The sequence below is a fragment of the Balaenoptera musculus genome, chromosome 19 (assembly GCF_009873245.2).
Source record: "Balaenoptera musculus isolate JJ_BM4_2016_0621 chromosome 19, mBalMus1.pri.v3, whole genome shotgun sequence".
Lineage (NCBI taxonomy): Eukaryota > Metazoa > Chordata > Mammalia > Artiodactyla > Balaenopteridae > Balaenoptera > Balaenoptera musculus.
In genome coordinates this window covers 30,190,681-30,262,249 of record NC_045803.1, presented here as the reverse complement: position 1 = coordinate 30,262,249, position 71,569 = coordinate 30,190,681, and the positions used below count along the sequence as shown (strand labels likewise).

The window sequence follows — 71,569 nt, the reverse complement described above, 5'->3', positions numbered from 1 at the left end:
CCTACCACAACCTCTGTGCCTGAAGCCTGCTCTGCCTGTTTTGTTTTTTGGTGTTTTTATTGTGGGAAGACACACACGATGTAACATTTACCATTTTCACCATTTTTACGTGTCCAATTAGTTCAGTGGCATTGTGTCTTCTTATTTTTGTGCACCTATTACCAGCCTTCATTTCTAGAACTTCTTTCATCTTCCCAAACTGAAACTCCATATCCATTAAATAGTAGCTCCCCATCCCCCCTCCTCCCAGCCCTATTTTCTGTCTTTATAATCTGTCTTTGTTTAAAGGGAGATTAAAAAGAGTGGGAAAAGCGTTAAGGGCATATTAGCACCACACTGAGGCTCTCTTTTTTACTTAATTACGATTGAAAGAGGGTTGAAAAGCAGGACAGTCCATGCTATGAAATTCTATGTCCCAATGTCACCCAGTGCCTCTCCTAGCAGGGCCGAAACCCTTGGGATTCATCCCACAGTTGCAAACACTGCATCAGTGGTCCCTGGGTTTCTCTTCTAGATCAGTGGTCTCCTGACAAGCCCACAATAAAATCAGAATCTAAGTCACCAGCGGGCAAAGGGAGGAGAACCATACCTCTAAAGGAACCACGATTTCATTTACTGCTCCCAATGACGCTGAGAAAAATTATTCCCATTTTCCCAAAGAGGAAACTACAGCTCGCCCAGACAGTAACTTACCCAAAGTGACACAAGTAGCCCATGCCAGGGCTTTTTGATCCAACGATAAGCCTCTGTCCTTTCCACCCCATCATACTGATCTCCATGGGCAAGTTTCGGCAGAAACCAAGCCAGAGATTGTGAACAGTGACAAGGGACCATCAGTAGAGTAGCTGCTGGGCTGCTCTGTAAACAGTCTTCACTCAGTAAGACTCCTAAGCAGTTCAACATCAATCAGAATGGTGCGTGCCCGGGTAAGGCTCTACCTGGTGCACAAGTAGTGCTGTCACTCTCTGGCCATGGGGCCACAAAGCTGGCCCTTTAATGCATGCACACAGGAGAGACTGGCCACCAGAGGATGCGGGGTGGGGGGGGGAGGTGTGTACCTTGCCCGCCCTCCTCCTTCCTGGTCCTTCACACCTGCAAACAGCTGTGCATACTCACTTGGCATTTGGGGCTTTCTGTCCTGCAGGATTCTGATGCAAATGGATTTGACACAAACACAGAGCAGCTCCCTCCCAGCTGAGCTCCCCCGTTGGCCGACTGTTTCCTGCATCCTCCCTGGACTGCTTACCTTCATCTTTTGTGTTTGTTTAAATAACAGCCAGGTAGAGACCTCAGTTCAATATCTCCCGAGATGCCAAGATTGGAAGTGTCTCCTTCCACTGCACCGCACCCCCGACAGCAGTTTCTGTGTTTGCAGTGGCTTCCAGGTCAGTTCTTTGGCCGGTCTCCACTGATTCACAAGGCTGGGATGGATCCATATGAATAAAGCTTGCACATTAATAGGACTCTCATGCATTTCCAGGCTGAGAGATGCAGCCAGGTTCCCGGCCTGGCCCTTCAGCGGCCTGTAGCCACGTTATTACCAAGGCCCTTCCCCTCCCCAGCGTGGGATGGCTTATATGCACCGGCCCCAGAGACCTCACACACACAAACATCTCAAAAGAGTTGATCTCATTCTTATTTTTAAAAATTTACCATTGCCTTCTATTCATCTTTTTGGAGGGGAGCTTTCCTTACTATCATGAAACTGACTTTATACAAATGAGTCTGAGATCTATGTTTTGCCCAAAATGAGCTCACTGCCAGATATCCAGAGAAGTGTTCTCTACCAAGCAGTCAGGAGATGAAGGGGTGGATGAATGTAGCCCTCAGGAGAGGGAAACAGGAGTCAGGCTCCCGTCTGAAGGCCTGGTGTGCCTGGTGTAGATGGGGCATGGGGCTATCTGTCTGCAGGTGTCTAGATACAGGGAGAGCCTCCTTCACCGCACTCCGGGGCCGCAGTGGCCACATAACTATGCCCTGGAGGTTATGAGCAGGGACCCTGGAGACAGACAGGTCTGAGTCCAACCACAGTACCCCCTCTTGGGTCTCTCTGAGCCTCAGTTTCCCCAGCCTTCCTGCAAAGCCCTTAGCCTAATTCTGGACACAAAGTAACCATGGGATGCTATGGCAGACATGATCAGATGACTTCCTCCCACCATCCACCCTGCCCTCTCCTGCTAGCCGAGAGATCTGATTTTGCTCAGGGTGGCCCTGGGCCCAGCACTCCACCGATCATGGCAGGCTGGCTGCTAGAGCGTTGCACGCCAGCATACCTTGCAGCCAGAGGTGGTCACGTGACTTCAATCTGACCAAGGGCCAGAAGGGGACGTGGGCCGCCAGCTTTCTGGAAAGCTCTTCCTGCTTTAGCCCCTTCCCTTCCTCTACCTTTAATCTGGTGACCATTTTGTGAAAGGTCATTAAAAGTGAAAGGCCAGCATGCTGAGAACAGCAGAAGGGAATATAAAAAGGGCCCGGGTTCTCCATGATATGGTTGGGGGGCAGGGGGGGTGCTCCTGGCCCAAACTGGAACTGCCCTTCTCCAGACCTCTCATTGTGGAATACGATTAAATGGGCACATTGCTTCAGCCTGTTGCTTGGGTCTTATACTTTATCCGGCTATTTGCAGCCTAAAGCATTTTCACCCATTGTTCCCAAACTTGCCCATAATTACCTTCCTGCCTGGGGACCGGGAAAGAACCCTAGCAAAATGGATTTCCAAAGGAAGATACTCTACACTTTTAAGATAATTATTTTCATGACTCAGTAGTTTCAGTGGTTCTAAGATACCAGCTTCAAAACCTAGAGTAATCCCCAGCCTGGGCTGTGACAACCGAGCAGAGGCGGACAAGCTCTGGGCGTCTGTGTGGGAAGCTGGCCCCCTACCCACCACGATCTGCTCCAGATGCCTCTGGCCCAGTGAGCTGGGGAGAGCCCCTTGCCCCTCCCTGTATATGCCTCTGTTTCCTTGACTGTAAAAATGGGACTCATGATACCTATTTCACAAAGTTGCTGACAAGACCCTTCTCCAGACAGGGCCCTTCTAAAGCAGAAATCAGCTCCCTGCCTACACCCCTGGGTCCAAAGGCCCTCCTCCACGTAGCACCTGCCGAGTTCCTCAGCCTTATCCCTTGCCGCTCATATGTACCACTCTAAAGCCCAGCCGCATTGAACCCTCGCAGCTGCTCGGACACACCATGCTCTCTCCTCCATGCCTTCACAAACACTGTCCCCCCTGCCTGGAAATGCTCATTCCCCTGCCCATCACCTGGCTGGTCCCTGCTCCACTTAAACCCCAGCTTAAAAGTCACTTGCTCCTGGGAGCTTTCCTTGCCCATACACACACACACACACACACACACACACCTTTTTTAAGGAACTCTGCTGTCCATTATCTACCTGACAGCTGCCTTCCCCATGGCCTGTGTGCTGTCTAGGGGCAGAGATCAGATCCCCAGGCTCACAACTGTACCTCCAGCATCTAGCAGAGGCCTGATACATAGTAGGCACTTCATACATAAGTTTATAAAAGGAATGAGCACTCACAGGAAGTAATACATGTAAAGAATTTAGCACAGTCCCAGGCACTTGACAGGCACGCAGTAAATTCACATCTACTATGAGCACCCCAGCGGTGGTAAAGCACCCCTCCCATGAAGCAATCCTTCTTGGGTCTGAATTCCAGCTGAGTCACTTATGAACTGCGTGACCCTGGGTTAGTCACTTAACCTCTCTGAGCCTCAGTTTCCTCATCTGTCAGTGAGAATCCTAGGAATCACAACCTCATAGAATTCTTGTGACAATTAAATACACTGATAAAAATAAAGTAGCAGTAGAGAGTAAGTGCTAGCTATGATGGTGATTATTATTATCACAACTGTTATTATGCCAGAGCTGTTCAAATGAGGGCTGGAGCAGACCAGTCCGCCGGGGAGCCCCTCGCCCGGGTTTTCGCCATCATCCAGATTCTGCCACCTCCATGGCTGCCCACTCCGCCCCGAGTCAGGAAGGCCACCTACCCAACCCAAGCCTTGCCCTCCGCCTGCCCCCAGGCTTCCTGCCCGTCCACCAGCGGTCACAGACGCACTCGCCTGATTGATAAAGTTCCTATCTGGTCATTTACGATCTGGCTGCTGAAGAGGCAGCTCCTGCCAGCTCGAAAAGCAATTAATCTGCAGACAAGCTGGGCAACAGCAGGCCTGGGCATTGCAGTCTCGGGCCGTGGCCGCTCCAGAGAGCAGATAAGGCTGTGGTCGGCTATTTATTGTACATTTTAATTAAGTGCTTGTTAACGACAGTTATTTTAACAGTCATAAAATTACTGTTGTAATACATTTTGTTGGAGGGAGAGTGGAGGGGCCGCAGGACTTTATGAAAGCAACCACAGATTGCCTTCACTTTAAATCAAAGAATAAATTCTGAAGAGGAGGGACGGTACCATGGTCCAGGCCGAGACGCTAATGGTTATTTAATGCCCTCATCAGTGTTTGTAAGTCCCGAGCATACGGCGCGGACACAACAGCCTCCAAACCCTCTTTAACACTTATTTGAGATGACAGGAAAAATGAAACCGTTTGTGCTTTCAATGGAAAAGCAATCATTGGTACATTATATTCGCCTCGCCCTATCATGCTAATGCATGGTAAAAATGTCACCAAATGTATTTAAGGGCCTGATGGACTGTTACCGTTGGATCCCTGGTACTGGACTGATTAATAAAAATCTTCAATTTGTATGTAAATGCGGCGAGGCCTCATATCACCCACATACCTGCACCCAGAGAAAATAATAAACTGAAGTTTAATGCAGCAATTATCAGCATTTATGGAACTCTTAAAGCAGTGGCGGCCCTCAGAAGCAGGCGTGGAGGGAGATGGCTGGGGATGGGCGAAGATGCTCCTTTTGGGATGCCTGGGCTTCTCCCAGGGGCCAGCGTTGGCTAAGCTGGTCATGTCACACCACGGCACCGGGCTCCGATCTGAGGGGTGAGCCAGGCGGAGGGTGAATTGTGGCTGCTGGCAAGGAGATGTTCCCGGAAGTGGCTTCTGGCCCACTAATCCCCCCATCTCAGGACATGTGTCTGTGACTTTCCCTACTTTGATTCGTAAGAAACCTAGGGAGTGTCAGACCACCTGCTGGGCCAAGCCAAGTGTGGGGATGAGAAAGAGATGCACCACATGTTTGCAGACACTTGATACCAGGGGACAAATGGCAACAGTGACAAGAACAGCCACTTACTACCTTGTCCTATATCAGGCAGGGAGCTACGTACTTTACGTAGTATCTTTATTCTCTTAATGTCTGTGCCAGAGACTGGCTCACTGTTCACCACACCCACTTCCTCTTCCTCCTGGACACACAGATAAACTACATTTCCCAGACTCCCTTGCAGGTAAGTGTAGTCATGTGCAGTAGTTCAGGTTGGCTGAGTAGACACCATGTGAGGGGATTAGACATGCAAGGTTTTCCCTGGGGGAGGGAGAAGAAGGAAGCAGAGAGAGCTTTCAGGCCACATGAGGGTCTGACGCCTGTGGGAATAAAGTTAGGAAAACGGAGCATCTCGTAGGAGAAGTCTCAGACTGCATCACACCTCCAAGAAAGTTTCTGCCTGGCCAAAGGGAGGTCTTCAAGCTCGAGTCGCCCACTGGAGGAGTCCCTGATCTTACCAGAATGGGCCTAGCTGAAGATTTCTGCCATGATTAGTCTTTGGCTGGGAACAGCCCAGGAGAAGCATGGGCTCCCTCCACCGGGATGTGATGGTAAATCCAGAAAGACAGCAGCTGGGGCCGCCTATATTCCCCACATCAGGAGCCCTGAAAGGTGCAGCTTCATGGCTGCCACACCACTTGGCTGAGTTCTAGCCAATGGAATGTGGGCAGGACTGATGTGTATAAACCCTCCCACGGGTGACCCTCCGTGCTTACTTCTCCTTGTCCACTCTATACACACAAGTACGGGAACCTTGGAGCCATGTGTTAAAGAACCAAAGATGGAAGAAACCTGCCCCATCACTTGCAGAAGAGCTACCCACCAATCAGAAACACCCATTTAGGACATTACTTGAGTGAGAAATAATCTTCCATGTGTTAAGCCACTGAGATTAAGGCTTCCTATTACAGCAGTTAGGTTAAGCATTAACCAAAGGAATATCACATTCTCATAAAGCAAATATTCTGATCTCCAGTTTTCAGGTGAGAAAAGCCAATCTAGAGAGGTAAGTGACTTACCCAAACTTATACACTCTGGATGTGGCAGAGCTGGGATTTGAATCCAGGTCTATCTGATTCTAGACACTATTTCCCCTCCTGATTGGCTGGGAACACATAGACCAGGAACATGAAAATATTTGTAGCACTCATGGGCCTTCCAGACATTAAAATGCGCCATTCCCCACTCTCCAGGGTCCCCCTGAAAAAGGAAAGAGAATGAGCCCCTAAAGGAGCTTTGGCAGGATGGGAGTCTGTGAACTTGAGAGTGAGGAAAGGGTGGCAAGAATGTATTTGGGGTGGCCAAGCCTGTCTCCCCACTTGCTGCTCTGTCTGGCTCATGACAGCCCTGAAACCACACCAACTTCCCAGCCAGTGACAGAAAACCTCATGAGCATAAATCAGTATAATTATTTTGGAGCACAATTGGACAGTATCTACCGTCCTTTTAAATATAGGTCTCTTTAAGCCAGCAAGTCCATTTCTAAGAACTTACCCCATAAGAATGCTAGCACCAGGGTGCAAATAATGTTTGCACACAGACTTACTGCATGTTATTTATAGTATCAAAATTCTAGCTATAACCCAAGAGTTCATAAATAGGATCTTAGTTATATAAAGTATTATATATTCTCTTATTGATACATGAAGCAGCTACTAAAAAGAATGGGATAGAGCTATAAGGACTGCCCTGGGAAAATATATATTAAATGGGAAAAAGTTACAGAACGTTATTATAATATGATTCCATTTTTTATAATAAAAATTGTTATCTTTGTTAAAACATGGGAAAGAGTATGGAGAAATGTTCACCAAACTGTTAGGAAGAGTTCCAGCTGAAGGGGCAGGAATCTGATATCCAAAAGAACTATCATTTCCTATGCTATACATTTTTGTGATGTCATCATTGTTTATGATAAGCAAGGATTACTTCTCCAATCAGGATGAAATTTTTAAAGTTTTTTTAAAAAATTTATTTATTTATATTCATTTTTGGCTGTGTTGGGTCTTCGTTTCTGTGCGAGGGCTTTCTCTAGTTGCGGCAAGCGGGGGCCACTCTTCATCACGGTGCGCGAGCCTCTCACTATCGTGGCCTCTCTTGTTGCGGAGCACAGGCTCCAGACGCGCAGGCTCAGTAATTGTGGCTCACGGGCTTAGTTGCTCTGTGGCATGTGGGATCTTCCCAGACCGGGGTTCGAACCCGTGTCCCCTACATTAGCAGGCAGATTCTCAACCACTGCGCCACCAGGGAAGCCCGTAAAGTATTTTTTAAAGGATGCTGGGTAGATGCCGTGACGCCAGGAACAACATAGTGAAGGAGTGGGAAGTGAGACAGAGGAGGAGGAAAGCCCACAAAAGGTGGATAAGGGGTGGGTTGCTTCTGTGGGCACCTTGGACTAGACCTCTCCTGGGACTTTCTGAGAGTGTGTGCAGCGCGCGTCAGAGCTGTTCCGCCAAGGGCGCAGGAAGCTGGGCCATTTCTCCGCCACTTCCTCTCTCTCTCATTGTCTGCTGCTGCTCCTAGAGGTGTTAACAGAAGTTTAATGCAGCAATTATCAGCATCGAGGCAACTCAAAGCGGTGGCAGCCCTTGGAAGCCTATTCCACCCAAAGACTGAGGTGCTCCTTCTGCCAGAAAGAGCCTTCAGGCAGGAAAGGCAGGAGCTCAAGGTAGAAAGCCATGGTCCACGGAGGCTGCGGGTGACCTCTGGGGTAGACAGTGAGGACGTGGGTGGGATACCAACAGCCTCTGCTACAGCGTGCTCTCCTGCATTCCACCATGTCCCACAGGGTTCCGAGCCCATGCTAGGGACCCAGGAAACAAACACGTGGTGAACCCAACTAAATATATATATATATATATATATAAAATATTATATGTAGACATTTTGACTAGGCTAGGAACACCTCTTCCCCAATAAAAGCGTTTTTTAACCCTTTCTCTCAATTCCCAGTAACCTTCAGGACTCCAGAACAAAGACACTAATAATATAACTAAAAAAGCCAATGACCATGCTTGGGAAGCCATGATTACATGCCAAGTACCCGCCATACATGACCTAACCCAGTCTTCATCGCCCACCTGTGAGGTGCAGGCTCTCAGTAGCAGTTATGGCCTTGGCTGTGGTCTGGCCTATTGGTCGTACCCAACAGGCAGGCTGAGCTTGTGTTTAAGGTATGGGCAGGGCAGCAGCACCCAAAATTAGAGAACAGAACGAAGGCATTCGCTAGACGCTATTTCAGAAATCATGGAGGTAGGCTTTAGAACTCAGCCTTTGTGGTGTTCTCTTATGTTTTCAGTACTGGCTGCATGCAGAAGTACATTCCTGTGTCTCCTTCAGAGCTTTGGGCTTCTAAAGCTCTATGCGGCACTTCCTGGCCCTCTCACCGCTACTCTGACCACAACCGTGGAAGCTGGCTCCATGTCGGTTTCTGCCAGGTCCCTGCAGTTACAAGCAGACAGCCCTTGCCTTGCCTCTGCCATATTCCTCTCCTTTCCTGTCCTGGGGCTTCTCTGACAGTGTGGGGCTTCTCGGGCCTCCAGGAGCCCAGTATTCACCAGACTTGTGCATCCCCCAAACACCAGGGGCCTCCCTTGACCAACAGGGGTGGAGACTGATGGTCAAAAGCTCCCCCTTTCATTCCCTGGGGAGACAGTGCTGAGACGCGGTCCATGATGCTTCCCTGTGTTGGTTTTCCCACCCTCCTCACTTCACCCCTGCTCCATCCTGAGCTCCTGCTGCCTGGGATTTTCCCAAATAAACTACCTGCTCGCCAGCTTTTGCCTGAGAATCTGCTTTTGGGGGAGGCCAGGCGAAGACAAGGCTTTAATCAGAAATAATCAGTTCCCAAAGGGTTAGAGGTTTGAACTGGGTTTTTTAAGTAGAAAGTAGAAATAGCTTGGCAGAGAGAAATGGGACCAGAGACCCCAGAAAGACAGGGAGAAAAATTAAGCCAAAAGAGAGAGAGAGGGGAAAAAAAAAACACCTCAATTTGCCGGTTAGCCCACCGCTTTTGTCTCTTTCAAAGTTCCAAATTGCCTTCGCTTTCTCAGAATTCCAATCAAGGCTATTCCAGAGGAAGCAATTTCTGCCCTTGCATGGTCTCCCCACCTCCTGATCTAGAAGAAGATCTCAACATTTTCGCTCAAAGAGCCCCAGCGGACATTAGCAATTTAACTGGAAAAAGAAAAAAAAAATTCTAACCGCAGGTCACTGCAGCATGTTCCATCTGACACAAAGGGTTCACTCACCTTCGGGACCCTAAAGAGAATATGGCCAGGACACGGCGGGGAGTTTGTGACAAAGGAGGAGACAGTCAGGTCTCTACAGCAAATAGCCACTCACACAAACCAGTGGGGCAACGGCAGAAACACACAACATTTCTCCTTTTCCCCAGTGACACACAGACAATAATAAAATATGACGTTTCCCCCAGATTTCAAAATTAATCAACTTTAAAGATCTCCTGGCTTCCTGAGCCACTGGCTCTGTCAACCAGAGCCACTGCTGGTCCTTTTTCTCAAGGATGCAGTGAGGATGGGTCTTGGTCATGCATGCGTGCCCCCAGTGGGAGGTTCGGGGCTCACTGCTCTTGGTCACCACCTATGCCACCACACCACAAATCCAGGGCATAAGCAAGAGATGGAGTTACTGACTGAGGCAACCACAGCCCCAGATTAGCAACAAAAGTTCTCAGGGGAAACCGAATCCTGTCATCTCTTTCCTGGGGCAGAAGGGGGGCAAGAATTTGATTTTTGGTTTTTGTGGATTTTTTTGGTGGTGAAATACACAGAACAAAAATTTACCATCATAATCATTTTAAGTGTACAGTTCAGTGGCATTAAGTACATTCACACTGTTGTGCGACCATCCCCGCCAGCCATCTGTAGAGCTCTTTTCATCTTGGAAAAATGAAAGTCTGTACTCATTAAACACTAACTCCTCATTTCTCGTCCCCCAGCCCCTGGTAACCACCACTTTGCTTTCTGTCTCTATGATTTTGATTACTCCAAGTACCTCGTAGAAGTGGAATCATACAGTAGCTGTCTTTTTGTGACTGGTTTATCTCACTCAGCATAATGTCTTGAAGGCTCATCTGTGTTGTACTATCTGTCAGAACTTCCTTCCTTTTTAAGGCTGAATCATATTCCATGGTATGTACCTACATTTTGTTTACCCTTTCATCCATCATGGGCATGTGAGTGGTCTCCACCTCTTGCCAATGGGAGTAATGCTGCTATGAACATACGTGTACAAATATCTGAGATTCTACTTTCAATTCTTTGGGGCATATGGGGAAGGCACATTTTTGTAACTACAAGTGGCCCCATGCTATGCTGGAAGGCAGGAGGCAGAGCCGGTGTTATAAACATAGAGTTTGCTGTCAGAACTGGCTTCCATTCCGGGTGCCACCTGCTACTCTACATACAACAAAATAGTTCACACTTGTGGGCCACTTACCATATGAAAACATTCTCCTCAGCTCTTCTACCTATGGCATTCGCTTCCGTAATCTTCACAGCAATTCTATATGGTAGGAACTATTATTAACCCTTTTCACAGAGGAAGAAGGTGCATAGCAGCTAAGCAGTTTTCCTAGATCCAAATAAGTCCTAGAGCCGAGATTTGAATTCAGGCAGTCTGGTTCCAGAGCCTGTAAAATGATAATGTAATGAGAAGAAGAAGAAGAAAAAGGAGAAGGAGAAGGAAGAGGAGGAAAAGAAAGGGGGGGAGGGGGGGGAGGAGGGGGGAGGAGGAGGAGGGGAAGAGTAAGAAATACGGAGTAGGAGGAAAAGAAGAAGAGTGACCGGGGAAAGGAGGGGAAACGATTGCTGGTTTACGTTGATCTGTTTATAGGGGTAGGGTTAGTTTTTGTTTTCTTCGTGTAGTTGTTTCTGTTTTTGTTTGTTGTCGTTTTTTCTTTTCTTGTAGCTTGCTTATGTTTCTTCTTCTTTCTTTCTTTTCTTCCTCTTCATGTCTTCCCTTCGTTCTCCTCACCATTGGTTTGTCTTCTCATTTTTCCTCTGTTTTTTCCCCTTTTTCGTTTTCCCCTTTCCCTTCTTCCCGTCACTTCTCCTCCTGGGGCAAGCAGGCCAACATTTTTTTTCATGTTGGTGAAAGACATTTCAGGATGGTGACGGTGATGACTTAGCCAACCCTTATTAGTGCTCCGTGTCAGGCACTGTTAGAGCATCTCAGTAATTTAACTCATTTGATGCTAACTCCTCTCTGCATCCAACAGGGAAGATATCATCAGGGAAGATATCATCAGGGAATATATCATCAGGGAATACATCATCTCCCTGTTTTGCTCACGAGGAAACTGACTTTCCAAATGGCTTCATCACTTGTACCAAGTCACATGGTGAACGAGAAGAGGATCCAGGATCCAAACCCAGATCCTGCTGTTAGCAAGTCCTCCTTCATCTGTTCATTTGATCACTGATCTCGGCATGATTCCCTCTGTAAAGAATGAGGAAGGACTCTGTGCAAAGAGCTCATGTGTTCTCCAACACTTCTAGCATGTTCTTTTGGCCAGAGCAGACATTCCAGGGACATCTGGCCGAGAGGCCATAAAGTGTGACATGTGGAAAGGAGGAAGAGGAAATGCCACAGAGGCTGCAGATGAGGAACAGATCTGGGGGCATTTAGACAGCAAGCATCTCTGCCACAGCAGCAGGATGTATAAGGACCAGAGAAGAGAGAAAGGGGGATTTTAGGAACCATAGCTCTAGGTTATGAATTAGAGCCACATGGAAGTGTTTTGAGAGTCACAAGTAAAGATTCAAATCACTTTTAAATTCTGAATATTTTTTATTTTGGACTCTGTTTCTCTAAGTACCACCCTGAGGTAAGACTGAGCCACATAGTGTCCCAGATTATATCTGGGTTAAACCAGTTGAATGATAATAGTTTTCAGATACTCTAGGTGCCAGGCACTGGGTTTACGGCAGTAACTGAAACAGAGATGTCTCTCCTCACAGATCAGGAAGCCCAGCAGAGGATTGGCTTAAATCAGGAAATGGGGCTGCTCAGGGGTACTTAGGGTTCTGAGAGTATTATAGCTTCTTTCTCTTTCTTCTTTTACAAACACGTAAGGGAACATCCAAGTGCATCCAAGCCGTACTTTTGTCTGGATGTCTGTCTTTAGGGCCTCTCCTCTGCCCTGCTCCATCACTCATGGCTGGGTCCTCTCCCACTCCTTCTCATGCCCCCTTCCCACACTCCCACTGTCCTCCCACCATCATGCTCCAATCCTGATGGTGAGTCCAGCATCAGCCCCTTCTCCCTCATTCAGGGAGATGAGAAGGAGTCTCTTACCCCAGCCCCCAGCCCAGGTTTCCATGGCCCCCTTGAGACCATGGGCTCTCAAGTTGCCCCCAAAGAAAACTGACGTTTATCATCAATCATCGGACCCAGTGCCCCCAAATGACTGCTGTTTGCCTCAAATTCCACTCTCTCCAGCCTCCTCTTTCCCCTTGCCTAGTGTTCTCTCCGGTTTTCAGAAAACTGCCTTTTCATTTTCCAATAGCACGAATTGTTTTCCTCTGATTTCAAAACGTTTACATATCCCTTGCATGAAAATTGGAAAGTAAGAAAGAAGACGAAGAAAATGAACATCGCTCAAATCCCTCTACTCAGGGATCATTGTCATTCCCTAGGTCTTAACAGCATTTGACGTCCACAACCATACCGGAAAAGTGGAGACATGGGTGTTATTAGCTTAATGTTATTTCACTTAATGGGTGACAAATCTGGGCCCAGACAGGTAGAGTGATTTACCTAAGGCCACAGAACAAGGTATCAGTACTTTGAAATGTATTTAGGATGGTGAATTAAGAATCTAGAGGATGGTCAGGGAGCTCTGGGACTGGCATGGTAGATCTGAGTTGTTAAGGCAGTGTCCTAATTTGGGTTCCCAAAAGCAGAGCCTGAGAAAAGGACTGGGGTACAGGGAGTCTATTAGGGGGCTGATCCCAGAAGCACAATGAAGTGGGGGGAAAGCGAGGCAGGGAAGGGAGGAAAGCCGTGAAAGGTGTGTCAACGAGCAGGTTACCACTGGGACTCAGCCCCCGGGACCCTCAGAGGAGCCACGTAGACTCCGCTGGAGAATCATCTCACAGGGGGATGGGAAAGCTGGGCTGTATATCCACACACTCCTATCCCCCATTGATTAGCTAATTATAAATACAAATATGAGTGTGAATATAAAAATCCTGCCTAACATAATTATATTACATGATATTCTGTGTGTGTCTCTCAAATGTATTCGTTTGTTGGTGGCAAATGTCTAAAACGAACCATGATCTTCTAGAACCTTATCTTGGCATTTCTTCACCCTTTGAAATGACGGAGGGGCTCATAACAATAGAAGTGGGGTTCCTCTCAGACTCTCAGGAGCCCTGTCTGCAGCTGCCCCAGGCCCTTCCTGCCAGTGTAACTGGGACATAGGGTCTCCTGGGATGCTGGGAACATTCTGGAGGACTAGGCCAGGATTTGGATTCTGCCAAAGTCTCAAACGCTCAGCAGTGGCTCTCTAGGCCTCAGCTGGGACTTGAGGCAGTGGTCAGATCATCAAAGCACAACAGAGATGACCGGGGGTCAGAGCCCGATGACCTGACTCGGGTCACCAGCCCATGGAGCGCCCCAGAGCTACCCCGACAAGCCGTCTGCTGAAGGGCTACACTTCCCTCCCCAGGGGGCTTGAAGTCCAAGGGCCCAGCACTTGTACACTCTCTCCTTTTAAAGTGCTCTTCCTTCCTTCCTTCTGGCTTACACAATGGAGAAAGCCCCGTTATCATTAATCACCCGGGGGCCCCCGGGGATGGGAACTGCAGGATTCCTAAGCCATGAAAGGCCCACATCAAAAGCAACTGCCCAACTTGGATCCTGATTTGCTCTCACCGAAGCCTCAGAGCCAGGTTCAGAACTTGTAAGATTCAGAGAAATGAGGGGGAAGGGGGAGGGGCAAGGAGAAACTGAGGAATCCTCCAGGCTTAGCCATCGGGGTGTCTTATATGCAGTTTCTTTGTTCCCCGCTCCAACAACCTGGCAGGACCAACTACGTGATCCACGGGGCCCAGGACAAAATGAACATGTGGGCTCTTGCTCAAAAATTATTAAGTCTTTTAGGACAGCAAGAGCAGAGCATCACGGCAAGTGCACAGACCTGCAGGCCCGAGAGGCCGGCCCTGCTCAATGTTTCTAAATATTGAGATATTTCTAAACTGATGACTGGTGTCCTTTCCCTGGGCTGTCAACAATGCCGCCCACCTTCCCAATTACTTGCTTTCTCATATCCTTGTTTTATTTTATTTTATTTTTTTTCATTTTCTTACCATGCCCTGAAAATACTTGTTTCAATTTGTTCGTGTCCCTGTTTGAATGAGTCCTCCAGGAGGATGTAAGCCCAGAGAGGACAGGGATCCGGCCGACCCTGTCTACCACTGCGTCCCCAGCGTCCCGCACAGGGTGGGCCACGCAGAGGGCAATTAGTCGACGTTTGGTGATGAGTGAATGAGCCTCTCCATCACGCTCACTCTGTAGATTCACAGGGCAACAAGGGCTCAGCGCCAGGCTCACGCCCACCGGGGAACAGGGTCAACCCCGCTGCTGCTCTGCCTCTCAGCTCTAAGAGCCACATCACGAAACCTGCACGGTTTGCCCTTTCGGCCAACTTTACAGGAAGAGGAAATCCTGCAGAAATTAAAGAAAGGTGGGATGTTTAACAAAACCCCATAAATAAGTCCCTGGTGTACCTTGATGACTCTGCCTGCCACTAGGTCCAAATGTCATGTTTCATTTCCAGTCAACGGTCAGAAAGGGAAATCACTTACAAAATACCCAACCCCCGATCTCATTCCCCAACACCACCACACAGTGTCCTGAAAAAACTTTGGCAAACTGTTTAGCAGTATCTACTGAAGCCGAATATATGCATATCCACTGTCCTATTCCTAGGTATACACGCGACAGAACTGCATATATATGTCCACCAAAAAGCATGTGCCAGAATGTTCCTGGTAGCACTATTCATGAAAACGACCCAGACGCCCATCAACGGTAGAATAGATTGATAAATGGGACCCTATGCAGTAAGAAGAATAAACAATCTACAACCACAAGCAAAAATATGGATGAATCTTACAAACATAATATTGAGCAAAATAGGCCAGAATCAAAAGAATACATCCTGCATGGTTCTGTTTTCATAAAGTATAAAACTAGGCAAAACTAATCTCTGCTGTTGGAAGTCGGGCTAGTGGGTATTTATGGGTGGGGGATGGGAATGGAGTGACCAGAAGACCCAGGGGGCTCCTGAGGGACCATCATTTTCTGTTTCCTGATGTGGATGCTGGTTACGTGGGTGTTTTCACTTTGTGAAAATACATGTGTTCTACACTTATGATACATGCATTTCATGTATGTCTATGATTCTTCAATAAGAAGTTGAAAATGTTATTGAAAAAGGAAAAATCCTAAATGTTCAGCAAAGCATGTTGTATGCATGAGTAGATCCCAGTGGGTAAGGGTGGGGAATGACTCTGGCGCTAAAGGCCTCAGTATGACTCTTGGTTCTAGCTGTGTGACCTCAGGCAAGCTACCTAACTTCTCTGTGCCCCAGTTTCTTTATCTATAAAATGGGGGAGAAAACAGTCCCTACCTCACAACGTCATTTTGAGGTTTGAGTGAGGTGATTCTTGTAGAGGGCTTAAAAATGCACCTGGAATGTAGAGGGTGTTATATACACGTGTTCTTATAGATAGGAGTATGATGATAGAGGTAATAGTATATCCATACATAATAATAAGTGGGAAAGATGTCTTTTAAAATATGTTATATACATATTTATATTCCTAAGCGCTTAATTATGTGTTCTAAGCACTTTATATGTATTAAGTCATTTAATTTTCCTCCTGGCATTTTATAGATGGAGAAACTGAGGCACAGAGAGGTCAAATAACTTTCCCAATGTCCCCCAGAGAGTAAGAGGCAAAGCTAAGATTTGAGCACATGCTCTTATCCAATAAGTCAGGTGAAGATGGAACCTGGATTATTATCCACACCCACGTCTTGACTGTCCGTGGAAGACCACGTAAAAAAATGAAGAGCCATCACTGGTGCCTGTTTAGCCAATAAAACAATCCTCCCAACCAAGAGGCGAATTTAATGAGGGAAAGACACAAGCCACCAGAATCCTCTGTTGGCAAGAAGGAGGTGAGTCCACGAATCTGGGAGGAGGAAAGACATAGTTGCCCAATTAAGATTTCACTCTCAGGAGTAAACCCCCAAATGCAGATGGCACAGACGGGCAAAGACCCTGCAAGAGCCTGGGTTTGGGTTTTCTTTTTTTTTCCTTCCCTTTTCGTCAAAGCTGAGAGGAGTCAGGGATGGGGAGGGAGGTTAGAACCCAAACTCATCCCAGCATGCCAACCTGTGCCCTGCCGAGCGACTTGACTTGTCTACTGCTTCTAAACAGCTGGAAGAATGTCAAACTGTCATCAGTGATTAAAGAGGGATTTTCCAAAGGTTTCAAAAATAGAAATTCAAAACCTTATTCCTCTTGCAGAAGATAAATCCAAGCAGCATTCCCTGAAAAAATGCATCATGGGATGTGGTTTCCTTGCTGGAGTCTCTCTTGGGGTTGCCATGGTGGAATCAGGCAGGCTTGGCCTTTGCTGTGCTTTTCTTTGCAGCTTCAAGCGTGTCTTCTTGGCGGTTTCCACCCAACCTAGATGCGTGGGCGCACATGTGGAAGCCTGACGCTCCCCCAGGATCCCTATAACTCTGTGATGTGATTACGGTGGGTCCATCCGCCCACCTATTAGGCTTGCCAAGCTCCCGAGGAGCAGAACGGTGCTTCACGCACCTCTGTATGCAAGATCATTACATAACCTTCAGGGCTCAGTGCAAAATGAGAATGTGGGCCCCGTGTTCAGAAGTTACTTAAGAATTTTGATTGCGCATTTTGCAGACACGTGGATGGACCTAGAGACTCATACAGAGTGAAGTAAGTCAGAAGGAGAAAAACAAATATCATATAACATAGCTTTTATGTAGAATCTAGAAAAATGATACAGATGAACTTATTTGCAAAGCAGAAATAGAAAACAAACATATGGATCCCGGGGTAGGGGGTGAAGGGGTGGGTGGGATGAACTGGGACATTGGGATTGATATATAGACACTACTATGTATAAAATAGATAACTAATGAGAACCTACTGTATAGCACAGGGAACTCTACTCAATGCTCTGTGGTGACCTAAATGGGAAGGAAATCCAAAAAAAGAGGGGATATAAGTATATGTATAGCTGATTCACTTTGTTATAAAGCAGAAACTAACACAACATTGTACAGCAACTCTACTCCAATAAAAATTAATTTAAAAATGCAATGTAAAAAATCAAGCAAACAAACAAAAGTTACTTAAGAATTTCGAGATGGCGAGAGTAAAGCATTAAACCAAGTGCAGGGTGCTTCTAAGCAGGGGCCACTGGGCACAGGTCACTTGCCCAGGAAACCAGCACTGTCTGCATCGTGGGAACATCGTCAGCGCTCATTCCACACTGACTGAACTTAACACCTTGCCATTATCACGACCCCCTCTGAGTTTATTCTTCTGGTCCCTGGACTTCTTTGCTAACATTTTCTGAGTGCTTACCAGGTACAGGTATTATTCTTAGCACTTGTGTTACTGTTATCTTTATATTATGATATTATATATAATTACATCATATTGATATGATGTACTGACATATAACATATATATTATAATTTTATATATACATATATATAAAATTATATTACTTTCTCCTCAGTAAAAATGCCATGAGGTAGGAACTATCATTGTCACAGGGGAGGAAACTCACGCAAGGAGAACTGAGTCACTTGCCCAAGGTAAGCGATGGGGTTTGATTTCACCGCGGAAGATCTGGCTGCAGAACCCCCATGTCCTATTCCTCTTTGCATCCTCTCCCTTGTCTACCCCAGAAAAGGGCAAACATTCAATGGACACCAGTGAATTCCATCATACGGACAACATCGCTGAGTGTCTCTTCAGGGCCAGGCCCAAGGCCCGGCCTTGGAGAGCAGTGGAGATGGGCCTTCCTCCTCCGCACACCAAGACTAAAGTGGAGCAGTGGCTGGCAGTCAGGGTTTGTCTGGGGGTGACATGTAAATATGCCATCACTGCTATGACATGAGAACTGACCAATCAGAGTAGAGCCCAAAAGCTCTGGAGGCCCCTGCTGTGCCTGCCTTATGCCCTGTGGTTGCTGGACCATTGGGCCAAGGAGTGGGGGTGATGGTGGGCAGCTGGGGCAGCAGGAGAGCCCTGGGAGGCTCAGGGTAAGGCAAGAGGAACATTTCCAGATTGTAACAACCAACAAACTCCTCACATACATAGCAGCCGAAATCTGCCTTCTCCCTGCTCCATGATTACAGAGTACTCCATTGTGTTTCCAAAGAATGTCCTGCTAATTCCAATCTCTAAAAGCCAATTTAAATCCACAGACACTTGGCACACCTACAGAATGCCATCAACTCAGAAGTGCCCGAGGGGACAGTAGATAAAGGAATAAATGCAGCATTCTGGAATATGATTGAGACTGGGCCTGGCACACAGTAGATGCTCAGTTAACACCTCTTAAATGGAGCTAAACTGAAATCAGAAGCCCTACCCCATACCATACAAGCCCAGCTGGGCCCATTGTTCTAGATCCTAAAGTCATTGTATTAGTTACCTATTTCTGTAACAATTATTCTAAAACACAGCAGGGATCAGCAAACCTTTCCTTAAAGGGCCAGAGAGTAAATATTTCAGACTTGTGGGCCGTATGATGTCCACTGCAACTACTCAACAGCTTCTGCTATTGGAGCCTGAAAGCAGCCACAGACAATGGACATTTTCGAGTTCCAGTAAAACTTTACAAAAATAGACAGCCAGCCCACCTGTAGTTTGCATACTTCTAGCTTCAAACAACAAACATTTATTATTTCACAGTTTCTATGAGTCAGACTCTAGGTGCAGCTTAGCTGGTGCCTCTGGCCCAGGGTTTCTCATGGGGTTGCTGTCAAGTGGTTGGTCAGGGGTACAGTCCCCTGAGGACTCAATGGGGACTGGAGAATCTGCTTCCAAGCTCACCCATGTGGCGGCCAGCAGGTCTCAGTTCCTTGCCATATGGGCCCCTCCGTTGGCAGTCTGAACATCCTCACAACATAGCAGCTGGTAATCTCAGAGACAGAGAGTCAGAAAGTGCCCAAGACAGAACCCACAGTCTTTTTATCATCTTGTCTCAGAGGCAGCATTCCATTGCCTAGAATACCATTTTGTATTCTACCATTTTGTAATACCTCTGTCTTGGAAGAACAAAATTCTAGCTTAATAAATGGACTAACATGGTCTTTGAAGTTCACTTTGCAAGCTGTGGGTTTGAGGAGGGTGGTATCTGCTCTGTACCGTCATACCACGGCCTTGGCGCCAGCCATCAGCAGATAAGGAGACTTATGGAGCTAGACCTCATTCCAAGTCCTTCATCTTAACAAGCATAGGGAGGACTTCCCTGGTGGCACAGTGGTTAAGAATCCACCTGCCCATGCAGGGGATACGGGTTGAAGCCCTGGTCTGGGAAGATTCCACATGCCGCGGAGCAACTAAGCCCGTGCACCACAACTACTGAGCCTGCGCTCTAGAGCCCACAAGCCACAACTATTGAGTCCGCGTGCCACAACTACTGAAGCCCACGCTCTGTAACAAGAGAAGCCACCTCAGTGAGAAGCCCGCACACCGCAATGAAGAGTAGCCCCCGCTCGTCGCAACTAGAGAAAGCCCACGCGCAGCAACGAAGACCCAACGCAGCCAAAAATTAATTAATTAATTAATTTTTAAAAAAAAAAGCAAGCATAGGGAGAGGGTGAGATGGACGTACTGAGCAGAATGTATGGGCAGAGTTTGTGCCTAAGAGAGTTGGAAAGGAGAAAGGAGGTGCCATTCAGGCTGAAGGGCTGAATTTCATGACCTCTCTTTCCACTGAAAAGAAGGAACGAAGACACATATTTATTCTTTGTAAGTTCAATAGGCCTTCTCGGATCAGCTCCCAAGGTTTAGCAACATCACCAAATAAATATCAACATGCAGGCTGAGTATAGAAGTACTGAACACATGAAGCTCCTTCCCTGCCACAGGGCCTTTGCACATGCTGTTCCTGCCCTTTAGAACAACACCATGCAATAGAAATATAATGTGAGCCCCAAATGTAATTTGAAATTTTCTACTGCCCACATTTAGAAAGGTAAAAAGAAGCAGGTGAAATTACTTTTAATAATATTCTTTCTTTAACTCAATCTATCCAAAATATTATCATTTCAATGTGCAATTAATATTTTAAAATGAATGAGATATTTTACATTCTTTTCTTTTCATACTAAGTCTTTGATATCTGGTGGTGTTTTACTCTTTCAGCTTATCTCAATTTGGACCAGCTGCATTTCAAGTGTTCTATGGCCACATGTGGCTAGCAGCTACTGTATTGGACTGAGCAACTTTAAAATACACTTGTCCCCCCAGAATTTCATGACTGGCTCCATCTTAGCTAAAACATCATCTCCTCACAGATTTGTGACTGTGCTATCTAAAGTAACAGCTCTCTTAAACCCATCACATCACTCTATACATTAGTTTCCTCGGGCTGCTTCTGTAACGAATTACCACGAACTAGATGGCTTGAAACAACAGAAATTTATGGTTCTGAAGACTAGATGTCTGAAATCAAGGTATTGACAGGGCTATGCTCTCTCTGAAGGCCCTAGGGGAGAATTCTTTCTTGCCTCTTTCTAGCTTCTGGTGATTGTCAGCAATTTTTGGCATTCCTTGGCTTATAGATGCATCAACCCAATCTTTGCCTCTGTCTTCACATCACCTTGTTCCCTTCTGTGTCTATCTCTGTGTCTTTTCTCCTCTTCTTATAAGGACACTGGTCTTACTGCATTACGAGCCCAACCTACTCCAATAGGAGATGAAACTCCAATATAAGTTTCATCTTAATTTATTACATCTTCAAGGGCCTTATTTCCAAATAAGGTCATATTCTGAGATTCTGGGAAAGACATGAATCTGAGGGAGACACCATCCAACTTGGTACACCTTGTATTATCATTTGTGTTGTTTTATAGAACTTAACGTATCTTAATTTGTTCTGCTTGTTTTCCTCATTGGTATCTGATTGCCCTACGAAAATGTAAGCTCCTTCAGAACAGGGTCCTGGTCTGTCCAGCTCATCCTTCCTAGCACTTAGCACACTTCCTAGCTCATGGAAGGCACCCAATAAATGTTTGTTGCAAAGAGGAAGGTAGAGAGGGAGAAAAGGAGGAAGCAGAATTTGTGGTTTGACATTAGGAATCAAGAAAGGGCTGATGCTAAGGCGGGGAAAGCAAGGGGGCAGGGGTATCCTACTAATGGCTGTTTAGGGACCAGCCTTTCTATTCTCTTCCCAGAAGTTTTAGAATTGGCCCAATTGGGTCTCTTGGACAACCTCTCAGAGATATTCATTCCCATGACTCCTGGAAACCTGCCCTCAACCTGGCTAGCTGGAAAAGCAGCCACCCAGCTAACTGGGGAAGTGGTAGAGAGAAAAGGAAAGAAGAACACCTGCCCAGGTCATGCTCTGTGCCACTTTCTTCACATTGGAGGAGCAGTGTCTCCTGAAAGAATGGGCGTCCCATTCTTTCCACTGAGGATGCAAAGCATCGCTACCACTTAGCTACCTGCAGGCAATGGAGAGAAGTGGGCCAGGTGGGGATTGGAGCAAACTGGGGTGTGTCCAGATAGATGGGTAGCTGCTGTGATCTCATAAAGGAGAGTCTTGTATTTCTCAGCCTTCTGGTTTTTCAAACAAACTCTGAGATCTAGATTTTTAAATAAAATCACCTAATTAGCAAGTGTTGGCAAGCAATACAACTTTTTAAAAACTCTATGGAGAGCAAACCACCCCCCAAAAGATGCCTATGACCAGAGGTAACCCCTGATTCTCAGCCTCTGGTGCAATGCAATTCCTGTTTGCCTTTAAGAATCTGAAATTTCCTAACGGTAGGGGTGGCAACAAAGCAGAACTCTGGTCTATAAACTCATGCAGGTAAACTGAACCAAAAAAGGCAAGGAACAGGTCTAAATGTCCATGGTTAGGTCAAGCAAACCAGGATATCTTCTCCCCCTACCCCAGCCTGGCTGCTAGCAGGGAAAATGGGCCCTTGACCCGCTGTATTTTTACTCAAGTCCTCTCCAAATATTTGCATGAAGCGTGAGGATCAAGGGGAAGGGAAAGCCCAGCAGTCTCGTTGCCTTTACCTTTGGTCAAACCAGGGACTAGCCTTCCAGTATCCCCCTCCGAGCCTCCCAGCACCACCTCCCCCAATCCCCAAAAGACCCTGGTCTTCCTCCTAGAAGGATGAATATCAGATGGGGTTCCAGTCTGAGCTTGGCCAAGCTCTCTAAGCTCTCTCAGATAAGGGCTAGGTCATACCCCAACTTTGTGTAAATTAGAGAAATATGCTTTTCCTCGAGTGCAGCCCTGAGCTGAGGTACTCAGCTTGATGAGCACACAAGGACTGAACCTCAGACCCTCTTAGTCCCTCAGCTGGGTTCGCTTGTTCAGTGAGCATCCTGCACAACCATACATGGCCACCCTAAGCTAGTCTCTCCCTTGTAGGTCTATTGTGAGAATTAAATGTGATACTGTGTGAACATGCTTAACACAATTATTGGGTAAATAATAATAACTCAACATGTTATCTTTTTATCTTGAATTTTTTACATACTCTTCAATAGACATTGGTAAACCCTAAACCAGTGCAACTTTTAGGGTCCTCAACATAATTTTAGATAGTGTGGAGATAAAGAATTAATTCACATTATTGAATAGTGGGAAACATTCCCTTTTCAGTTCCCTCATTTCTTCTAGAAAGATTCGTACTTGACACTCTCAACACTTGATAATACACACACACACACACACACACACACACACACACACACAGTTGGACCTCTAGAAGTCATTCCCAGGCAAGCAACATGGCTAACCTGTATTAACGTTGGTTGGTTGTGTTTATCTTTTACAATTTCCTTTTATGGTGAGTAACAGCCACTTTTCCAGTCACAGTAGCAGTATCAAGGTTTTTTTTCCAAAAACATGTATTTAAGTATTTAAAGTGAGTCAACATAAAGGAAAATATTAAGCAAATAATCGTAGAGGTGGTAGCCGTGGGCTTGAAGTTTGCGGGACGCGATATTACACAATTCCAGACAAGTCCAGATTTGACATTTTTGCTTCTAAACCAAGAGCTCTCAACTTTCCCAGTACGAAGTTGGAAGAGAATGGGGAGATTAATGCAAAAGTGTAATGTCCAGAGGTTCTCCACTCGACTGTGTCTGGAACGGAGGCTTCATGCCCTTCTGATTTTCCAGCAAGGAGTACGTCGGTTCCCTCTGAGCTCAACTCAGAGTTTGCGCCCTCTGAGCTCCTGACTTTCAGAAACCTTCACCTCTTGGAGAGGCGTGCCTGGGTCCTGAGTTTTGCAGATCTTCTCTGGGAGGGACACGCCCCTCTAGAACGGCTAGATCCTCCAGGTCGGCTGAGCCCAGGCGGGAGCGGACAGCCAGCGGCCTGCGCACAACCTTCCCTGACCAAGAGCGGCCACTGCGCACTCCAAGTTAACGAGTGAGCGAGGGCACCATACACAATGCGGCTGTGTTTGATCCCGCGACGTGTCATTCGGAATCGCAAACAATTTATTGCCATTAGACGATGTTGTCAGGCACTAATTTCCTGGTGGCGCTCCATCACGGGCCTCAAAACATCAGGGGAGGGGGTTCTGAGGTCCCTTGGCTGGGGGGCGCGAAGGAACCGTCGCGAGCCAAGCGGGGGTTCCAGTAATGAGGCTTTAATGAGAGGAGGGCCGCCAGCCTTTGTGGAGAAGCCCAAGGAGGCGGCGGCCCGAGCGCGCGCTCGGCGAGATCACTTCCTTCCCCGGGCCCTGAGCACGGTGAACCCGCTGAGGGCACTCTTGGGCCCGCGACACCCTCGTCGGCTCCGAACTGCGGCAGGAAACGAAGCACCTCCATGCAACAATGCAAACGCACTCATTACCATCTCGTCAATATGCATGAAGAAAACGCGCTAGGCTGGCCGAGCCCCATCACCCAGCTCTGGCCTCGGCATCCAATAAAGCGACATATTCATCTCCCAAGATGGATGAGGAGGGGGCGCCTCCAGGAAGGCAGATCCACGGTGGGGAGGGGACGGATCCTGGAGAGGAAGAGCAGAGAAAATACATGCAAAGAACCTGAGAGACAGACCAAGAAATCGACGAAGGAAGGAAACAGATTAGGATGAAAGAGAGGGACGAAAAAAAAAGAAAGAACAAGCAATGAGGGCGAGGGAAAGAGATGCAGAGTCAGAGAGAGGGGGAACAGCGATAAAATAAGGGAAGAGGGAGGGAGCAAAACTGAGAAAAGTGGTCCAGAGGAAAAAAGAAAACGGCGAATGAGGGAATTGAGGAAAGAGAAGAAAAAGCAATGACCTAGAAATCGAATATATAGAGAGTGGGAAAGACAGATGGATAGAGACAAACAAAGGAGGGGGAGGGAGTGAAACTGCTCGAGTCAGGTGGAAAAGGATGATCCTGGAGAGGTAAAAAAAAAAATAACGTCACTCGCGCTGAGGGCCAGGTTTCCCGATCCTGTTAGTTCTGGGCGCTGCGCATCTCGGCTGCTTGGAGACCCAAGGGCGCGGGCCAGGTCGGGGAGGAGCAGGGGCGGAGTGGGGGAGGGAGGGGCCGGCCGGCCGGCTTGGAGCGGCTCCTTGGGCGGACCGGCCCGCTCCGGGTGCCCGGGCCTGGCTGGGGGCCCACCCCGCGCGTCGCGGCCAGCCGCTGGCCCGGCCATTCGGGCAGCCTCTCCCTCGCCGAGAGCGAAGTTGGCAAAGTTTCTCCCAAAGTTTCCCCGTCGCTTCTCTGGACCCAGAGAGGGGCTCCGAGGTCCTGGCGGCTGGTGGGGAGAGGCAGTCCGTTCTGGGGCGGCCCTGGAGGCCGCGGCCCCGCGCCTGCTGGGATACTCGGGGTCCGGATTCCTGGTCAGACACAAACCCCTCCCGGTGCGGACACCAGGCCACGCACTCGGGCGTCCACGCGGCTGCTAATAGCAGAGAGAGAGAACGCAGAAGAGAGAGAGAGGGAGAGAGAGAGAAAGAAAAAAATATTCTCAGCTCAATTTAAGTCTCATGGAAAGGGCTTACAACTGTAATTAAATCATTAAATTCTTGTCTACGCTTCACAGAGCGGAGAGAAATTAACTTCCCACCAACCTCATTTTCTATTTGAACATGAAATAATGATTTTCTGCCCGTCTAATTACAAAGCCAACATCTGATCAAGCCAGCATCCAGAGGGGATTATCGCATGCACGAGTATTAGACCTCATTACCAGCTTGAGTGCAAAATTATTACATCTTGTAATTGGATGGTGAGATTTATATACAGATCGGCCCGGTTTCTGTAAGATTGTAATTACAAGCTTCGTTGGTTAGCTACTTATCAGAACTTTGCAGGAAAACAAAACAAATGACTGAGGAAAACGAGCATTTCATTAACCTGTAACCCGAGCGCGGGGGGAGGGAGCGGTGGGAGCGTGCGCCAAGGCGTCTGCAGGAAGCCGAGGGATCGCGGGTTCTCACTGCAGCCCGGGGACTTCGGGCCTGGGAGGGAAGGACAGAAGATGGGCCTCGGCGGGTAAACTTAGGGCTACAGCGGCGCCCCCCGATGGGGACGCGTGGACACCGTGGGTCTGGGCGAGGAGGGGGCAGAAAGGGGGCCTAGTGGCTCGCGGCTCGTGTACAGTACGCAGCGCAGCCCCTGAGCCAGACGGGCCGCCGGCCCTGGGCACACGTCGGGCCGCGGCTCCAAGTGCGAGACCGGGGAGCGCTGCTGTGCGCGCTAAGCGAGTGCTATGGACGCCCCCTTGCATTCCCCACACTCTGGGCCGCGTTGAGAAAGCGTCTACAGCAAGACTCCGAAGCGCTTTGTGCTCTGGGAACAGTGGAAGAAAGCGAGATGATGGAGAAGGGTTTGCGCGCGGCGCGTTTTTGCGCGCATGCCTTTCCCAAATCAACTTCCCGTGCACCTGCTTTTCCTCCCTGTGCGAGTGTGTCACTTTGACCCCATCTCGTGGATTAAAAATCCCTGGAAAAGGCTCGGCTGTCCTTAAAAATCCCTGGAAAAGGCTCGGCTGTCCTTGGACCCGTGAGTTCAGTTCGGAGCCGGGCTCCACTGGCCTGGTGGAGTTGGGGAGCCAGCGCCACGTCGGGGCTCGGCTGCCTAGGACTCTGCGTCCCGACGTGGGGCGCGGATCGCCCGGCCCATGGCAGGGCTGATCTTATCTGGAGACCGATTCTGCTCGAGACCTGGGGCGCTTGGAGGTATCTAAATAATAGAGGTTCTTGGGTCCTTATCTGGGTTAGAGGTTCACCTTCCTTCCGGGCCATGGGTGCCCCGGCCCGGCGTGGCTAAGTCATTGAGAACAGCCTTGCCCCTTCCCTGGCCTCTTTCCCGCCTCCCGCAGCCCGACGCAGCCGGGTCGGTAGCTGGTTAAGGCGGACAGAAGCATCATCTCCGGGGCCCATTGTTCTCTCTTTTCCTTCTGGAGGAGCTGAGTTAAATAGCGGCCCAGCGCAGCCCCAGTTTCCCCACCTCAGAATCTCGCTCTTGGCTCCTCGCGGGTCTGGCGCCACTACTTTGTGCAAACTCTAGGTTTCCAGGGACGTCGAGGCTCCCGGTCTGACACTTAGGAAACGCTCCAGGCAATAAGGTTACCCTCAATTTTGTAACCCTGAGATTTTTTCGCGAGAAGGTGAGCCCATGATTCCCTACGCCACTTCGCTGAGGGGTTTAACTGAAAACGAAATCAGGCGCCGGGAAAACATTTCAAAGCCAGAGCTCCCCCTGATATCTCCTCTCCTGGGGAGACTCCAGTTAAGGCCAACACCCGGCACCAAGCATAAGCAGGCGGGGAGGAGATTAGGGAAGCAGTCTGACCCAATTTGAGAAGGCCGCCCCTTAGTTTCCCCAATCGAACCCCAAACCTAGCTGCCCCCAAACTTTCCCTTGCGTTCCCCCCAATTTTCTCGGCCTTCACACCTACTGGAGCCGCCGACCTGTGCGAAGACTGGTAGAAAGAGGCGGGGAGTGGGGTGGGGTCAAAACTGGGTGCCCGCGGGACTCCCCACGGGGACTCCCTGTTGTTGCTGAGACCAGAGAGAGCCGGGGCCAAGATTCTCCGATCCCTCCACTCTGGTGGAATTCGGATTCGATTCGTCTATCAATCAGCCCGCGGCGGCCAGTTTCCGCCTCCGAGCCGGGACTGGCAACTCCGAGGCAGTTACCGCCCCGGGTGCTGTCCCCGGAGCGCTCCTGCTGCAGGCCTGGCCTGTGCGTAGGTCGCCGCAGCGGCCTAAAGCGTTTAGCCCGGAGCCGCCGCAATACCGGGAATTTCAATCCTGCTCTAGGCTGCAAGCCCTAATCCGTGAAGGTGGGCGCCCGGATACCGGGATTTCAGGTTTGGTTTAGGAAATATCCCACTATAACACTAAAAGTCTTGCCTCCCATCCCCACCCGAGCGGGAGGGAGTATACCTGCCAAAAGAAAACAGGTTGGCGCAGAGACCCGGGAGCAGGAGAAGGGGTAGTGAAACGAAGAATCTCTACGGACCGAAAATTCCAATATACAAACTTCTCCAAGCGCTCCCCGAAAGTTCCTGGAGCCTCCGCCACCCGGCTCCCTGCTCCTCCCCCATCCCACGCCAGCTTAGGGCAAGGGCAGCCTCCACTTTCCTGACGTCGCTCCCCAGGATTCCCGGGGCGTCCACCCTGTGGCACCACCCCCTCCCCCCGCCATTTCTAAGACGGGATTCTGCACCCTGACACCCGTGCGGCGTTAACGTGCTTCACTGCAGGATTTGGTCTTCTTGAGCAGGGGGCTGCTTCGCCTCCCTGGGCAGGGGGACGGTCCTTGAAGACTCCCTTAGAACGCACCCCCGATCCCTCGCGCACTCTTCAAGCTCCCTCCCTACGCCTGAGAGTGGCCGGGAGTCCAGAGGTGCGAGCTGGAAAGCGGACCCGGGCAGAGTAAAGCCCCAGCGCCTGGTCCAAGGTCTGGTCCCGACCCAGGCCCCGCGCGCTGGGGCGGGGGGAGAGGTGCCGAGAGGCGGGAAGCGGGAGGGGCGAGCTGACCCCATACTAACCCCGGTCCCCGCGCCTCTCGCCCCCCCCCTCCTCCCGCCGCAGGCCAGAGGGGGCGGGAAGGGACTAGCAGAGCCCGGGCTCCCGCCCCCGTCCCGCCCCGCCCCGCCCCGCCCTGCGCGCAGTATCCGCGGGGGTGGGCGGCCTCGCCTGCAGGGAGCCCCGGCGATTGGTGACTCGCGAAGGAGACGCAAGGAAAAGTCGAATAAGAGGGCGCGACGTCAGACCCGAGATTTGGGGAAGGGCGAGGGAGGGGGGTGAGGGCGGGGACGGACACACAGACACAGATACGGACACGCACCCCCCGCACGACACCCGAAGTGTCCACAACTTGAAACCGCCTTAGCCCGGGGCGCAGAGGCCGGGGATGGGGGTGCGGGGAGTGTAGTGTGAGTAGAGAGAAATAGGTTTTAAAAAGAAAAGAAAGAGTGAAGGGAACACAGAGGGGAGAGAAGGGAATAGTGAGAGAGGGAAAGAGAAGAGAAAGACGAGAGTTTCATAGCGTCCAGGAAAGTGAAAGAGCCCGAAGGAGCGGAAGCGATCCTGGGGGGGTGGGGGGGGAGAGGAGCGCAGAAAGGGGAGGGGAGAGGAAGGGCGAGGAGGGGGAGTGAAAACTAGAGGAGGACGAGGGAAGCGAGGCGCGACACAGCTCGGGGAGAGGAGGGCAGTGAGGAGTGAGGCGCGGGCAGAGGCAGCTCCGGCTGCCGAGAGGAGGGAGCGCGGCGCAGAGAGGAGGGGCTTGCGGGCCCGTAGAAATGTCAATCAGAGCCCGGAGCCCCGGGAATCTCCGCCAATCTGTTCGGACCTGACCTGGCTCCTCGCCTCCGCCGCCGCCGCCGCCGCCGCCGCGGAGCAGATCAATAGGCAAACGCCGAGCGCAGCGCAGCGCGGGAGGCAGCGCGGCCCCAGCCCGGCCCAGCCCCCGATGCGCGCCGCAGCCCGCGGGCGGCGCTGAGCTGGGCGGCCCCAGGGGCCGGGCCCCCTCTCCGTCCGTGCCCCGCGGGCCACCATGTCCTTCCCCCAGCTCGGATATCAGTACATCCGCCCGCTCTACCCACCCGAGCGCCCGGGGGCCGCCGCCGGCGGTGGTAGCGCTGGGGCCCGGGGCGGCCCGGGAGTCGGAGCCTCAGAGCTGGCTGCCTCGGGGTCCCTGTCCAACGTACTCTCGTCCGTGTACGGGGCGCCCTATGCCGCGGCGGCAGCGGCAGCCGCAGCCGCCCAAGGCTACGGCGCCTTCCTGCCCTACGCGGCCGAGCTGCCCATCTTCCCGCAGCTGGTAAGTGGCCGGGGAGCCGCAGCGGGGAGGTTGGGGCTGGGGCGCCGGACGAGGTGTGCGCGCGGGAGTAGACTAGAGGGGCCTGGGCCGGGAGGGTGGAGGCGGCGGTGGCCAGGGCTTATCCACGCTCCCTCCGCGCGTGTCCCTTCCTTCTCCATGTGCGTACAGGGCACGCAGTATGAGCTGAAGGACAGCCCGGGGGTGCAGCATCCGGCCGCGGCCACCGCGTTTCCTCACCCGCACCCCGCCTTCTACCCGTACGGCCAGTACCAGTTCGGGGACCCGTCCCGTCCCAAGAACGCCACCCGGGAGAGCACGAGCACGCTCAAGGCCTGGCTCAACGAGCACCGCAAGAACCCCTACCCCACCAAGGGCGAGAAGATCATGCTGGCCATCATCACCAAGATGACTCTCACTCAGGTGTCCACCTGGTTCGCCAACGCGCGCCGGCGCCTCAAGAAAGAGAACAAGATGACTTGGGCGCCCCGCAGCCGCACGGACGAGGAGGGTAACGCTTACGGGAGCGAGCGAGAGGAGGAAGACGAGGAAGAGGATGAAGAAGACAGCAAACGCGAACTGGAGCTGGAGGAGGAGGAGCTCGGGGGGGAGGAGGAGGACACCGGGGGCGAGGGCCTGGCTGACGACGATGAGGACGAGGAGATCGATTTGGAGAACTTAGACGGCGCGGCCGCGGGGCCCGAGCTGGCCCTGACGGGCGCGGCGCACAGGGACGGCGACCTCGGCCTGGAACCCATCTCAGACTCCAAGAATAGCGACTCCGACGACAGTTCCGAGGGCTTGGAGGAGCGTCCACTGCCTGTCCTGAGTCTGGCCCCAGTGCCACCGCCAATGGCCGCGACTCCGCCATCCCCGCCCTCGCCCTCAGCGGGCCTGGACCCCTGCGCTCCCGCACCAGCGCCCGCCTCGGCCCTGCAAAAACCCAAGATCTGGTCCCTGGCCGAGACGGCCACAAGCCCGGACAACCCGCGCCGCTCGCCTCCGGGCGCGGGGGGTTCTCCCCCCGGGGCAGCCGTCGCGCCCCCAGCCCTGCAGCTCTCTCCGGCCGCCGCCGCCGCGGCTCAGAGACTCGTCTCGGCGCCGCTGGGCAAGTTCTCCGCTTGGACCAACCGGCCGTTCCCAGGCCCGCCGCCCGGCCCACGCTCGCACCCGCACCCGCTCTCCCTGCTGGGCTCGGCCCCTCCACACCTGCTGGGACTTCCCGGAGCCGCGGGCCACCCGGCCGCCGCCGCCGCCGCCGCCTTCGCTCGGCCGGCGGAGCCCGAGGGCGGAACAGGTGACTGCGGAGCCCAGGATGCGGAGGGAGGGGGCGAGTTTGGGGGTCGCGCCCGGGCAGGTCCCGGGGGACGCAGGGCGCTTACCACTCCGCGCCCGCCTCCCGCGGCCCTGGGCGCTAGAATGGCGCGATCTAAAGGCCTTCCTTTTTCTCCCGCTTCCCGTAGATCGTTGTAGTGCCTTGGAAGTGGAGAAAAAGTTACTCAAGACAGCTTTCCAGCCCGTGCCCAGGCGGTAAGAGACCCCGAGCTGGGGTGGGGTGTTGGGACTGGCAGTCGGGGGCAGGAAAGAATGCGGAGGAAACTCGGGCTTTGCCCCCGGGGGAACGCAGCTAGGACGAACTTCTAAAAGGGGACGAAACACACTTCTCCGCCGTCGCCACGGGCCCAGAGGTGGCTCGAGAGTCCCAGTGCAGGCACCCGGGCGGGGCCCAGGGTACCTCGGAGCGGGTGGTGGCTCCGTGAAACCCACCACCTTCCAGCCGCGCACCTCGGGTCTTGACGCCTCCCGCGCAACCTTATAGTTAAACCGGAAAACCAGCATCTTACAGCTGGACCTCATTGCACATTGAGACGTTTCCCTTCCCCCGGCCTCAGCCCCGGGTTGGGTCTCCCAATGCTAGGCAGCGTCGGTGCCCCTAACTCACTTCCTTTGCTACCACTGCCTCTCTCTTGCAGGCCCCAGAACCACCTGGACGCCGCTCTGGTTTTATCGGCTCTCTCCTCATCCTAGTTCTTTTAAAAAAAAAAATTTTTTTTAATCGTTGTAATAATTGTAAAAAAAAAATCGCTCTGTATAGTTACGACTTGTAAGCATGTCCGTGTATGAATACCTAAAAAGAAAACGAAACGAAAAAAGAAAAAGAAATAAAACAAATCCCCCCTGAGTCCTCCCCCGGTGGCTTCTGTACCCCACATTAGCTGAGTTTGTGAGGTTTGTTTGTTCGGTTGATTTGGGGGGGGGGGTGGAGTTTCAGTGAGAATAAGCGTGTTTGACTTTTTTTGTATATACAGAAAAATGTACATATGTGTGAACCAAATTGTACAAGAAAGTATCTATTTTTGGCTAAATAAATGAGCTGTTGCCACTTTGACTATAACCCGCCTGTCTGCCCCCAGAGGGATCCGTTTGGTGCTTTTCGTTTTGTTTTGTTTTACACCCTCATCCCCCCATGTTTGAAGAGTCGCCCGAATCAGCGGAAGAGAAGGCAAGGCGAGGCGAGTCAGGGCCCTGTGGTCGGAGGACGGCGGAGGAGAGGCTGAAGTGGCCGGGCTGGGGGCGCCGCTGGAGAAGAGAAGGTTGGAGAAGTACCTGGGGCGCCCGAGAGAAAGGGCAGAGGAGACAGGTGGGAAAGGGGGCAAGATTCCCTACAACGAGCTGGGAAACTGGGCCCAACTCCCCGGTCCCCTGGAGCAACCGCGGGGCCTTGGGGCCTTCTCTGATGATGCAGCAGAAAGACTCAGAGAACGATCTGGATGCCTCCCTCCCCCATTCTTCAATAGGCACAATTGAGGCTTTCTCAGTCTTACATAAGGGGCTGTGCAAGCTCCGCTTAGGGCCCCCTTCCAACCACATTGACCCCCAGGCTCCTTATATAGATGCAGGGGTGTGGGGTGGCAGTGAGTTGGGGGGGCATATGCAGGAGCGGGGAATCCAGGGGTGCACATCCTTTCCCCTTGGTGACTTTGCCCAGCCCACATTGCCAGTTGGGGCTCCGGGCGGCATGTGCGTCTTGGCATCCCAGTGGGTTTTCCCGAAGTGCCCTGAAAGAGCAGCTTTCTGAGGTCCCGGCGCGGGGGGTTCGGGCAGTTGCACCGGCCCAGCCGGGATTCCGGCTCCAAGCCGGACAGGGGGGTGGTCGGGCCGGGGGAGGGAGCCGGGAAATTTGGGGCTGGAGCTCCCTCTGCAGGACAAAAGGGCCGCTCGGCGCCTGCCTCGGCGGCCTCTCCAGCCAGGCCGGGCGTCGCGTCCCCTCCGCGCCCTCTTTTTTCTCTTGCAGTCAGCTAGCCTTGCCCAACTTTGACTGAAAGAAGTTGTAGGGATGCTGGAAGAGTGGCGCCTTGGGGGTATCGTTTTTGCATCTCCTTCCCCATGCTGAGTTAGTAAATTTATAGGGCGGCCAGACGCCTGCTTTTTGCCCCGCACAGTGGGACATGTCACAATCTCGCGGGTCCCCGGGAAGTTTGGGGAGCGCTTGCACACCCGAAGTCACGGAACAAGGCGCCGCGTCATGTTGTACATCTTGGAGGTTCGGCGGGAGCAGAGGGAGTCCGGCAAGGACCCATCCATGCGGGCACAGCCGCCAGCGCCGGCCCCGGGTGAACCCCACGGAGGCTGGGGCCGTCGGCGTGATGGCGCCCCAGGGGCGGGTTGGGAAGGAGGGTCTGTCTGCAGCCGTTGCGGCCCACCTGGGGCTGGTGAAACAGGAGCGCACACCCAGCAAAGACGTTGCAAGGATGGGACTCGCTCTTCCAGTCCCTTCCCCAGAGGCCAGAGACGTCTAAGGTTTCGGTTCAGGCTCCTTCCCAGGTGGCAGGCACAGACTTGTGGGTCAGCTCTGACCCTGGGCACAGCGCCCCAGACGTGGCGTCCGTTTCAACTGCCTGGGCCTTGAACCTCAGAGGCCGGACAGAGGCCTCGGGTTAACATCAGTACCTTTACATGGGCAACAGCCCGCTAGCCCTTCAGTGAGTGCCGCACAAGCTTCATCAGAGCACAGGCCGAGTTCCCTTCTCTGCATCCTGGGAAACTCTGGGCAGACAGTGAGCTTCTCTGCCCCCCATTTCCTCATCTGTAAAATGGGAATAATGACACCTACCTGGCAGGGTGGTCGTGAGGATGAGAGACAAAGCATGTCCAGTGCTGGCATGTGGTAGGAGGAGTAATAGCCCTAGCCTTATCTTTATATTCCAAAAATCTCAAGCCCCACTCCTCATACTCCCGGTAGTATTCTGCCCTATCCCCTCCCATCAACCATAAAAGCCAGGTGTCTACATTCAGACATCTGAGGACCCAGCTGAACTCAGGGAGAAAGGACACTCTCCAGGGAGGAGTGCAGCAGGGAGAGCAGGTGAGAGAAGAAGTCAGGCAGCCTTCCCCCACGGACCGTCCAGCAAGACAGCGTGCGTCAGTCTGTTCAGAGGGAGATGGGTGTGAAGAGGCCAGGCCCAGCTTGGAGAGGTCTGATCACCTGTCAGGTTTGGTCAGCATTTCAGTCCATCCTATTCTGGGGATATTGGTCCTTGGAGGAGACCAATCGTGCCCCACTGAAAGGGCAGGATGTGTGATGCCAGAGGAGAGCTGAGGTACACCTGGGAGAGACCCCCTGTAAGTGTGTATCTTCTCTATCCCATAGAACACATGGCCCCTTCAAATGGCCCCGAGTTGACCCCCATAACATAATGTGATCAAAATGAAAAGGAACCTCATAGGCTTTTCAGCTAAAAAGGGGAAGAGGAGACCACTTCTTTGCACCACTTTCATTTCACCAAGGCACGGATTCCTCAGCCTCTTCCCGGGGCCTCCTCCCTGAGTCCCCCCCTTATGCCCTCCTCTCAGGGATCCTAGGAACTGTCTCTGTACTTTATTCTCTGGCCCTAAAATTTAAAAAGGAAAGAGGAAGCTAGGGAAGAGAGGGAGAGAAAAACAGAAAGCCAGAGAGAGAGAGAGATTATATGGGGATCTCATTCTTGGTCCTGATTAAGCTTCAGTTAGAAATAAAATATGTCAGTCACTCTGCCTGGAAGGGGTTCCTCCTGTCGGGGCTGGTTATGCAAAGCACTCGGAGGTGTGTGGGGATAATCAATTAGGTCAGAGGAGGGAGTATATGTCACTGCTTCCCTCATTATCTGCATGGAGGTGGAGGAGTGGGGGGTGCTTTGCTGGGCCATGGAGCCAGAGGAGAATAAAATTATCTCCCTAAGTGATGGCCCACCTCTGGGACCAGGACGTGCATGGTTTCCAATTGAATGCATTTTTGGTGGAATACAGTGAGGAGGAAGTGGGGTCCAGGCAGAAGGCAGCATGGAAGGGCCGGAGGGCTAGGGCAGCAGAGGCTTTGGGGGGGAGGGAGGCTCCAGCCGCTGCCCCAGGGGAGGAGTAGGGAGAGGGAGGGCTCCTGGGCTGCTGTTCTCTGGGCACCTGGCAGGCAGGCAGGGCCAAAGCGTCCGCTGTCTTAGGCCTGAGTTCTGGAAGGTTGGAGAGAGGGATTGAATACTTGGGTAGGAGCTGGATGTCTGACGTCTTCACTGGTTTGTTGGGAGCTTCTGTCAGGAACTCGCTTTGGGCCAAATTATTTATATCCTTCTAGAAATGTCCTCTGCATCCTCTAATTCCTGGTTGTATGTACCTTCTACCTCCATCAAATGAAAATGGGCAATTGGGGGTGTGTAAAAATTGCATCTGTGGTTAGAGCCACCTCCAACTTGAATGGGGGCAAGCTTCATCCTTTCTCAAGGCCCCGCTTTCACCGTCTGCCACTGGGAGGAGATCGGATGAGACAGATTTATTCAAACTTTCTTACAAAGCCAACATTGTCTAGGATTAGGCATGAATGTAGGAAGTGTGGGTCCAAAGATAATTATTGGGATAAGGAGGCCCCATAACCTTTCTAGTAACCACCTCTGGATCGTAACTGGCCACTGTCATCTGATCCAGGCAGCCAACTTGACCGTATTGAAAGTGTCCATCTATTGTGTGACCAACCTAGCTTTGATGCAGCTGCTGCTTCCCTTCGAACAGAAGCTCCAGCCCCTCCGAAGGCTCTCCTGATGGTCTGGATGGAAAACCCCACAAGGCGTCTCTTCCTGAGAGTGAAAGGGATGAGTACTCAGGGCAAGAGACCTGGAAGAGCTTCTAAGAGAGGTCCTCAGTCAGGTGTTCCTCCCGCTTCCAGGACAGATGGCAATGTCTGGAGACACTTTCAGTTGTCATGCCTGGGTTAGGGGGGCTACTAGCATCTCATGGATGGAGACCAGGGATGCCTGCTAAAGGTCCAACAAGGCACAGGCCAGCCGCGTGCAGCAAAGAATTATCCAGTCCAAGATGTCAGCAGTGCCAAGCTTGAGAAACATGGAGGTGAGGGAGGGGAGAGGAGTCTGGGGCAATCACGGAAGATATTTTCTCCCAGAAACCACAGCTTCGTGGACAGAAACATTAAAGCAGGGCACTAAGTGGGGCGTTTTTGTTCTTTAAAAACTTTTGGCCCTGGAATGGGGAAGTGGGTGTGAGGGAGTGCAAACAGGAAACTCTGCCAGCCTGGGAAATAAAAAGAGTGGGTTTTCAACTCAGCCTGGTGCCCGGGAGCCAGTGAAGGTGAGACGGTCTCAGGCAAGGGGGGCAGAGTCAGCCCCAAGGAGGATTGTGTGTCTGGAAAGTTGGGACCTTTCTCCCTGGATATTTATATCAGGGACAGGTTATGGGAATATTGTCACAGATGAAAGCTTGACTCCTGTGGTTTTGCCTCAGAATTATCGCCACCTCTTAACTGCTGCCAGCCCTTCCGTGCATATAAACGCATCTATTTATTTACTTGCTTATTTTACCCGGGAGTGTGTGTGTGCGTGTGTGTGTGCGTGTGCGTGTGCGTGTGTGTGTGTGCACGTGCCCGCGCGTGTGTGTCCCATGTCAGGGAGCCAGAGGGAGACAGAGGCAGGGTAAGGTCTTACTCTGGGGCTGACCGTCTAGGACGGGAAGGCTGTGATTTTACAGCTTTTGTCCCGCATTCTCTCACTGCTCTAGGAGGCTAACAAGTGGGCCCACAGCCCTCGGGGCCTTTGGAGTGCACTCATCTGAGAGACTGTGCTCTTCTCAGCCGCTCAGATTTATTTTGCCAAAGTTACAGGGCAATTATGGAAATGCGCCCTTTGAAGCTGGGCTGATTTCTCTTTATTTTCTTCTCCCTGACAAAGCAGAGCTTCCCTGCCTCTTGTGGGCTTTTTTTTCCTCCCCCCCTCCCTTTCCTTTTCCTCTCTCCTTTTTTCTGATAATTATTAGATAGTGGGAGTTTCCAGGGGTAATTTGAAAAAATCTTTTAAACAGCAATAAAAATACCTATAGATTAAAAGAAACTTACCATTATTTAAATGTTATGTTGGGGTTTTTTTTTTTCTCTCTTTTTTTTTAATGGGATTTGATGGCCAGGAGGAAAGAAATGAATTCATGATACTAAGAGACAAACCCCTCCTGCCCAGATCGTCATGGGGAGGCCCACGGCGGCCGGGCAGGCCACTGGCTCTGCTAACAGACTGTTCCAGTCACCTGGGGCTCCTGCTAGGCCCCGGGAATCGTAGCTCACAAATTTAGCAGGACAAGCGCCTGCTCCCCTTTGCTCACACCTCTGGATGAATAAGAGGCCCAGACTCAACAGAGCTGTGTTTTCTGGGCCTTGTACATTATTCATCACTGCAGCCTGGAATCTGGAGGCTCTGTGTGAACCAACCCCATTTATTTCTCTCCTCCCGCCCCACTTTGCTTGACCTGATGCTGGCGTGGGGAGGGAAAGTGTCTGAAGCCAGATGGTGTCCACCTGAGTGCTGGCGAGGACTTCGATGGGGAGAGTCGGCCTGTTTGGGGTCGGGGTGGGGAGGGCCTCGTTTCTATTTTTCAGAGTGACTTTGAAGTTTTCTTCGTCCACCTTTTCGTTTGCTCCTTCCTTCTTCCCGTCCTGTTTTTGGGGGTGAATGGCTCATTATCTGTCCACAAACTCCAACAGGAAGTCTCGCCACCTTCAGGAGCTGGGATTGGCCTCAGAGGCCTGTCCAGAGTGGAGGCCATTTCAACTCTCACTTCCTTTACCCGACTTAAATAAAATACAGTCAGGTAAGTGGAGTGGAGTGCTTCTTATTTGATAGACCCCGTGGTAAGCACTTTCCATGCACTCTATTTAATGTTCATAGCCACCCTCGGCGAAGGCACAGATGAAGACATTAAGGCTTGGGAGAGGGGGATGGAGTTTCAGAAAGTCTTCTGGTAATATGGACATTCTCCATGGGTGAAAAATATCCAGACAGAACATTCCATCTGTCGTGCTACCATCTGCATTAAAAGGAGAGCATACATTTGTTTGTACAAGAAGCTGGTTAAGAGTGGCTGCCTTAATTTAAGGAAAGGACCTGGGCAGCTGGAGGTCAAGGCCCTGAGGGATATTTTTCAGTTTATATCCCTTTGTTCCTTGTGAACTTTGTGAATATGTTAGCTCTTCAAAAAGCTTTTTTTGCTTGTTTTTAAATAACTAATATACATGAGAGAGAGAGAGAGAGAGCAATTTCTCTGGATCTCACAGTGGCGCTGAGGATCATTCATTCACTCATTCATTCACTGAACATCCACAGATAGTCATGAAGCACCAGGGTCAGACTCCCTTGGTTCAAATCCCAGTTCCGTCACTCCCTAACTGTGTGACCTTGGGATACTGACTGCATCTCTCTGAGCTTTGTTTCTTTTAAAACAGAAAGAATAATTATAATTTTACCTCCCTCATAGATTGTTGAGAGAATAAAATGAGTTAATTCACGCTTAGAACAAACAATGCATCATGCATAATGATTTGTCTCATGCATAGTAATTACTTAATACATTACAAATATTATTTGTATTTACGACAACAACAACCCTAGGCAATAGATATTGTTGTCCCCAGTTTATAGATAGGGAAACCCAAGCTTAGCCTCTTGTTCAACTTGGCCAAGTGTTCTGACCCAGACCTCTTGGACCGTGATGCACTTGGCCTGACCCTGTCTTGGATGGGTCCAGCACACCAGCTCTCCCTGCAGCCCACCCTCTCCATAGAAGGCAGTGGAGTGCAAGGGCATGGGAACGGCTGTGCCAGAGGGATAACTTGGAATCTGTTGCCTTTGATTTTATACTTTTAAGTAAGCACAGGACAAGATGAGGAACTCTATCCACTCCTTTCATTCCATCTCCCATCCTGGTGGAATGGGCTTTCAGGAGAATTACACACCAACGTTTTGCTGTAAGAGGCCATCCATATTAGCACAGGAAAGGCTTGTCCTACTTCTATATTTTTGCTACTCAATGTGTGGTCCCTGGGCCAGCAGGGTCAGCATGACCCTCAGAGCTTGTTAGAAATCCAGCCTCTCAGGCCCCTCCCAGATCCACCGAATCAGAAGCTGTGTCTTCCTAGGACTTTCTGGGTGATGAGTGTGCATACTGAAGTGTGGGAAGGGCTGGTCTGGATGTTCCTTAGTAAAGCCTGCGGTCCTTCCAGAATGGAGACAGGGAGAGGCTCCGAGACTCGGATCTCCTAGGGATGCACAAGAAGGAAGATACTGGAGGGAGGGAGGGCAGGGCAAAGGGTAAAGAAGGAAGGAATGCGAGAGGTCAAGGTGCCAAGTGCCAACCCGAGGCTGATTTTGCCAGGGCTGAAGACGGATTTTGCCCCTTCCTCCATCTTCACACATGTTCAAGGTCGGCTGTGAGTAACACTGGGTTCCTCACGGCCACAGCCTCTGCCCACGTGCCCTTCCAGGTATTTCACAGCGTAAGGATATATGTAATTAGGAAATGTAGGACTTTTTATTAATAGTAACTGATTTCTTACAGCCTGTCTCACAGCTGATCCCCACTAAACTCGGGTACATCTCATGAAGAGCGGGAAAGAGGGGGTGGGAGGAAAAGAGAGAAAGGAAAAGAGGAAGGAAGGAAAGGGGGAGGGAAGGAGGAAGGGAGGGAGAGAGGAAGGAAGGAAGGCCAGCTATTCTGAATGGGCACAAAATAGGTAGGAACTTTTGAGGATTGACTCTTTCACTTATTTTTATTCATCCATTCATTCAAGAATATTTATCAAGGATAACAATATTTATTTTTATTAATTAATTCATTCAATAATGTGTCAAAGAGACACAATGTGAACAAAGTCCCTGCCCTCCTGGAACTTTCAGTCTACTGGAAACACGTAATTTAATAATAATAACAATAATAATAATAATGCTGGATTATGAAGGATAAGAACAGGATGCTATTAGAATGCATAAGGAAGTGGGGTATAGCCTAGCTTGGGGTGGGACGGGTGGAGGAGGTGGGTGCAAATGCAGATATGCATTTGAGTGTCCAGGTACACAAAGGAAGGAGGCCTGTAGCCTGGAGGGAAAGCGGTAGCTCAAGGTCTGTGCTATCAAGCACTTGATATGTGACTGGTCCTAACTGAAAGATGTAGTAAGCACAAAATACACTCTGGAATTCAAAGATTCAGTACATTAAAAGAAAAAAGAATGTAAAGTATTGCAATAATTTTATGTTTGTTATTTGTTGAAATGACAGTATTTTGGATCTATTGGGTTAAATAAAATATATTATTAAAATTAATGTCACCTGTATGTTTATACTTTTTAAAATGCAGTTACAAGAAGTTTTTAAATTTTATTTATTTATTTATATAAATTGCATTTCTAATGTGTGGCACTACTCCCAGGAGACTGAGATGCCAGGAGTCCATATGCCAGCACCACTGCTTCCTAAGTCACCTTGAGTAAGTTAGCTTAGCTGCACTGAACCTCAGTGCCTTCCTCCATAAATTATATTATCTAGCATTTATTGAGCACATACTATGTGCTCAGTTTAATGCTCCCAAAGACCCTACGATATAGATCAGGGATTTGAAAGCATCAATACTTTCTTTTTTCATTTCAGCTTCTGCTTCAGTGTTGACTGTCTTCTCTCCTCCAGGTGGCAGGTACACAGGCGTCATTAACTCTGTGGCCATGGCCTTAGAACTGATGATCCAAAGGGAAAGAAATGGTTTCTCTTGCTTTGTTTCAGCCGTAAAATCCCGAGGAAGAACTCTGATGGGCTCAGCTTGGGTCATGTGTTCATTGCTGGTCCAATCACAACGGCCAGGGGTGTGGCAGGAAGAGGAAGAAAAGTGAGGATGCTACAATCATAGAAACGGGAAGGGTGGGGGAGAATGTGTGCTGGGGAGACACAATCAATCCATATCTACTACACTGGAGTGGTAGGGAAAGGGTATAAGAGGAATAAGGGAAGGAAGTTCTATGAAGAGGCTTGGGAGGCAGGTGAGAAGGGAGAGTAATCAGCCATTTCACTAAAGGCCAATCTTGCAGGTAACTGAACAAAGGCCAAAACCCAAGGCAAGCAACACCCCAGCCCTTCCAGGCCCAGCGGTCTCCCTCTGATTACATATTGAGATGGACATGGGTCATGCCACAACTTCTCAAGATTTCCCACCTGAGTATTTCTAGGAAAAGGGGTGAGTGAACATACAGCCTGAAGAATCTGAGGTCAGCCCCAAAGTGGCCCTCCACAAGAGTGCAAGTTCTTTCATGTCTCAATTTTTATCTTATAGAAGAGTACACATCTTAGTCCGTGATATTTCCCTCTTTGTCTTGTTATAAATGTAGTTTTTCTTATAAAGATCTTCAGATAAAATGGAAAATTCAGCACCCTCATTTATCCTGTGGCTTTGATATCTCCTGGGACACTGCTGGGTACCATGGAGGTCTGAGGTCTAGATTCAAGAAGCTTGGGCGCATGGGTTGACAAGAGTTCGACCCCAATGTCTTGGAAGGGTGACAAAGACCAGATGGATGGGGTCAGACTCTTGAGGACTCATGTTTTGCTTAAAGTCAGTAGAACTTTAGAGCTTGACATGTTCCCTTCTCTTTAATTGTCCCTCTCTCTCTCTTTCTTCCCCTTTTACACTTGAACCTGAGCTGGGGGATGCCTCTTTGGGCTGGAGATAATCTTGGTGCTGGGTACCTCCCAGGGCCTAGTATTAGTGATTGCTCAATAGATATGCACAGAATGCATTGCTGCTTTGGAATTCAGCAGTCAAATTAGGTTATTCCTAAAAATGTATTTAGATGGTTAGAAAAATCACTTGCAAATATTTTACAAAATAAGAATTATTAAATATTTTAATTACAGATAGAATTTTGGGAAAATATTTTAATAGTCATCCAATACAACAACTTTAAATACAGTTGTAAGGTGTAATCATTATACAAGATAGTGAGAGCTACCCTTTTCGCGTTTGCCGCGTGTCAGGGACTTGTCATCGTGTTTTGCTCTATAAAGTCAGCATGAGATCATTGTTTGCAGGCAGCAGCCACTCCATTTTTAGTTGCCCTCGGTCCTCCCCCTGCCATACCTGAGCACCCTAAATATATACCCAATCTCTCCTGGCCACTCATCCATTATGGTGTCATAGGGACCTTGTATGAGGTCACTCAGTGAGGTTGGGGCCAGGGTACTCTGTCATATGCTCTCACTGATTTTCTTAAGATATTCCTTTAATGGCCACATAACAGTCAGGCAAGGAGGTCTCCACACCACACAGTCTGTCCTCCTGGCAAGTCCCCTGACCTTTTGTGTCCTGGACTACAGCAGAAGAACAGGATGGCACGGCCCAGCTGGAAATAGCACTTGGGAAAAGGCCATAGACTCAACTGTTTGCTCCACAGCACACAGAAGGGCCATTGCCAAAAAGATAATTATCCAGAAATGTGGAACGAAGACACTGCAGGAGAGAGGGGCTGAGCAGGGCGGGGGGAGGGAGGGGACAAAAGGGCTGGCAGAGGCAGAGCCTTTCTGATGGCAGAGTGTCTCTCCATGGCCTGGCGAGCTGCACAGTCTCGGGGGCTTAGGAGGCACCAGGCACTAGACTTATCCACAAACTAGAGGCTTCTAAGGAAGCTGTCTTGATCTTTCAACCTTTCCAGGAAAGAGAGAGGCTCCTTCCATCCCATAAAATTCTGGACTGTCAAACTCGCTCTGCGAAGGGAGAATCAGGCCATTCCCCTACAGGATGGTACAGGAGGAACCCACCCAGGTCATCTCCCTGGTCCTCAGATGGCACATTTGTGATGGGAGTGTAAAATGGGCTACACGTTTGCCTGTGGAGAAACCACAGTAGAATATTCTCTTCTTGCCACCTCTGAGATCTTTGGCTCACAGGTTTTCATGGAACTACTGAGCTTATTCTTGGGCAGGGCCCACTCTCATCTAGTCCTCACGGACATGCTAATTACAGAAAAGGTGGCATTTCTCTTTGCTCTAGCAGCACCCCCTCGAGATACAATACATGGTTATTCACGGCACGTTATGGGACATCTCTGAATTGATATTAGTATCTCCAACCCTGAGACTGCTTCACAACACACACCAACACATAGGTGGAACATTCAAAATATTTAACAACTGGGACCTTACCAGCATCAGAACCAGCAGAGACCTGAGGCCTCCTGCTGTGCCAGACATTGACAAGTCATTCTGTGAGTCACGGAAATGGCCAGGAGGTCTGGGGAATTGCCAGAGCAAAAGAGGGGACACTATTTACCAACTGGCATGGAACTATCTCTATATTTTAAAAATGGAGACAACTGGATATCCACGTCCAAAAGAATCAAGTAGGATCCTTCCTAATTCCATATACAAAAATTAACTCAAAATGTATCATAACCTTAACTGTGGGAGCTAAAACTATAAAACTCTCAGAAGAAAATACAGGAAAAAATACTTGTGACCCGAAGTAAAGGCTTCTTAGATAGGACACCAAAAGCACAAGTGATAAAAGAAAAAAATAAATTGGACTTCATCAAAATGTAAAACTATGTGCTATAAAGGATAACATCAAAAAGGTGAAAAGATAACCCACAGAATGGGGTGGAAATATTTGCAACTTATACATCTGATGAGAGAATTGTATCTGGAATATATATTAAAACACTATTTCAACTCAATAATAAAAGACAAATAACCCAATTTAAAAGTGGGCCAAGGATCTGAATATACATTTCTCCAAAGATGATATACAAATGACCAATAAGCACATGAAAAGATGAGTAACATGATTAGTCATTAGAAAAATGCAAATCAAAACCACAATGAGATGTCACTTCACATCCTTTAGGATAGCTATAATAATAAAAAAAAAAAGACAATAACAAGTGTTGGTGAGGATGTGGAGAAATTGTCACCTTAATATTGATACATTGTTCGCGGTAATGTAAAATGCGGCAACCCTTTTAAAAACCAGTTTGACAGTAATTCAAAAAGTTAAACATAGTTTCTGTGTGACCCAGAAATTTCATTCCTAGATACATGCTCAAGAGAAATGAAAACACACATCCACAAAAGCTTGTCCATGAATGCTCATAGCAGTGTTATGAATAATAGCCAAAAAGTGGAAACAACCCAGATGTTCCTCTACTGATGAATGGATGAACAAAATGTTGTCTAACCAAATAACAGAATACTGTTTGGCTTTAAAAACGAATGAAGTACTGATACATGCTACAGCATGGATGAACCTTAAAAACATGCTAAGTGAAAGAAGCCCACCCTAAAAGATCACATATTATATAATTCCATTTATCTGAAATATCCAGAATAAGCAATTCTATGGAGACAGAAAGTCAATGAGTGGTTTCCTAGGGTTGTAAGGGCCGGGCAGATGTGGGGAGTGACGGCTGATGAGTACAGGATTTCTTTTTGGAGTGATGAAAATGTTCTAAAATTGATTGTGGTGATGATTGCACAACTCTGTGAATATACTAAAGCCACTGAACACTGTACCTTCTAATGAGTGAATTACAATTCATGTGAATTGTATCTCAAAGGCTGTTGGATGTGCCCCACTGGTCAACACACAAACATACTATTTAAAGATGCTCCCCAAAATGTTCAGACATGCGCTCGCATACACACACACACACACACACACAACAACCAGACACAAATACAAGAAGAAAAAAAAATTGAGAGAACTAGGTCAACACAAATAGCTGTTAACATTCTCCAAAACTGGTAATGGAGAGTGAATTTTTGTTGCAGAGTTTTGGCATAAAAAGTCCTGCTGGAAGTGCTTACAGATAATTTTACCACCCCCCCCCAAAATAAGAAGCTTTTGTACCCTCAAATAATGATGTTCTGGAGCTTTCTTAGTTGGGAAGCTCCCTGGGTTGTGCTCATATCCCTATTATTACAGTAATAAGACTGCAAGTGGTGCAGTATTTGAAGGAGGACCTGCATGGGGTTTATGAAAGCCTGGTGCTGTTTCCCCCTCAGAAAGCAGACGACTTTCCCTCCACACCAGCAAACTACTGTTGCCTGACACTCACTAAGGAGAGGCAGAGGAAGAAGATGCTGTCTGGAAAATTACAGCACCATGGTGCAGTTCTGTGTCCAGGAAAGATGGAAGCTTGAGTGACACCTCCCCAGGCCAGGACAGGAAGCCCTGAGTTATACACCATGCGGGAAAGACTGGGGGAAGAATATTTGCCAGGCAGGTTAAACCCACATCTTTATCCAGAGGGCCATGAAATCTATCAAATGCGCTGGCGGGTTAAATGCAATTCCAGGGAAGATGAGTTTGGGTTCAGGAAAGCAACGTGACCTTCCCAATGGCACATCTTTTGCACTGCTGCACAAAATCGCCACCATCAAATCCTGCTACCATCTAACATTTTTTGAGCACTATAATAAACACCTATATGCTTATCTCATTTAATCCTCAAAACCACTCAATTATGTCAATGCTATCATCATGCCCACGTTGCAGGTGGGGAACTGAGGTCCAAAGGGCAGAGTGAAGTTTTGAACCCAGCTGCCAAACTCTGAACCACTCAGGCACTCTGAACATATATTGACAAACTCAAAGAGTTGGATGGCCAACGAGGCTCATCCCTTTCTTTTATTGGCCGTTGCGTTGAATTACTCTCAAAACTCTTGAGAAGCAACATTTTGAAATATAAGAAGCATATGAGAGAAATGGGTCCATCCAAGATACAGGGAAAGAATTAATGAGGGGAGGGATATATTACACTGAAAATATCTTCCTGCACATGTTTAGGGAAGACAGGAGGACCGGTGGGTAAGAGACGAAAATGAGAGCGCAGAGAAGACCCTCAAAGGCTGAGCCAGGCCCCTTTACCTGTGTCCACACCAGGACCCAGACAGACACCTCTTCCTCTAGTGCTCCAGCAGCAAGAAAAGATCCTGGAGAAGTGGTCGCGGCTCCCCCAGAGGGCACCCCCTGCTCTTCTCCTGCCTGTGCCCGTGTCAGGGTCCCTTCCCGCAGATGAATGAGGAGGGGGTTGGGAAACCCATTTGCCCAGTGTTGACCTTCACCTGAGGTTCCCCTGTAGGTCCACACCCAGAAGGAAGAGAAGACTGTGGGACAAGAAAGAGAACCCCGACTGGGGCCAGAAGGACTGGGTTCCAGCCTGAGCCTCAACTCTCACGAGCCAGCCATCCGCTTTGGTTTCTTTCTTTTAAATTTTTTAATTTCGACCTACTTTCAGGCTTACAGAAAAATTGCAAGAATTGTACAAAGGGGTTCCATAAACCCTACACCCAGATGCCCCAAATGTGAACATTTTACCATATTTCTCTCTCTCAACAAATAGATATAGAGACATCCAAGTATATATCTTATACATGTATAAACATATAGATATATCTATACTTATACATATATCTAGGTTTATAATATATACTTATAAATATATAGATGTGTTTATATTTATGCAAATAATATCTATGTAAATATAAATATGTAGATAAATATTTATACAAGTACAAATATACAAGCACATATATATATATATATATACAAAACGTTGTACTTCCAATTCCAATCCAACATGGCAGAGTTCATTAGATCTTTCTTCTTCCATATATGTAACTCCCTTCGCTGTCAATGAGAAACCTGGCTCTCATTATGCACAATATATTTACTTCTAAGCTCAATCTCAGAATACGCAGCAAGTATTTTCAGAATTGCTAACCTATACATCTGCAAAAATAGAAACCAACTATCTAGAGTTTAAGACTCATGCAGGATTCTTTTGTCCTTCATCTAAACATTGTGTTCCAAAATCACTGGGGTCAGCTCTCCCTGACCCTTCCTTTCAGTGTGATTGTGTGTTTCATTTGAAAAATAGTTCAATTCATTTGTTTTTACTTGTATCTCATTTTCAGATTTTTCCCCAACCTTGTTGATTTTATTTCTTTTTTTTTTTTGAGTACATGAAAAAATAACATAGTTCCAAATGTCAGAAGTATACAAAAAAGTATACTAGAGAAGTGTCACTCCCTCCCATTCCTTCTCCTCTTTCAGCCCCATTCCCACTCACTTCCTGTAACTAACCAGTATCATTAATTTCTGTTTTATCCTTCTAGCACTTTTTTTGCACAAATGAGCAAATACATGTATATTTTCTCCCCCACACCATTCTACACAAAAGGTAGCATCCTACTTTAACAATAAGTCCTGGAAATCATCCCCAGTTAAGGACATAGATATCATCCTCAATCATTTTTACAGCTGCATAGGACGCTGTTGGGTAGATGTACCACAATTATGCAACCAATCTCATACACGTGGGGTTTTAGATGGTTTCCAATATTGTGTAATTACAAATGATACAGCTGTGAACAATATTTTGCATACATATTTTCACATTATTGGAATGCCATCCACTTTTAAGTGTTATGTATCAGTAAGGATTAGACCCAACTGCATGAAATAGAAAATGCAAAATAATAGAAACATTTAATCGGTTATTGCTATATACATGAAAGAAATACTGAGGTCGGCAATCCAGGGTTGGCACAGCAGCCCCATGGTCATCAGGGACCCCGGCTCCTTCTGTCATTCTGTTCTTTTATTCTTCTTAGTATGTTGTTCCATCCTCACAGTTACCTCATGATCTAAAATGGCTGCTGATACTCCTGCCATCACACTTATACGCCAGAAAGGCGAAGGAAGTAAGGGCAAAAAAGGCCTTCCTCAGCAGTCATTATTTATGGAGACATCCTGGAAGGCTCTCCCACCACCTTCTACTTGCATCTCACTGTCCAGAATTAAGTCTCAAGGAAGGTTGGGGGAAATAGTATTACAGCTGGCCACACTACTATGTGACTAGGGTTCTTTTGGCGAGGAATCAGGGGAGAATGGGCTTTGGCTGGGCAAATAGCAATCTCTACCATGTTACTACAATGAACTTTTCAGCCCTTCCATTCTAGTACACAACCAGTAAATCTTCCGTGTACAAAAGTGAACAAAAAAAGTCATTTCTTTCCCTAGGATACTTGGGACAATTTTAGGAGCATTCTCATAGCTCTGAGCCAGTGCAAGGCCCTCCTCCCCTTGGGGACCAGGAATGCCCCTGAGACAGCAGCCACTGGGGACCACCCCTGTTATCTGAGCCGCTAGGAGGGTCAGTTGTTTTCACGAGAAGAGGAAATACAGTGATCCTTCAACAAGCTTAGGAGATAAGCCCAGAAGCCAGATGCCACTGTCTTTCACCAGAGGCGAAAGTAACAAGGTATTCGATGTTAGCCAGAGAACCAAATGTATCAGGAAACATTAAAAAGTGCCCCGGTTCATCCCAGGGGGATGGGGACTGTCATTCGAAGCAGCATTAAGGATAAACTGAATGATGTCTGAGGTGCCAGAAGAGGCGGTGTTTCTGTGTGAGTTTGGGAGCAGAGGCTGGGGACGGATGAAGTTAGATGGGGAGGAGGAGGTGAGACTGAGCTGACAGTCTGGACTCGAGCACCAGGACATGGAAAAGGGGACTCCTGGGGTGGCACGGGGGAAGACACTGGGGTCCTGGCGTCCAACGGAGCTGAGGTCACACCCCAGCTTTATGTGTAACAACCACAACATCGTTTCCCCTCTCTGGGGCTCAGTTTTTTCATCCACAAACTGCTCTCTAGCTTGGAGGGTGTGGAAGGAATTAAAAGATGAATTAAAGATCCAGCAGGGCTTCCCTGGTAGCGCAGTGGTTGAGAATCTGCCTGTTAATGCAAGGGATATGGGTTCGAGCCCTGGTCTGGGAGGATCCCACATGCCGCGGAGCAACTAGGCCCGTGAGCCATAATTACTGAGCCTGCGCGTCTGGAGCCTGGGCTCCGCAACAAGAGAGGCCGCGATAGTGAGAGGCCCGCGCACCGCGATGAAGAGTGGCCCCCACTTGCCACAACTAGAGAAAGCCCTCGCACAGAAACGAAGACAGCCAAAAAGAAAGAAAGAAAGAAAGAAAAGTGATGTGCTTAAATAAATACACTTTAAAAAAAAAAAAAAAGATCCAGCAAAGCGGTTATTTCCTTAATAGTTACTATTGTATCATTTACTACAAAGGCTCTCAGCTGGTCCTCCCCCAGGTGTCAATGTCTACTTACCAGACCCTGCCGCTCAAGGATGGAGGCTCAGGGAAGGCAGGGTGACCAGCTGGCCTGCAGGAGGCCCCGGGGGGACGACGGTAGAAACCCAGCATTAAAGGATTCTCCACTCTCCTTGGTTGAACCTCGTAACCCTCCACTAGGTAAGGCCAGAAAGATGGCCTCAGGGACCAAAAGAGGCCACTTCACATCAAGATGTGGGAGGACATTTGATGTTTCCTTTCCCACGTTTCAATGTGCTGGTCGAAAGGAGTTTTGTCCCCAAGGCTCTGGCCGTTAAGGAGTCACTTGCCTCATACTCAGGACTCCAGGATGTCAACCTATAATTTAGTGTTGTCCCAGTGTCCACTGGACGTGCAGCCTTGGACATGTCTCAGCTTCTGGAAACTTCCCTCCCTTCCCCCTCAGGCTGTTTTGTGAAGTCAATCAAAACTCTGCTCTGAATCGTTAAAGTATCAGAAAGTGTTCACGCCCATAAAGCAAACATGTCCTTACTCACTGGACTGTCTTGGAAAAGAGGAAAGAAAGAAAGAAGGAAAGAAGGAAAGGAAAGGAAAGGAAGAAAGAAAGAAAGAAAGAAAGGAAGAAAGGAAGGAAGGAAGGAAGGAAGGGAGGAAGGAAAGAAAGAAAAAGCAACCATTTATTGAGCATCTACTATGTTTTTATACTTTATATGCATTATCTCCTCTCATCCTGACTACCATCCCATAGGTGTGGGAAGCAACTGTTATCATCCCCATTTTACTGAAGACTAAAGTGAGGTTCGGAGAAGTTAAGGGGCATGTCCAAGGTCACAGATCCAGTAAATAGTAGAGCTGGAATCCAAACCTAGTGCCATATAACCCAAACATAGAGTCGTAAAAAGTTAGGCCCTTTATTTATTTTTTTTTTGAATTTCATTTTATTTATTTATTTTTTATACAGCAGGTTCTCATTAGTTATCTATTTTATACATATTAGTGTATATATGTCAACCTTAATCTCCCAATTCATCACACCACCACGCCCCACCCCCTACTTTCCCCCCTTGGTGTCCATATGTTTGTTCTCTAGCAAAGGGCCTTTCAAAGGCTGAAAGGCAGGGCTTGGATGGGAGGGCATGGGGCAGGTGTCCTCTCAGGTCCCAGGAACCTCCTTCCCTCGGAAGATCCACCCGTGTCCATTGGCAACTGCAGGCACAGGGTATCCACTGCCTGAAATCCAGACTGCCCGACTTTGTTTCTCAGCTGCAGTAAAACCAAAGTTTATTTTCATTCCCCCCGTCTCCATGTTAAAGGAAAGCAGAGCTTGGGCCCCAAATTCCATTCTAAATAAGGGATTGGAGGACTGTTCAATCTAATTAAGATGATTTGGCAGTTTCGAAAGAAGTATTTCACATGCGTGCATTGCGCTCGCATACACACACACACACACACACACACACACCCCTCCAGGCAGACCTGTCGGCTCATCCCCAGCCGTGACCTCTGACGCCAGTCCAGAGCCACAGCAGCACGTATCCACATCACAGCTCTACCCCAGGGTCCGTGGACAGACGGCGTGTCATTTCAGGAGCTGCGCGTTCAGCTGAGCCCCTCTCCTTCTTCCTGATGAGAACCTTTCTGGATTTCCTCTGCTCTCCGGCTCCTTCTACTTTCAAGACAGGAAGGCGATTGCTCCCTATGAGCAACTATGATTCTGGCAGTAGGTATGGGATAAGTGGGGGATGTGAACCGCTTATAATAATTATTATAATAATAATGGCGATGATAAAACTATGACTGCCCATGCTGGCCTGAAAATCCTCACGGCACCCCCTCGAGTGTTAGCCAATTGAGGAAGGCTGTCTTCTAAGACCCTCCTTCTCAAAGTGTGGTCTGTGGACCAGCATCTTGGGCATCACCTGGGACCCCGATAGAAACACAGGTTCCACTCTAATGCATACATAGTAAAATTACTGAACCTCTGCTCTAAGATACTAAAAACCTGGAGACCTCCTCCACCTCCCCAACCCCAGGTCCAGGTAGCTTAGCTTTCAGGGCTGATTATCTGGCAAAATAAATAAACAGTTCTGCAGGAAGATATGTTTGAGAAATATGACAAGCCATGTCCCTCTCTAGAGTATACAAAACATATCAGCACATTAGAGGTCCTGATAAGTCCTGCATTCAAGAAACATGTTTACTTTTTCATTTAACTGAACGGCTCCCAAACTTATTTGACTACAAACTATTCTTTTCATAGAACACCCAATGGTGGAATATATTTTGAGAAACACCACTCTTCCTTGTAAGAAAGGCAGCCATAATCCCTTACGTTATCTTTAGGAGAAGACAGCTGGGGTGTGCCTATGACATTACATTTTTAGTAGTCAGTTCTAAGACCTCAGGATGTATAAATCAGAAAGCTATTTTAAAGGTGACAGGAAAGCTTACATCACTTACCTTTAACTAGGGCCACACCCTCATTGCTTCTGGATTCCAGTCTGCATTCCCACGATCCCTCAAACTCAAGGTCTCCAACCCAATTTCATTACACAGCAAACCTCTCCCCTAACAACATCACTATTCTCCCAAGCTCTAGAGCAGTGCCTTTACTACCCCCTCCCTTATTACCCCTCATTCCCCTCCCACTCCCACTGCTATGTCCCTTCATCTAATCAAGTTCATCATACTTTATCTGTGTTACATCTTTCAACTCTTCACACCCTGCTCCTTCCCACTCTATCCGGCCTCCTGCCTCCTAAGCACCTCCCTGCCCTGATTTCTCCATAATTCATCCTACCCACGGCAACTAGAGGGAATTCTCAATGCACAGCTCTGCCTGCTCAAACAATATCATCAGCAGCATCATTGTGGGTGACATTTATTAAGCACTTGCTTTGCTCCAAGTCTTATATTATTATTCCTATTCTGAAGACTTGGAAATTGAAGCACAGGGAGGCTAAGTGACTTGCCCAAGCCCTTACATTTAGTAAATGATGGCAAGAGTAGATTTAAGGTTGGGCAATATGGCACCAGTAGCTGAGTGCTTCACCCTTGCACGGCCCCGCCTCCCTTCACAGACTCTGCCATGAAGGCTACCTTGACTTTCCACCAGCGCTGCTTGCACTTCTTGTCTCAGTCACGCCAGGCCCATCTCTCAGGTGGAGGGTGGCACTCTGAGGCATCTCCACCCGTTGACATCATCTTGAAATCTTTACTCAGACACATTTCCTCCATCCCCCAACCCCACATCCCCTTCCCCCACAGCTGCCCTTGTTAGTGGAATAGTTTATCACCCCTATGAGATGGTCAACTTTCTGAGGCTGAGGACCAGACCTTGCCTGCGTCTGCCTTCACTGGGCCTCACACAGGGTCGGTGCCCCTCTCTGCCTCACAGCCCACTCTCCCCTCGGCTTTAAAAGATCTGGAGAGGGCTTCCCTGGTGGCGCAGTGGTTGAGAATCTGCCTGCCAATGCAGGGGATACGGGTTCGAGCCCTGGTCTGGGAGGATCCCACATGCCACGGAGCAACTAAGCCTGTGCGCCACAACTACTGAAACCCGCGTGCTGCAATGAGAAGCCCGCGCGCTGCAACCAAGAGTAGCCCTTGCTCACCGCAACTGGAGAAAGCTGCCGCACAGCAACGAAGACCCAATGCAGCCAGAAAAAAGGAATATAAAAGTGTAAAAAACTACTAAAGAGCATAATGACAAAATGCCTCCATTCCAATTCTGAAATCACTCTCAGTGTATTTTTCCAGACATTTTTTATTCACCTATAAATGTACATATATATGCATGTATATATGGATAGATACTATATACACTCATACATATACCCACCAACACTCACACATGTAGGGAGTTGTACAAATACAGGAGTATTCTCTGCACGTGCTTCTGAATGTGCTCTCTATGCATGCAAGAATTCATCATTTCATTCTCTAGGCTGGCCAGTGTACCTTGCATTAGGGTCAGGACCAGGGTGAGGCAAGAGAGGCACCCTGCACTTTCACGACCCTGTGGGCATCTCCTTAAATTTTGTACCCTGGGCGTCTCATTTTTCTCACTCTAGCCCCGGCCCTGGCCCTGCTTTGCAATACAACATCTTCTTATTTAATCCTCAGAGGAAGTCTATGTTGTAGGTAGGTACTATTATTATTATTATTATTATCTCCATTTCACAGATGGGAAAACTGAGGTCAGAGAGGTAAAGTGATTTTCCCAAGTTGATTCCGGATTGAACCCCAGGCTGTCCAACTCCAAAGCCGTGCTCTAAACCATGGGGATTCTTTGAAGGTTGGAGAGCAGCACAAATGAAGTCCATACTTGGCAGACTGTTCTGCCATCCACAAGAGGAGAGCTGGACCATGTACAGGGGCAAGGACACAGTTGGAGGGAGGGGGAGCTCTTGGGGGAGGTGGCATTGAGATGAGACGTGAAGGACGGCCAGGATTTCAACAGGTGGCACTTTGCAGGAGGTTATGCCAGGAGGAGGGGAAAGGAAGTAGAAGGTCTGGAAGCAGGAAGGGCAGGGGCTGGTCCAGGAAGGCATGGTCGGGTTTGGCTAGACCATGGTCACGTACACAGAAGGGAGTGGGTAGAGGCCCCAGCTGTGGGGTGTGCCAACACAGGGGTGCCCCTGGCTGGGGTTGGGAGGGCTTTACCCAGCTGTGCCCAGGGCAGTGTGACTCCTCTTGGAGTGGAGTGGGCACCAAGGCCCCGCTGTGCCCGGAAGTTGCCTACATCTGTGGGCCTTAGTCTGGAGCAGGACTTTGCCGCTTCTCCCTGGGGAAACAGGAGGGGAATCAGGCAAGGACTCTCAGGCTGCTTGGAGAAATCTCTGTTGTATTTTGGCACCAAAGCATTCAGCTGTAAAGCATGACCCAGAAAGTTCTAGTGATTCGCGGGGCACGGGCAGAGTCTCAGAGGGGCACGCGGGAGGTGGTATGGCAGGGGCTCAGGTGGTTTCTGGGCTCTCGGGGAGGCAAAGGCAAGGAGGCAGGTGTGAAGAGAGGGCTTGCCCTGCTGCCCGCATCATAGAAGATTCCTTCTCTTCCCCCTTCCTTCTTCATTCCATGGACGGACACCTTGATTTCCTCCATCCTAAAAAGCATGGGAACTTCTTCTAAGGATGACTGGAATGCCCAGGTTTGGGGAAAACAGGCTCTTTCTCAATGATCTGTGTCCAGATTGCCCTCTCTGTGGATCATCTGTGGAAAATCGTTAATCCCTTAATGGGCCTCAGAGCCACCCAGCTCATTCCCCAGGTAAGCGCCAGCACACACCTCCCAGAGCATCTGCCCGGCCTCTCTTCTGAGACCTTCATCCTCAGCACAGAGGCGCATGTCAGGGCCAGAGGTCCACACAGGCCACTTCACCCCGACTCCTCACCTCTTGCCCATCAACTGCTTCATCGCCCTCCCCAGGCCAGCAGGGGATCCATCAGAGCAAGCATGTCATTGTGATGATCGTGGCCTCACCGCCTGGCACCTAGGAGGTGCTCAGTAAATTACCGGAAGTAATGAGTCTTTCAAATGGGGTCCGTGTCAAGTCTCCCGAAACCTGAGTCCTTGGTCGCCAAAGACCTCGCAGGCGACTCTCATGGGCCTATACAGCCACTGAGTTTTTCCTGTAACTTAACCGAACTGCCATGTCTTCTTCATTAGAGTAAATACATACAACATAAAATGTACCATTTTACCCTAAAGTACACAATTTAGGGAATTCCCTGGCAGTCCAGTGGTTAGGACTTGGCCCCTTCATTGCCGTGGCCCCGGATTTAATTCCTGGTTGGGGAACTGAGATCCCACAAGCCACACGGTGTGGCCAAAACATTTTTTTCAGTTAAAAAATAATTGTCACAATTCAATGACACCTAGTACATCCATAGTGTTGTACAACCATCATTACTACCTAGGTTCCAGAATATTTTCATCACCCAAAAGAAACCCTATAGCCATTAAGTCTTCTCCCCACAGCCATAGGCAACCACTCATCTGCTTTCTGTCTCTGTGGATTTGCCTCTTCTGGATACTCCACTTCAATGGAATCATACAATATATGACCTTTTGCATCTGGCTTCTTTCACTTAGCATAATGTTTTCAAGGTTCATCTATGTTGTAGCAGGGGTCAGCACTTCATTCTTTTTTATAGCCAAATAATATTCCATTGTATGGATATACCATCTATCATTTATTCATCCCTTAGTGGACATTGGGTTGTTAAATAAACCTTTGGCTACTTCGAATAGCGTTGCTATGAACATTCAAGTACAAGGTTTTGCTTGAACACCTGTTTTCAATTATTTGGAGTATATAGTCAGGGGTGGGCTTGCTGGATCATATGGTAATTCTATGCTTAACTTATTGAGGGACTGCCAAAGTCAGTCACCAGTTTTTCCCAAAAGGCATACATCTTTATCATAAGACATTCAGAAAATGTGTGCAGAGAAAAGAAAAAGTTAAAATCACCCGTAGTCTTGGCACTCAAAGATTAGCATTGTCAACTTCTCTGAACGTTTCCCACCAGGATTTTTTAGAATTGCCCAAGCTGAACCATATTAGTACACTTTCTTAAAAATTTTATTTTATTGAAGTCGAGTTGATTTACAATGTGTTAATTTCCGCTGTACAGCAAAGTGATTCAGTTATACATATATATACATTCCTTTGCATGTTCTTTCCCATTATGGTTTATCAGAGGATATTGAATATTGTTCCCTGTGCTATACAGTAGGACCTTGTTGTTTATCCATTCTGTTTATAATAGTTTTCATCTGCTCATGTTAGTACACTTTTCACCGAACAGTTTACACAAAAACAGAAAGGCCATTTTATGCCACCTTCTGGGTGACAAGCCTATTTAAAATGGCAACTTTGGTCCTCCCTACCTTCTTCCCTGCTATACTTTATCCCCTAACACTTATCATCATCCAGGAAACTCTCGTGTGCTTATTGGAAACTCTGTCAATGTTGGGATTGCCGACTGTTTTGTTCACTGCCCTGCCCACAGTAGAGAGGCAATGAGTATCTATTGAATGAATTAATGTTTCTGAATGAATGAAACATGGCGGCCAATTTAAGATGTAAACTGGGTTTTAAATGCATTTGTTGGAACGCAGCAGAAACGGTTGTGCATTATTCCCCATTGGTTGCCAGTCGCGCTGGAGTCTCCCCAACCCTTATTTTTGTTATGAAGTGTAAAGAAGAATAAGGAAGGCATGGAGGTAGTCCCTGGGAATTCCATTGGCTAGGAACCGAGTCCCTGCCCACCTTGAACTTTCTGCGTACTATTTTGCAAGGAGGCCCCTCTCATTTTCATCCCAGGCTCCTGGAAGGGGTTGGAAAAGATGGTCCTGAAAATCTCCTCAGAGCCCAGAGCTCATTTGGTCCTAATTTCAGGACAGGTTTCTTCCGAACTCCAACCAAAGCCAACAGTCCCCAAGGGGAACTACGTCTCTGCCTCTACCTTCCTGTCTATGTCAGAGCAATTCTCCCAGCCACCTTGTCACGAGCCTGCTGTGCTGCTGATATTAGTTACAGATGATGGCAATTAGAGGCTGAATCTCCCTGGCTCCTGGTAGAATATTGAGACAGAGCTACAGCTATTTTAAGATTTTAAGCAGATTTATACTTAGTGCTTCAAAGCAGGCCAGCCAGCAAGGAAAATATGGTAACTGTTGCTTTAAATTATAGCTATCATTACTTCAAAAGGAGATTCAATCAGAAACCACTGAAGACTAAAACTATTTACATCTCCTGACACTTAAAAGCAAGCGAGCAGTTTTAACCTGTCAGCCTTGGACATATTGGCTACAAAGAGAGAGGAACCTCACTGGCCTGCGAAGAAAAACATTTTCAAGGGAGCAGGACCTGAGAAGGGATCCTGGGGGTCCTCCCACTCAGAGCGTGCCTCCCGTCTCTCTATTGAGGGCCAGGAGGGATGTGGGGTCTCTGGTGAGCAGCTCTGCCCAGGTCTGCAGGCGGCAGTCTCCAAACCCCTGGGAAGCCTGTCTCGCCCCAGAGCAGGAGGACTGCCTTTTCTGTCTGGCCTCTGGCCTTGCAGTCCCTGCCCTGGGGAAATCCTGTCTCATCCCATTAATACAAGTCCTAGGACAGGACTGTCCCTTGCTTCCTCTGGGCTCAACTGCATGGTCTGGACAGGAGGGCTGGGTTATGTATCGATCAACTCAGAGCCTTAGACAGTAATCAAAAGCATCAGCTTTGGAGACAGACTTCTCTGGGTTAGAGTTGGGGCTCTTGAATTTACTGGCTGTGTGACCTTGGACAAGCCACTTAACCTCTCTGAGACTGAGCTTCTTCCCCTGTAAAACTGGGGTGATTCAAGTCCCTATTTCAGAGGATTGTTGAGAAGCTTAAATGAGATGATGTATGTAATGCCGCCTGCCCCCCCACTCACACAAACACACGCAAACACATACACACACGCCCATGCAAACCCACGCACACTTGGCATCTGGCGTCTGAATCCTACAGCGCCTGCAACTCCTCCCCGAAGGTTTACCTTGTCTCCTCAAATAGACCTTTAGCTCCTTGAGAGCAGGAATAATACCTTAGAACTCTTCTGGATTTCTCTTTGCCCCAGCTTGGCCTGCCAAGCAGGGATGGAGGCGGGGGAGCCCCAGCTTCAGTGTCACGAAGAGCCGGCTTGCGCTGCAGACTCCAGCATTGCCAAGCTGTGCTGTCCAGGGCAAGTGCCTGAAGCTCTCAGAGCTTGTTTCCTCAGCTCTAACTGATCCATGGAGCTGTTCTGAGGACCAAATGGGAAAACATAAATAAATTACCTAATGCACGAAAAGGGGCTATTGCTATTATCATAATTATTATTGACACACAAGCCTGAAGGCAAATACATGTTTTCTGAGTTGCAAAATGGCTTCTGTTCTTTTCCAGGGGATGGTGGTATCAAGGAAGGTTTTAACAAGAACCCCAAACTCATAGAACTATTGTTGAGGCCCTGCCACTCAGATTCTCCTGACAACTTCTCAGCACCTGCTCTGTGTCAGGCACCCTCCCTCCCCGGGTGCTTCCAAATACGTTTTCTGGAAGCCAGAAGGTCCAGGCAACAGATAAGTCCCTTTCAGTCCCTCCTCATTTTTTTCAGGAATGAGGAGTATGGCAGAGAGATCTCATCTTCTAAATGGGTGTGGTCTTCACCTGTTTTTCTGATGGAACGCCTTCCTTGTGGCAGGGACATACCCTAAGGCTGTCAGCGTGGACCCTTAAACACAAGGAAGCCTGTGCTGTGTTCTGGACATGAGAGCACCGTTAAGCTGTCATCAGATGTCCCAAAAGGCAGCCATCGGTCCCCAGAAGGAGCCAAGCCGAGGGTGAGACCCCAGGTTGACCAGAGTGCTGGTCCTTGCCTACACAGACGAGAGTGGCAGCTCAGGGCCCCGGGGGACAAAAGAGGACACAGAGCCATTGCAAGCAGGGAAGATGTTTCCCAAACAACAGGACTCACTGGCGCCGCCGGCCACCTGTGTGCCCCGCCCCCCCAAAGCTGCTTTCCCCTCTCCTCTCCCTGCTCTGTGGCCCAGGGGGCTGATCCAACCGGTCAGGATCAAAGAGGTCCAGTGTGCTTCCTGCTGGCCTCCCCACGGGGGAATTGACTCTGTGGCTCCCTCCCTGGGGCACCTGGGACCGGCTGTGGGGTTAGCAGATGCCTCAAGAAGGTCCTTTCTATAGATTCTCTCTTCTCGATTCTGATTACAGCTCCCTTCCCTTGTTCCTTTGGGCCAAGAGGTGGCAACAGCTCCACTGTCATCCCACAATGGGTTTCTCTGGACCCTGCCCACATCTTTGCAAATACAGTGAGTCCCCTACATACGAACCTTCAAGTTGCGAACTTTCAAAGATGTGAACGTGCCTCTGGTTCCAACAAGGAACCAGAACCTCTGCCATCAATGTCAGGTGTGAGTGACACTGCAGCTTGCCCTCCGTCTCCTATTGCTGACAATCCTTCAGCTGTACCATCTCCCACCTCCTCTCCCTCCTCCAGTCAGTAACTCTTCTTGCCTGTTCACTCGATGCCAGCCCCTGTATGCCAGCTGTCGTACTGTGCTATTGTACTTTACAAGGTACTGGATTGTAAGATTAAAAATGTTTTCTTTATTTTTTGTGTTTGTTTGTTATGTATTATTTGCGTGAAAAGTATTATAAACCTATTACAGTACAGCACTGTATAGAGCCGATTGAGTTAGTTGGGTACCCTAGGCTGACTTGGTTGGACTAACGAACAAATTTGACTTACAAATGTGCTCTCGGAACGGAACTTGTTCATACGTAGGGGACTTACTGTAATGTCTTTCAATGGCCTCCTTGAATGACCCTGTTTCCTACTGAAGGCCTGACAGCCAACCTGGTATTGACGTCACCAGCCCTCTCCAGGCCCTGTTTTCCATCAGCCTGCGTGATAGGGACACCCCTTCCAACCCCACCAGAGAGACGGCTGTGAAATAGGCCCCGGTCGGGGTGGGGGCTTGAGAAGAGACAAGGAACCTCACCCCTGCCAGGCGGTCAGGGCCCCCAGGCGGCCCAGGAAAGCCCACTCTATAAGTAGCTGACAACCATAGATCATTCTAGGCGAGCTTCTGTGAGTGTCTCAGCCACAGTGAGGACAGGGCTGGAGCAGGGAGGGAGGAGCAGAGGGAGGGGAGGGGTCAGAAAAGGACTGAAGGAGGCAGATAGCCCTTACCTAATCTCCTTACGACCCCAGGGAATTCTCTTTATTTCTAAGCGATCATAAAATACCTAATTTAGGAGGAATCGGTGACAAAAGAAGTTGCTTCACCACAAGCGCTTTGCACAAGACCGTCTCCATGATAAGTCATGGAGGATTTAAAAGGTTGCTGACATTCTCCGTTATGTATCTTTTCATTAGAGGTAACTATCACTTTAAGCAAATTGTTTCAGGGCCTGGAATGTGGCAATAAGTGATCTAATTAGTGTAGGTTGTAATTTAGGAAGGTTCATTATGTCACAGACATTATGACTCCTGGGTATTACTAAAGGACTCATTTGTAGCCCTTGAAATGATTTTCTCATGAACACACATAATGTCACTCATCAAACTAGCGTGGAGCCTTCAGATGCCTGGACATGTATGAAACTCCAGCGTTCTTGGGAACTAGGTTTCCAGACAGTAATAAACAAGTGAACAGACAGTTAGAGGAAAACCCAGTTTTGACTAAAACAACACTGGACCCTTCAACTCTGTTACACAACATCAAACTAATCACTTAGGACAAATGTGGCATTCAGTGAAAACCAAGAAGCCTGTGACCTCTATTTTCAGTCTCATGGAGCCAGAAAGCCTGAGAAATGGCTGGCTTTGAGTTTTTGTTATTTTCTTTGGTACCTTTCTGTCCCCCCAAAGAAAGCACCCTTGTGATATTCAGAGTCACAAAAATAAAACACATTGTCAACTGAACCACCAACTTGTAATTGTGTCACTGGGGTGCGGGAGAGTCTAATTGCTGTCCACCTACATTTTCCCCTTCCTCCTGGGCACCCAGGTAGACTACATTTCCCAGCCTCCCTTGCAGTTAGGATGGCCATGTGACTGGGTTCTGGCCAATGGGATGTGGGCTGATTTGCATCTCTGCCAGGTGTGGCCCATCAAACCTCAGCACCATACTCCATGCTTTCTCTTCTTTCTGCCTACTGTCAGTACACAAAGATCCAGTGGCGGTTCGGCAGGTGCAGGGGATGGCTGAGCCACCAGAAAGAAAGAATCTAGACTCTGAAGGACTGGGAGAAGAGAGTCTCCTCCTACCCACTGTCAGCAGGACAGGATATGGGTGAAAACTAAACTGCATGTGTTAAGTCATTAAGCATCATGTGCTTTTACAGCAATAGTTAGACCCTTGATTAATACTTGCCGATGGGGCTCCCCATTACATCAGTGTTTCTCAGCTCCATTAGCCGAGATCTTGAGGGTCTCTACTTTCCATAATTTGTGTTCTAAAAGCAGTGGGTTTCTTTTCCAGTATTTTCAATATTTTTTTAAATAACTATAGAAACATACTAACTTTCAAAACTTTCAACTACCAACATTCACAGACATGAACAAAGCTGAGTGCCAGAGTAAACCACGTTGGATCCGCTCCCCATGAACAATACCCAGGGAATTGAGTAGCTTTTCTTCTGACTAGAACGGACCGATCACTGGAGCAAGAAGGATGCACTGCTCTGATTGGCCAGGCCTCGGTCACGTGGCCATCCCTAATGCTAAGAGATATCTAGTTCCCCCAACCAAAGGGACTGAGAGTAGGGAAAAGATGGTTTCTCAAGGCAAATCAAGATGCTGTTATCAGAAGAGAGGGGAAATGGATGCTTGGCAGGTGAAAACTAGAGGCATCAATTGGACACACATTCAGACGAGGAAACTAAGAAAAATTTCTAGGCACTTGTCTTGGATTGGTTTCAGAAGATGTGATATATATATATATACAATGTAATATTACTCAGCTATAAAAAAAGAACAAAATATTGCCATTTGCAGAAACATGGATGGACCTAGAGATTATCATACTAAGTGAAGTAAGTCAAACAGAGAAAGACAAATATCATATGATATCACTTATATGTGGAATCTAAAAAATAATGGAAATGAATCTATACAGAAAACAGAAACAGACTCACAGACATAGAAAACGAACTTATGGTTACCACAGGGGAAATAGACGGGGAGAGAGATAAATTAGGAGTTTGGGATTAACAGATACAAGTTACTATACATAAAATAGGTAATCAACAAGGATTTACTGTATGGCAGAGGGAACACTATTCAATATCTTGTAATAACCTATAATGGAAAATAATCTGAAAAATAAAATGTATATATAACTGAATCACTTTGCTGTACACCTGAAACTAACACAATATTGTAAATCAACTATACTTCAATTTAAAAAAAAAAGAGTGTACAATAAAAAAAAAGAAAGAAAACAATTCTAGGGACTTTGCCAATATCAAACAGCTAAGAAGAGCAAGAGAACAAACCATCCTCTCCTATGTCAGCTTTCTCCACATAGCCCCTGGAGTAGCACAGGAGAGCGTGTCCACAGGGCAGCTGTTTTTGGCTCTGTGACCCTCAAACTGCCAGCAACTGTGGATAATTATAACCACAGAGCAACCATGTTCCCTAATGCATGGGCCATAAACCCATCGGCTGTCCGGAGGCTGCAGAGGGATTTATAAAAGGCCATTCATCTAATTAATAATTGATCTGTTGCCAACTTAAGTGGTTTGGTGCTGTTAACCAAAGTATGTTTTTAATGTAAGGAAGTTACTCCCATTAGCTGTCTTCTCTTTTGAAAATATGACCAAGTAAAAGGCTGAAATTTCACAGGCTGAGAGAATCACCTGGCATTAGCTGGTCTCTTAAGAGTTTACCTGTGCAGCCAAGTTTATCTTCAACATTAAGCCACAAAGGACAAAACCCACCTTTCATGGAATAAATGTTGAGGGAGAATCCCAGGCAGTGCTGGTCCTTTGACACTTAATTTTGTTCTGGTTCACAGCATCAGGGGCCAGGCGTGGAATAAGACCTCCTGGGTGACACTTCCTGGGTGACAGTGTTAACTACATCGGTGATTAGGACATTTATCTCCTTTGTGCTTCTTAATGCAGAAGCATTTCTAGCAGACATAATTTGGGGGAGGCATTTGTGTCTTGGTTTGTTAAATGTTTTGATGAATACCTTGTGTCTCCCCAAAATTCTTATGTGGAAGCCCTATCTCCCAATGTGATTGTATTTGGAGATGGGGCCTCTGGAGGTAATTAGTTCATGAGGGTGGAGTCCTCATGATGGGATTAGTGCCCTTATAAGAAGAGACACAAAAGAAAAAAGAGCTGTCTTTCTCTGTCATGCAAGAAGACCATGCCAGGAAGAAAGCTCCCACCAGGAACTGAATTGGCTGGAAACTTGAACTTGGACTTCTCAGCTTCCAGAACTTTGAGAAATAAATCTCTGTTGTATAAGCCACCCAGTCTACAGTATTTTGTTATAGCAGCCCAAGCTGACTAACACACTTGGCTAGACCCTTTTCTGTCTGCCAGTCACCCCACTGAGCACTCTGCAGTTAGGAATAAAACAAATCCTTCTTTCCTTAAAGAGCAAGGGCAATGATTTGCTTCCCCAGCCTTCTTCTTGGTGATACTTTCAAAATATCCTCAAGAATGTTCTTCTGGGCCAGGCACAAATCATAATTCCTCCAGCTGACTGTGATTTAAAACTATGATTTATTGAAATGTTTAATTTGGTCCAAAGCTTGCCTCAGCTGCTTGATCTGATAGATTAAAACAAAAGAAAAAAATTTAAAATCCTCCTAGGACTTTTCCAGACTTTCTCTGCTTTTGCCAGGCTGTGATCTAATCCTAGAAACCTCTTAAGGACTCTTTGGGCCTAGTTAGAGTTATTTAAGGCAGGCCGGCCGCTCACTCTGCAAGTGGCACTCAACACCTACCAATAGTCAAATGCCTGGGCCCTGGATGCTTATATTTAAATAGCAGCTGCACTTTATGACCTCAAGCTTGCTTAATCCGCCCTATAAACATTTGGAAGTTTCAGGAAAGCCCTTTGCGTAGAGAGAATAGAGTCGTTTTGGGGAGAATCAATTTGGATAAAGCTTTTCTGTAAATGGGAACCGGCTTTATAAAGATGCTAGGCGTGTTAGCCATTTTCCCTCAAACATCCAGCTGTTTCTTCTAACTGATTCCAGAGAACCCAGACAGAACCAGAAATGCTCCAAGAGGAAAGATTCCAGCATTGCTGAAAAACAAAACCAAATCCCCTCCTCCAGTCCCCACTGGAGGGGCCTCACATCTTTTTGTTGAGACTTTGTTCAGGGGACCGGCTGTCACATCTGCACAGGTGTGCGGTCTGTTGAGGGGTACCTGCCTCTTCCTGAGGCAGACTTGCCCACCGACCTATGCCGCCCACTCTTGCTTGTCTGCAGTCAGACCCAGTTGTAAAAGAGATTACAGTTTCCATATTTTTTTGAAAGAAAAATACACTCGCGTCTCCTCAACGTTCCCTGCAGTGAAACCAAGCCAGCTAAAGAGAACCCATAGGAGGGAGAGGGATGCACTGGGAGTCTGGGATTAGCAGATGCTACTATTATATATACAATGTATAAACAACAAGTCCCTACTATATACCACAGTGAACCATATTCAATATCCTGTGAGAAACTATAATGGAAAAGAATATATATATGTATAACTGAGTCACTTTGCTGTACAGCAGAAATTAACACAATGTTGTAAATCAACTATACTTCAATAAAATTTTAAAAAGAGAGGGAACCCATGGGAGAATGTGACCAGAAGATTTGGTGCCCGACAGCCCCCTCCAGACGACGCCGGCTCTGCAGGTCTGGAAACATCTGGAGTGTGGAGATCAGGCTCATCTCTCCTTCATCTGGAAAAACATGCACAGCTGAGAGGCTGCCAGGGACCAAGGGGAAGGCTCCAGACTTCCCAGCTCACCCCAGCCTTCTGAGGTTAATATTCCAAAGGTAAGGACTTCATTTGAACACCATGTTCTGTCGTAAGCCCTCACTTTGCTGAATCACTCACTTGACGCTTTTTAGCAAGGGTGAGTCTAAGGGCAGAAAAAGGACTACAGACAGAAGATACTACACACAAAGCAGTGACTCTGCTCATTTGTGGCATCTCGTACTTGGACATGTGCTTCCAAATCCCTTCTCTTAGATGATCCCTGCAATAAAGCTGCCCACAAAGGCAAGACAGTGACTGGCATCCCCGTGTGATGGATGAGAAAACTGACACACAGAGTTTAAGTGGCCAAAAGAAAGACCTTTAGGAAAATCTCCCGCGGGGGCCACCATGATACATCCATGCTATTGGGCACAGGTAAAGTCACCCAAGTCATTCTTGCTTGTTCTACCACTTCACAGCTGTGTGACCTTTGGTAAATGTCATCCTGTCACAGATTTCCATAACATGGGACTGTAATCATACCTGCCTCATAAGGTTGCTGCAAGTAAATTATCTAATTATATAAAACTTCAAATAGTACCTAGCACATAGTAAGTGCTCAGTAAATGTTCACAATGATGATGACGTGTAATGCTGATTTTGAAATATATACTTATATATGTTCCTAGAAAAGATTAGGTGTAAATTTGTCCATCAGAATTCCAAATAAAAGAAGACTATGATTAGATGATACTATGGGTCTTTAATTTCTTCCCAATGTCAAATATTTAAAGAGGCGAGAACATGACCTTCCCTCCTCCATTTTGGAACAGGGTCCTGTGGTCATATTTGAAAGGTTCTGAATTCAGGTGTCAGAAAAACTCTTCTGCTATATATAAAATAGGTAACCAATAAGGTCCTACTGTATAGCACAGGGAACTATACTCAATATTTTGTAATAATCTATAAGGGAAAAGAATCTGAAAAAAAAAATATATATATATATATTACATGTGTATAACTGAATCACTTTGGTGTACACCTGAAACTAACACAACATTGTAAATTGACTAGACTTTAATTTAAAAAAAAAAAAGGAAGAAAAAGAAAAACTCTTCTGCTATCTTCTCTGCTCTCCAAATGGCCAGTTGAAGAATCTCCCACTTTGGCAGCAGTCAGAAGTAAAGCAGATAACACCTAACTTTCTGCTTAGGGAATAAAGAAAATCTAGAAGCCTTTGACCCACCTCTTTCTCTTGGAATCTAACATTTTACTGTTTCTTTGGGATCAAAAACCATCCAGAGGCCCAGTGGCAGAGACAGCTGGCACCACCAAAGTCCATGTTCTCCTTGCCATCCTAGCACACAGCCACCCTCACTGTTAGCTGTGGCCCTAGCACTGACTTCTGGCTGATGCAATGTGAGCAGAAGTGATGTGCACCACTTCCAGGCCTCCCTTAGCTAACCTTCATCTCTCATGTACCAGCAGAATGGAAGCCCTCCATAGACCAGAGGAGGGCTGAGATTCAAGATAGAAGGAACCTGGGTCCCTGAGTCACTACATGGAGGAAAGTTGTCCATCAATCAAGAACACCTATTTTCACTCATGAATAAGAAATAAACTTACATTAAGCCACTGAAATTTAGGAGTGATGGTTTAAAAAGTTAACCTGCCCCTGACTAACAAGGCTCCAATTGTGGCAAACTCTAAAGCAGTGACTTAGCCGAGGTCACACACAGCTAATTGGGGATTTGGGTTCTGACTTCTTGTCCAAAGTTCTCACCATTAAAAGCCTATTAAAACATGTCATGCACTAGTGCCTGAAGGCTCTCCAAAGTCAGATGGATGGATGGATGGATGGATGACTGGCTGGGTGGATAATGGACAGTTGCAGGGTTGGGGGAATGGCAAGGATTGGTGAATGGATGGATAGATGGATGGGGATGGTGGATGGATGGGTAGATGGGTAAGTAGACAATAACCCTACGGTCACTTTTTCTTTTTTTTTTTGCCGTGCCTCGCGGCTTGCAGGATCTTAGTTCCCCGACCAGGGATCAAACCCAGGCCCCTCTCAGTGGAACTGTGAAGTCCTAACCACTGGACTGCCAGGGAAATCCCAACCCTATGGTCACTTAACTGCTAAATTGTCTTCAGTTCACAGAGGAAGTGATCAGCCCAGAGCCCTCAGAGAGATGGGCAATCCTGTTTGGGGCTGTGAATCCTGACCAAGGGCAGTTGGAGACACATGGGAATCACTAGGAAAATTAACCATTTAGACTCACAGGGATCCCGATTCAGTCTTCCAGTGGCCACACAGCCACTCAAGATAAGATAGACAACAGCTCTCTAGACTGGCCTTGGCCAAAGACTACAGTATATTTACCAAGAAATAGGGGGTGTATCAGCCTGCTGGGCCAGCCCCATCCCATTCATCAGTGCTTATCTCCCCCAGAGTGCCCGTCTACTGTGCTGAGGTGTAGAATGCTCCGGCCTCCCCTCTGCCCAGGATCCTGCCTCTGCAGGGCTGCAGGGACTGAGTCCCCTCGCTCAGCTCTCCACGGGGACGCGGACGGCTGGGCTCCTCTCCTCGCAGGGACGCGCCAGGCTCTCTGGCTCTGGCAAGCAGGCCCTTTAAGCCTGTCTTTATGTCCTTATCAGGGCTCCACGGCAGGCCCAGGTGCCAGGCCTCATTCACTCAATTACCGTCTTCACAGGACACAATGCTCTCTTCTGAAAGCCTACACTGGGCGCAGATAGAGACACTTTCATGGCAAGGGTTCAGAGCTAAATCCTCTTTTGATACTGTCAGAACCTCCCTGCCAAGCTGACACTGTATGTTAGAGGGAAAAGAGCTCACCAGCGCAGAAAGCCGAAATTAAATTAAACAGGATATTAATACCTAGTAGTTAAGGAAATGATATTTCCTTTTTCTGATTCCTCTCTCTCTCTCTCAGTGCCAAAGCCAAAAAATGCATCCCAGCTTGGCTGAATCGGGCGGGCCCTGGGATTTCAAAAGCAAAACACCAACGTGATTCCTCTCAAAGAAGAATCTTCCACGGGGTTCCTTCCCCACCCCTGGCCAGCCCCCCAAAATCTAGTTTCTCTCTGTTCTATTGAAATGCAGTCTGTTTAATCCCTCTGGAGTAGAAGGAAATTGAAACTCAATGAAAGTGGTGAGATTATCGGTGGAGATTTTTTTCTTCTCTATTTTCTAAATTTTAAAAATTAGGGTCACATTACTTTTACAGTAGAAATTGTGTTTATATTAAAAAAAAAAAAAGAAAAAAGAAAGCTCCCTTTGCCCTCCCTTTGAATCTGCAGTCCTGTGAAATTTCTCTATCAAATGCTTGGCTCCCACCAGGGACTTCCCTGGTGGCCTAGTGGTTAGGATTCTGGGCTTTCACTGCCGTGGCCTGGGTTCGATCCTTGGTCGGGGAACTGAGATCCCATGAGCCACGCAGAGCGTCCAAAAAATAAAATATGCTCGGCTACCGATCATCATTAATAATAATGACTCTGTTGTTATTGAATCTTTATTGAATGGCGTTCTTTCGACATTTTTCATGTGCCAGGTCCCGTGCCAAGCAGTTTATGTGAATCGTTTCATTTCATCCTCATGACAGTTATGTCAGGCAGGTAACTACTGCCATCCCCATTCTAAAAATGATGTGTACACCCATGTTCATAGCAGTGTTGTTCATAATAGCCAAAAGTGGAGACAAGCCAAATGTCCATCGATGGATGAATAGATAACCAAAATGTGGTCTATTCCATACAATGGAATATTAGTCAGCTTTATTTTAGTCAGCTTTTTTTTAGAAGGAAATTCTAAAACCTGCTACAACGTGGATGAACCCTGAGGACATTATGCTAAGTGAAATAAGCCAGACACAAAAGGACAAATACTGTATGATTCCACTTATATGAATTACCTAGAGTAATCAAATCTATAGAGACAGGAAGTAGAATGGAAGTTGGCAAGGGTTGGGGGAGGAGGTAGGGGGGTTAGTGTTTAAGGAGTACAGAGGTTCAGTTTGGAATGATGGAGAAATTCTGGAAATGGATAGTGGTGATGGTCGCACGACAATGTGAATGTGCTTAATGCCACTGAAGTGTACACTTTAAAAAAGATAAGTTAAAAGGATACATTTTGTGCTATGTATATTTCACCACAATAAAAATAAATAAATAACGAAAAAGAAATGAGATAATTGAGACTCAAAAAGGTGAAATGACTTGTCCAAGGGCAACAGCCGCCAGTGGCAGAAGCAGACTTGTCTGTGCCAAAGCCATGGGCTCACCCTGCCAGGAATTCTGCTTCTCTGTGATAAAGCACAGGTGCTGTCATGATAAGTCTCTCTTACACTCCAGACCCTCCAATGGATTCCTGTCACTGCTTAAAATACAATCCAAGTTGGAATACCATTTAGAAATAAAAAGGGATGAACTACAGATACGAGCTATGACAAGGACAAATCTCAAAAAACACTATCCTCAGTGAAAGAAGCCAGACAGAAGAAATTCCATCTGTACGGAACATTCAGAAAAGGCAAAGCTAGAATGACAGCAGAAAGTAGATAGTGGTTGCCTGGGGCGGGGGTGGAGGGGAGCGGGGATTAACGGTAAATGTGCATAAGAACTCATACTGGGCTGATGGAAAGACTCTAAAACAGATTTAGAGCGATAGTGGCACTGCTTGGTAAATTCACTTTAAAAAGCATTAAGCATTGAGTATACTTGAAAAGGGTGGATTATATGATATGCAGAACATGCCTCAATGAAGTTACTTTATTTAAATACAATCCAAGCTCTACAAGGCCTTACAGATGCTTCTCTGATGACTTTCTCCTATGTCTCTCCCCACTTGTCACTCCACTCAAGTCACACCGGCCTCTCCCCTGTTCCTTGAACACATCAAAGTACGTTTGCACCCCAGGGCCTTTGCACTGAGTGCTCCCTGTTCCTGGAATTACGTTCCCTCAGATATCCACACGACTTCCTCACTCCATCCAGCTCTCTACTCAAAGGTCACCAAATCTGAGGGCCCTTTCCTGATCCCCTGCCTAAAGCAGCCCTCGTAACCTCTCTGTCCCTTTAACCTGCTTCATTTTTCTTTGTAACATGTATCGCGGCAGCTTCCTGACCTATTATGTCTTTGTTTACTCTCACCCCACATAGGAACTTAAACTCCACCAGAGCAGGGACTTTGTATTTGTTCACTGCAGGATCCCCAGAGCCCGGAACAATGCCTGGTCTGCAATGGGTCTTCAATATGAATATGTTGAATAATGGATGAACCATCAATTAAGAAAGTAAAAACAACTGCCTCAGTAAATATCATCACCATTTTGGGAAAACAAGCTCGTTTTCCTGTCTCCCTCCCTCCCTAGTCTTCTGGCCTCCACAGTGTGGGGTGGGCATGTCCATCTTTAGTGAAGTCTCAGGGAAATCATGGACATTAGTGCCCCAGAGAAGGTTCCCCTCTAGGCTAGGGGGAGGGTGGCCTTTCTGATGAGCCAATCACATTTCTTGGCATAACTTCCTGGGCACTCAAAGTCATTATCATTATCCTGAACATAGACCCCTGTGTTCAGACCTTGAGCTGAGGGGTCCAAAGAGTCCCCCAGGCCCATCCCTGTCCTGGAGAAGCTTGCAAAGGGCACCAAGGGAAGGATGTCGCTGTTTCTGCCAGGGGCTCTCCCAGTCCGGGAGAAGTCCCAGCTGCCCCTCACTTCCTATCCTCTCAGGAGGCCCAGAAATGGGCTCAGCAAAACAGAGTTAACTGCTCCTGGGTCACCCTCATAAATCACACCCAGGTATAGAAAGACTTTAGAGAAACAGGCCTCCAAGGTCAGAGAGATCCCAGAAATGCTCATTCCATGAAGGCCCTGAGAAGTCCTGTAAGGGAACTTGGTTTGACTGTTTATCTCAACCTTTCCTAAATGAACTTGACCACAGAGCCCTTGTCTCCTCTTCTTTTGCCCGCTGAACTATAAACCATGGTGACATTCTCAGAATCTCAGGGCAAACCTTGAGAAATGCTGTTTCCAGTCCCAGCCTTCATTTCCCAGGAGAGGAACCTGAGTCCCAGAGAGGAGATGGGGACCCAGCCCAAGGTCACAGAGCTGGGACCAGAAAGCAGATTTCCCAGCTCCCAATCCCATCCTTTCATTATTAACCTTCGTTTCTGGATGCCCCACAGATACAAGGCATTGTGCTGGGCGCAGAAGAGAATCAATGTACCCTGTTTCCCAGAGTTCACCCTTGAGAATGGTAGAAATAGGGAAAGAGACATGTGTGACTCTTCCTGCAGCACTGTGACCCCTCCGTATCCACTAGCATTTATTGAGCACTTACTATACATAAGGCACTATGCCTACTGCTTCACACACATCAATTCTTTTCATGGGACACTAGCCCAGCAAGGAAGTGCCATTTTATAGATGGAGAAACTGAGGCTTGGCAAGGCTAACTGACTTGCCCAGGACCACATGGCTAAGAAGCTTGGAGCCTGGATTTGCACTCTAGCTGTCTGACGTCAGAGCCCACGTTCTCAGCCCCCTTGGGACCGGCTGCCTCTCACCAGACCCACTGGAACCTTCCTGTATCCCTAAAGTTAAGAGCTTTGCAAATCTCCCTTAATAAACTCTACTCCCACCCCCCGCCAGGTCTGCAAATGAACAGATCCAGGGAACTACAGCTTTTTTAACTTCACATCCTTTTATGTGTTCCAGGCAAGAAGGGGTGGGGGAGAAGACAGGTGATCTGGGCCAGAGTTAGGGCTTGCTCTGAAGATCCCACCTCCTCACGTGTCGCTGTGTGGCCATTAAATAGTAAAAGGTACAGGATGGGGAGGAAAGAAGACTGTTCTCCAGGCTCCGCATCTGCAAGGACACTCTCACTGTCTCACTGT

The 71,569-nt window shown here is 48.2% G+C and overlaps 1 protein-coding gene and 1 long non-coding RNA gene across 2 annotated transcripts; one reads left to right on the top strand and one right to left on the bottom strand.

Annotated features, from left to right (window-relative positions):
- Positions 1 to 23,064: 23,064 nt before the first annotated feature.
- LOC118885797 lies at positions 23,065 to 30,209 on the bottom strand. The gene is made up of 3 exons (XR_005017552.1): positions 30,130 to 30,209; positions 25,849 to 25,952; positions 23,065 to 25,393 (listed from the first exon to the last, which is right to left on the bottom strand). It is a non-coding gene; the product is annotated as an uncharacterized LOC118885797 (long non-coding RNA).
- IRX3 (iroquois homeobox 3) lies at positions 29,102 to 32,147 on the top strand. Its single transcript, XM_036834853.1, has 4 exons — positions 29,102 to 29,766; positions 29,935 to 31,060; positions 31,227 to 31,293; positions 31,737 to 32,147. The coding sequence occupies exons 1-4, from the start codon at positions 29,500 to 29,502 to the stop codon at positions 31,789 to 31,791; spliced, it is 1,515 nt and encodes a 504-aa protein (XP_036690748.1). The 5' UTR covers positions 29,102 to 29,499; the 3' UTR covers positions 31,792 to 32,147.
- Positions 32,148 to 71,569: the final 39,422 nt, after the last annotated feature.

Coding starts and splice junctions, on each gene's coding strand:
- IRX3 (XM_036834853.1), top strand. CDS start 29,500: ATGTCCTTCCCCCAGCTCGGATATCAGTACATCCGCCCGCTCTACCCA. Junction 29,767..29,934: donor TGCCCATCTTCCCGCAGCTG/GTAAGTGGCCGG, acceptor ATGTGCGTACAG/GGCACGCAGTATGAGCTGAA. Junction 31,061..31,226: donor GGAGCCCGAGGGCGGAACAG/GTGACTGCGGAG, acceptor CGCTTCCCGTAG/ATCGTTGTAGTGCCTTGGAA.